We start from the raw sequence: 72,089 nt of genomic DNA on the forward strand, positions 1-72,089 counted from the left end.
TACTCAATGGGTCGCCGCGTTTTCCAATCCGATATTTGGATTATGAACCATCTCTGGATTTGTCAAAATAAGTTGGGGAGAGATATTGTCCCGTATTGCCAGATTATCACGGGATTGATGAAGCAATTTAAGGCAATTACGTCGGAGGATAGAGGACACCCGAAAAGGCACCAGCCTTTTACTTTACAGAAGATGGGTATCGGGTGGACCTACACCCAATCGGAACGGTATCATAAACTCAAGTCGGAGGGTCAGCGATGGCGAGCACTGAAAGTTGATGCGAGAGCTCTTCTACCGGGAGAGGAGGACGAACCGGAAAGTGATGCGGAACCTCCAAGTGGTGATGAAGATTATGTGGATGAACCTCATGGTGGTGCGAATGTGAATGTGGGCCAAGGGGGCCCAAGTGGAGGACATGGTGGTGCTTTTTATGATTACACGGAGCGTTCATATGAGCCAAATTGGGCTTATGATGGCACGATGCAAGAGGTTATCGAGAACCAACGTCCTCCGGCACCCATTTTTGAGTCATGGTCGGGTTCGGAGCGTATGTTATTTGATCAACACACGATGATGAGTGCCAGTATAGAGTGGGCTCTAAAGCATAATCTTGATCGTCATGAATCATGGAACCGAGCGCATGCGTACTCCCATGAGCTAGAGATGAACAACCGGTATGAAGATGACCAAGCGAGAAGGATGCATGCGGATTGGCATGCCGGGCGGCCCGTGGTTGTTGATCCACCTCCGGTGGACTATGCATCGCTACCACCATACGATGGTAGTGTGTCCTATCCAACCCCGCCGCTCCATCATTCACAATGGCTTGATTCGCGTCAACAACAACAAGGAGCTCCACAACAAGGTGGAAGTGGTAGCGGTGCATTCGCTTTTGGAGAATGGAACGAGATGATGTCGTCCATTTTCGGACCGCCTCAACCGCGCTACTACTAGTCAGGTCGTGCTCCTTCTTGTATATTTTGTGAATATGTGTTATTTTGTTATATCTTTGGTTGGGTGGATGGGTGGAGTTAGTTATTTTGTTTTGTTATGATTTGGGTTGGTAGAGTTGGTGGTGTTATGTCTTTAAAAGAAGAAAACATAAAAAAAAATATAAAATAAAAAATACCAAAAAGAAATTTGTGGTTTGAGTGTTGAGCTTTCATTTGGTGTTGAAAAGTTTAAGCGATCAAAGCCTCTCAAAACCATACATTGGGGTCAATGTATCCCAAGTGTGGGGATGAGGGGAATTTTTGGGATTTTTGAAAAAATTTTAAATCAAGCGAAATAATGTGAAAATTTGAAACAACTTAGATTAACCCCAAATGATGCATCGGCAACCCTTAATACCCCTTTATTCTTGGTGAGAGTTGAAGCCACACATGTAAATAAAGAATACTTATCTTTGATGAGAGTGGCAACGAGTGGGGGTGCATTAGAGCTTGTGCTTTGATACAGTTTGAGTCCTTAGTTGGATATGAATGCGAAAAGGATAAGGACATCTAGGTAGCCTCGTTTTTAGTGTGTGTGAGTGTGGGATTTGAGGGGTTGGACCTCATAAATTATATATATGAGCATGGTTGCGAGAGGGGCGGGGGTTTGGACATTTAGTTGCCCAATTTTGTGCCTAAAAGCCTATCGTTTGTTCCCCCTTAGCTAGTTACCTAAAAATTTACCCAACTTGACCCGGTCTTATAGTGTTAGTGATTGTTTAGTAGTATGTAATTTTATTTGATGTTATGTTGAATGTTTATGTTAAAAAAAAGAGAGAAAAAGCAATGAAAAATGAAAAAAAAAGTGATGTTTAGTTGTCTTGTACATAGTAGTTAAGCTTGTTAGTTGTTTGTTTATTTTATCGTGTAATAAAAGTCCGGGTTAAGTTTTCGCTACTTCATATATATTCCATTTCCTACCCGTACACCTAGTCACGTTACAACCTTAAAAGTCCCTTTGATTTGCATTCATGTTTGACACGTTTTAGGAGAAGGATCGATTTAGGTACAAGCTTATAGTTGTGCAACCGCCCATTAGCCTTTGTGTGTCTAGCTCATAGTTGCTAGTGCTTACTTGTTGCCGAGAGGGGAGACATAGCAAGGGGTGCATTATTTTGGGTGTTAAGAAAAGGGGTAGTAAAAAGATTGCATGTTTGCGCTTGATTTATGTTGATCGCTTGTTTTAAAAAATGTTTTGATGAGTTGCTTGGGACAAGCAACTGTTAAGTGTGGGGATGTGACAGGTGGTCCATAGGACAACCCTTAGTGATGTTAAAAGATGAATTTATCCTTCACTTGATCGTGTAATTATCTTGAATTAGATAACTACGAATACTTATGTTTTAGGTACAGTTCGGGAGCTAAAAAGGGATAAAACGCAGCTTTGGACGGTTTGGAGATGAACGGGTCGTGCATGGAAGGAACGAAGAAACAAAACCCAATATTCAGGGCTCCACCGTAAATTACGGTGGCCACCGTAATTTACGGTCGCCACCGTAATTTACAGTGGCCCTGAAACATGCCAGATCTCACTGTAACTCAGTAGAGTCTCACCGTAACACTTTGAAGACCACCGTAATTTATGGTGGAGACCGTAAATTACGGTGGAGGCTGCGGAAAAACTCGTAACTGCCTCACTAAAACGGTTTTGGTGGTGTCTTTTCACATCTCATCATTGGACAGTTTCTATGCACTTTGGGGGCGATTTTGCTTGGTTCTTGTTGATTCTAAACAATTTCTAAACATTCGGTTTATATTTTCGATTCGTATGAACTTGGATATTGAAGTTATGATGATCCACCAAACAATGTCTGGCTAAACTTTCGGTGATCATCTTAGGTGAAGGTTTCTTATGACTTTTGTGTGATGAATTGTTATTTCTAGAATAATAAACTTGGTATGTTGCTATGTTTATTATGGTGCACGAATGTTTGCTTGTAAATTGTTAATTGATGTTTTGCTCCTAGTCTGAATCGTACGTTCTTGGTGTTGTTGACAATCGAGATATCACGGGAAGGGTTAGGGTTGGATATTGGTTAATTGATCATCGGGTAACAACCTCGCGTTTATATAATCCGAGTACTTCGTTCCCTTTTATCACAACAAACGTTTATGCATGAGTGATGTCTATGTAACTCATTCTAGTTTGATTTATGCACAATTGTTAATGGAAACCGGAACCTAAGATGGTCATTTTCCTCTAATCTGTTAAACAACCAATTTTGATTTGCAATTAGCTAGTAATTTAGTTCTTAAAACCAAACAAACCAAACTCTTGATTTTTATTTCTGCAAATTAGGTTAATTTTTTTTTTTTTTTGGGTAAAGGGTTACCCCGGTGAATCTATTATAAACCGCAAATAAGTACAAGTAGTGAGGATGAATTCCACACTAGTTCATATACAGGACATGCCCCATATATGTAAGCCAACAAACATAAAAGAACCTATGACAACACATCAAACCTAGCCTACTACACATCATGCAAAGATATCTAGCAGACAAAACTTTCCACCAACTCCCTGTGTTCGATACCCATTTACCACTAACTACTAGTTGTAATTTGGATTAAATTTGCATGTACCACGACAAACACGTCAGTATCCCAAGCCCGTATAACAGAAAATAAGTTAAAAGTATTTACCTAAGCTAATACTTGATTCACTGCAAAATAACTCAGTCGTATTCAATCTATCGAAATGCAGGTAGCTTTTACTAGGTGGCTCTAGTCTGGAGTGATGGTAATATATATCCAATACAGAACGCTAACGGTCTTATTTAAGTCGTAGACTTAGACCGGCTAGCTTAAAGTATCTAAAACGGTACAATACACGAGATTAAGCGATGACCGGAATTGAATGTAGTTTAGACCCAACAAGTACAAGTACGAAGACTTGTATAATATGGGTAAACTAAGTACATTCTGGATTTTGAAGTATAAACGATAAGGTTAAACCCATTTCGGCAAACTTACGTAAACTAGTTACGTAAACTGATCCGAACGCGTAAATGCATAACGGGTAACTAAATGAACCATATACAAGTCCCTTATGTTATTATGCTTAAATATATATTAATACCTCAGTAGGATGTTAACATATATGCCCAAAAAGTATTTAAAACCAAATTAAGTCCCGTAGGGGCATTTTGGTCATTTTAATATTTATAAAGAGGTTTTAAAGCAAACTGAGGTTCTGGTCCAAAACATTCAGTAAAAATATTTATTTTATCATGTTATATCAGTAAGATATCATACATATGTGAGGTTCACCATTTATGGCCAAACTATGCACCGTAGGGGCATTTTGGTCATTTCACATATGCTTTTAGGGACAAAATTGGAAATCTGAGTTAAAACTTATACTTACTGTTAAAGTATTAAAATTTATTTATAAAATCAGTAGGTAACAAGTCTTAGGTGCTAAATATGGTTTTAAACCATACTATGCGCCTAATTAGCGTAAAAGTCGATAATTGACGATATTCGAGATGTTTATGAAATTCTAAGATTTTGATTAGCCTTAACTGTTTAAAATATTTTATTTATCATCTAACATCAGTAGGAAAAGGTTTGGTATGTTATTGATATGTAAATCTCATATTATTAACGAAAAGGGCATTATCGTCAATTACCGAATTCACATAAGAACTCTATATTACGGTCAGTATAAAATCTGACCAAAAATTCTAAAAATCCCTAAAAATTATATCATAACAGTGGGTAATAAGTTTGGTTCCAAAAATTGGGCTTAAATATGATTATGCTAAAAATGCAATTTAATTAACAAAAAGTTTTGTTTTACAATATCTTGCATAACTTTAGTTTGAGACAAGAAACTGATGTCAATTGTTGTGACAGACTTATATATCATTAATAAAGCTTTTTGTCCTCTCACATTTCCAAAAAATCTCGTTTTTATAACATAAGGGCATAATGGGCATTTATAAGTATAATAACGGAAACTAGCATATAATTCAGAATACTAACGACCAGGTAATATAACCTTAGAGGGTTATACTACAACATCATACGGTCCTAATGGAAGCTTAAAACATAAAGGATTTAAGCTTAATTGGGTCAGAACTGAAAGTCAAAGCGAAAGTCAAGCTTTTGCGACTTTCAGTTGCGCACCGACCCTAAACTCAGAATTGTCGGGTTGAACATGCTTAGACATGTTCTAATAATAATTACCAAGTTATTAGAGTGATAAAATATAATTTATAACCTCTGCATTATTAGTTTTGTTTATTATATACAAATCTGTCCAGTTTGACTTTTTAATTGAATAGTTTGACCCGACAATTAACTAAGCAAATGAAATGCTAGGAGGTGCCCTTTTGAGGGATTAACACCTACCTGATTATGGTCACATAACCATATTCATTTCGAAAAATGGCTGGACCATTTGAGTTTAAACCGAGAGTCAAAGCTAATTTACGTAACTTTGACTTTCCGGTTTTTATTTAAGAAAACTAAACTAAAGAGGGGGCTAAGACACTTACAAAAGGTCCTAGCAATGTTTTCTACTAGAATGAGTTTCCTTTTTGATCAGGAACCTCCAGAATTTGAGAGAAGAGAGAATAAAAATGATAGGTGCAATTTGAAATGGATGAACTCACTTCCTATTTATAGGTTTTGAGAATTTGTAGGATTATGACAAGTGTTTGAAGGACATGTAAGATCATCACAGGTGTAAAAATAGCTGTTACAACCAGCTTGAGGCCCAAGGATTCGGTTTTGATTGGTTTAGAATAGATTGGAGTGGTAAACAAGCACAACAAAATAAAATATATATATATATATATATATATATATATATATATAAGCTGCAGATATAGGGCTCTCGCGGCCCGCGTAGCATCTGGACAGCTCATTCGCGGCCCGCGAGCTAGTCCAGTCTGGGCTACAAGTTTGGCACTTGGGCCGTTTAGGTCCCTGTCTCTTTCTTATTCATTTTTAACTTCCAAATATGACATAAATGACCCAATACTTTATGTATCTGTTATATTAAGTTAGTATGAAGTACAAATATTACTAGTGACTAGTTTTAGGTATGCCCGGGAGTACGATCAAGCATTTCGGAGTTCCCAGTTCCTTTAAAAGGTCACTCGAAAGCGTAGTTTCGTAATCTAACGCTTTTAGTCCTTTTAACGCACAAAGGTGTGCATAATATCGTTTAACGATATCAAAGCCTTCCATGGCCCATATTAGGCATTCCCGAGCATTTGACCGAACATTACAATGCTCCAGTTCACTTAAATGATCCCTCAAAGGTGTAGTTTTAGACGTTGACGCTTTTGGTCCCTTTAACGTGCAAACTTGTGCGTATCATCATTTAATAGCATCAAAGCCCTATGTAGCCCATATTAAGCATTCTCGAGAGTATGATTGCACACCATAATGCTTCGGGTTCGTTAAAAGGTCATTCAGAGGTATAATTCAACATGTTGATGCTTTTAACCCCTATAACTTGCAAACTTGCGCGTAACATTACTTATTGGTATAAAAACCTTGAATGGCCAATATTGGGCATTCCCGGGAGTAGGATCGAACATCATGATGCTCTCGGTTTGTTAAAATGTCACTCAGAGATAAGAATTAACAAGTTGATGCTTTTAACCCTTTGACGCATAAACTTTCACATAATTACGCAAACGGCTCCTCTCGTCCAACAAGTGGCTCATTTGAGAATACGGATACCGTATAAGGTCACTCAGAGGCTTATTTTAAGCATGTTGACACTTTTAGTCCTTCTATATTCAAGGTTTTCGATTTTGACGAAAATAGTCCCTCAAAATCAACGTTTGACTTTATTAGGGTTTATTACACGTATCAACACATTATTGGACACGATTTTACGAGGTGTTACAATAGCTTAGATTTCAACCATCTCAACACCGGTCTGCAAAACACTAAGCTTCGCATGGCACGTGGTAGAAATTTGGTAACATGCCGGAAACACTTATATATAGGAAGTACCAGTGGCGTATCTACCATGTTTCAGACACGTCACTTCTGTCTCGTATTTCTATGCCATGTTCTGCTTAGTGTTTCACAACTACAATAACAGATAGATTCATCAAATAGTTTCACATAGTATCATAGTTGATCAAGATTCCCACCTAGATTAACATCATGAACAAAGCTTCATAAATTTAGTTTGATTCTGAGATTAGAATTTGCGTTTAGATTGAGGACATACGTACGAATTGTGTAAAAAGCCTCAAAATAAACGAAGAATCAAGTTTAAAACCACACATAAAATCAAGATAACATAAAAGATAGGCTCATAAAACATAGGATTGTTCCGGGTAGAGGAACGGTGACTAACCAAAGTGAATCGAACCCCTTTCGAATTGAGGCAACGCGTCTTGACTTACTTAGACAAATACGTCATCGATGTTAGGCCTATGATATTCGTCCTTTTGGTCATTTCGCGTTCCTAATTGATTGGGAATTCCGAGACTTTGGCGAGACATAAAATCACAGAGTGGGACTAGTTATCAAGGTCTGAGTTTCACCTCTATCTTGACAACATCACACCCTAGTAGCGCCGATACTTATCAACAGATAAGACCTACTAGAGTATAATAAGGAAATTTCCCATCAAGGTTCGGATGTCACTCTTGACTTGAGGACAAATTTCGTGCAAAATGCAAACACCGATTAACAGTGTTTTCAATGTATCAAGTGTATATTCTGTCAGCCTTAGGAAAGGCATGTACGCTTAGCAGGAAAAATGTGCTGCTAGGAAGCAGATACGGTAGAATGCACAAGTCTTAAACAACAGATATCATACATATGTGAGGTTCACCATTTATGGCCAAACTATGCACCGTAGGGGCATTTTGGTCATTTCACATATGCTTTTAGGGACAAAATTGGAAATCTGAGTTAAAACTTATACTTACTGTTAAAGTATTAAAATTTATTTATAAAATCAGTAGGTAACAAGTCTTAGGTGCTAAATATGGTTTTAAACCATACTATGCGCCTAATTAGCGTAAAAGTCGATAATTGACGATATTCGAGATGTTTATGAAATTCTAAGATTTTGATTAGCCTTAACTGTTTAAAATATTTTATTTATCATCTAACATCAGTAGGAAAAGTTTTGGTATGTTATTGATATGTAAATCTCATATTATTAACGAAAAGGGCATTATCGTCAATTACCGAATTCGCATAAGAACTCTATATTACGGTCAGTATAAAATCTGACCAAAAATTCTAAAAATCCCTAAAAATTATATCATAACAGTGGGTAATAAGTTTGGTGCCAAAAATTGGGCTTAAATATGATTATGCTAAAAATGCAATTTAATTAACAAAAAGTTTTGTTTTACAATATCTTGCATAACTTTAGTTTGAGACAAGAAACTGATGTCAATTGTTGTGACAGACTTATATATCATTAATAAAGCTTTTTGTCCTCTCACATTTTCAAAAAATCTTGTTTTTATAACATAAGGGCATAATGGGCATTTATAAGTATAATAACGGAAACTAGCATATAATTCAGAATACTAACGACCAGGTAATATAACCTCAGAGGGTTATACTACAACATCATACGATCCTAATGGAAGCTTAAAACATAAAGGATTTAAGCTTAATTGGGTCAGAACTGAAAGTCAAAGCGAAAGTCAAGCTTTTGCGACTTTCAGTTGCGAACCGACCCTAAACTCAGAATTGTCGGGTTGAACATGCTTAGACATGTTCTAATAATAATTACCAAGTTATTAGAGTGATAAAATATAATTTATAACCTCTGCATTATTAGTTTTGTTTATTATATACAAATCTGTCCAGTTTGACTTTTTAATTGAATAGTTTGACCCGACAATTAACTAAGCAAATGAAATGCTAGGAGGTGCCCTTTTGAGGGATTAACACCTACCTGATTATGGTCACATAACCATATTCATTTCGAAAAATGGCTGGACCATTTGAGTTTAAACCGAGAGTCAAAGCTAATTTACGTAACTTTGACTTTCCAGTTTTTATTTAAGAAAACTGAACTAAAGAGGGGGCTAAGACACTTACAAAAGGTCCTAGCAATGTTTTCTACTAGAATGAGTTTCCTTTTTGATCAGGAACCTCCAGAATTTGAGAGAAGAGAGAATAAAAATGATAGGTGCAATTTGAAATGGATGAACTCACTTCCTATTTATAGGTTTTGAGAATTTGTAGGATTATGACAAGTGTTTGAAGGACATGTAAGATCATCACAGGTGTAAAAATAGCTGTTACAACCAGCTTGAGGCCCAAGGATTCGGTTTTGATTGGTTTAGAATAGATTGGAGTGGTAAACAAGCACAACAAAATAGAATACATATATATATATATATAAGCTGCAGATATATGGCTCTCGCGGCCCGCGTAGCATCTGGACAGCTCGTTCGCGGCCCGCGAGCTAGTCCAGTCTGGGCTACAAGTTTGGCACTTGGGCCGTTTAGGTCCCTGTCTCTTTCTTATTCATTTTTAACTTCCAAATATGACATAAATGACCCAATACTTTATGTATCTGTTATATTAAGTTAGTATGAAGTACAAATATTACTAGTGACTAGTTTTAGGTATGCCCGGGAGTACGATCAAGCATTTCGGAGTTCCCAGTTCCTTTAAAAGGTCACTCGAAATCGTAGTTTCGTAATCTAACGCTTTTAGTCCTTTTAACGCACAAAGGTGTGCATAATATCGTTTAACGATATCAAAGCCTTCCATGGCCCATATTAGGCATTCCCGAGCATTTGACCGAATATTACAATGCTCCAGTTCACTTAAATGATCCCTCAAAGGTGTAGTTTTAGACGTTGACGCTTTTGGTCCCTTTAACGTGCAAACTTGTGCGTATCATCATTTAATAGCATCAAAGCCCTATGTAGCCCATATTAAGCATTCTCGAGAGTATGATTGCACACCATAATGCTTCGGGTTCGTTAAAAGGTCATTCAGAGGTATAATTCAACATGTTGATGCTTTTAACCCCTATAACTTGCAAACTTGCGCGTAACATTACTTATTGGTATAAAAATCTTGAATGGCCAATATTGGGCATTCCCGGGAGTAGGATCGAACATCATGATGCTCTCGGTTTGTTAAAATGTCACTCAGAGATAAGAATTAACAAGTTGATGCTTTTAACCCTTTGACGCATAAACTTTCACATAATTACGCAAACGGCTCCTCTCGTCCAACAAGTGGCTCATTTGAGAATACGGATACCGTATAAGGTCACTCAGAGGCTTAGTTTAAGCATGTTGACACTTTTAGTCCTTCTATATTCAAGGTTTTCGATTTTGACGAAAATAGTCCCTCAAAATCAACGTTTGACTTTATTAGGGTTTATTACACGTGTCAACACATTATTGGACACGATTTTACGAGGTGTTACAATAGCTTAGATTTCAACCATCTCAACACCGGTCTGCAAAACACTAAGCTTCGCATGGCACGTGGTAGAAATTTGGTAACATGCCGGAAACACTTTTATATAGGAAGTACCAGTGGCGTATCTACCATGTTTCAGACACGTCACTTCTGTCTCGTATTTCTATGCCATGTTCTGCTTAGTGTTTCACAACTACAATAACAGATAGATTCATCAAATAGTTTCACATAGTATCATAGTTGATCAAGATTCCCACCTAGATTAACATCATGAACAAAGCTTCATAAATTTAGTTTGATTCTGAGATTATAATTTGCGTTTAGATTGAGGACATACGTACGAATTGTGTAAAAAGCCTCAAAATAAACGAAGAATCAAGTTTAAAACCACACATAAAATCAAGATAACATAAAAGATAGGCTCATAAAACATAGGATTGTTCCGGGTAGAGGAACGGTGACTAACCAAAGTGAATCGAACCCCTTTCGAATTGAGGCAACGCGTCTTGACTTACTTAGACAAATACGTCATCGATGTTAGGCCTATGATATTCGTCCTTTTGGTCATTTCGCGTTCCTAATTGATTGGGAATTCCGAGACTTTGGCGAGACATAAAATCACAGAGTGGGACTAGTTATCAAGGTCTGAGTTTCACCTCTATCTTGACAACATCACACCCTAGTAGCGCCGATACTTATCAACAGATAAGACCTACTAGAGTATAATAAGGAAATTTCCCATCAAGGTTCGGATGTCACTCTTGACTTGAGGACAAATTTCGTGCAAAATGCAAACACCGATTAACAGTGTTTTCAATGTATCAAGTGTATATTCTGTCAGCCTTAGGAAAGGCATGTACGCTTAGCAGGAAAAATGTGCTGCTAGGAAGCAGATACGGTAGAATGCACAAGTCTTAAACAACAGATAAGAATCAAAATTCCTAAAACTATAGACTAGGGCAAGTATTCCTACTTATCCTAATTCCCTATAGTTATGGCTCTGATACCAATCTATCACACCCCAACCGATGGTGGAAACATCGGGGTGCGACAGTGAGCGTTCAGATTGCTCATGAGTTTCCATAACACTAGATATTTCAATAGATTTAGATTGATTCAAACATAGTCTAACAGAATCCATAACCAAATACGATTATCAAATACAAATCTTCAAATAATTGTTTAAAGTTTGATAGATTAAACTAGGCGAGTTTCTAAGCATCAATCCTAGCTTGTTTCACTTGTTTCCATAGCATCCTATCAGCCTGCAACATGTATTAAAATAAAGCCAGTACAAAAATGTACCAGCGAGTATACAAGTTTGAGTATATAGCATAATAGATTAAAATCTCATATCCATGATGTAAATGATAACAAAATAGTTTCAGCCATGCTAGTGTTCGCAGTCCAAGTGATAGTCCAAGTGTCCCAATGCTTTGGTGTTTTCCCAAGACTCAAGTAAAACTAGAATCCTCTTAACAATACCCCCGAGAATAATGGGGAGGTGCATCTTCCTGTAGCGCTACTATTGTTAAGGCGGAACTACACACTCTGGATTAAACGTTCACATAACACAAAGAATCAAGAATCAAGAATCACAACTTTCACATACACGTAGCATAGAGTTTAGATTCAAAAGTATCAAGTTTCATAGTTTGATAGAATATATGTTGCATCCCAAAGTATAAACAAAAAGGGATCGAGTATACTCACAGTGATTGCTTAACAGATTAACTGTTATTGGATCAAATGGAGCTCTTTAAGGTTAGCCTGATTAGATTACAACAGATAAGTGTCGAAAAAATAACGAGATTGCGCAAAGTGTCGGATCAATCCCTTGATCGGATAGTTGTTCGATCGGACGGGAGTTCGATCGGATTGTCATTCAACTGGGAGGACTTATGTGAGTGGGGGACGGATTTCCATCCGATCGGATGGTCATCCGTACGGATGGCCATTCGATCGAGTGATCATTCGATCCAAGTGTGAGATTCCAAAAAGTTAAGTCAAGTGTTCAACTTAGGTTACTTCGATCGGATGGTCATCCGATCGGACAACAGTTCGATCAGATTGCCATTCGATCCAAAGTCCCAAGTTTTCAAAGATTCAAAGTCTCAGTTCCAAAAGATTCTAAGTGTTGAAAGGTTAAGAGGCACATGTCACTTCGATCGGATGAGAGTTTTATCGGACGGCAGTCCGATCGGATTGCCATTTGATCATCACGACTTGCTATGTTTTGCAATTTGTAAAGTTTCTAAGTTTCTGGTTTGACGGTGACGACACGGTATGTAACACCCCGTGTTTTCAAAATTCAAAGTCAAAGTCAAGATTGAAGTCAAAGGAGGAAAACATCGCTAATGGCGATATGTCACTCCTTGTTCAACTACTGTTTTGACTTCTTTGACTGTACTTAGTCTATTTTATGTTTTCGTTGGTTGTATTATGTGGAGTACTTAAGAAAATCGAAGTAATCGAATGTTTATGTAACATCCGTCAAATTAAATTTCCAAAATCCGACCCGTTTTGAATTTTGGATCCTAATCCTTGAGACTCGAAAATTTTTCGCGAATTATATAACCATCAAAAGACTTCTATCCTAATTTAATTCATTTATATATATAGTTAATTAATTTAAATAATCATCACATTACAAAATTTATTACAGTTAAAAGTTTTGTTTACTTTTATAAAATAATCTAGTTAGTTTGTTAAGTTTTAATGTTAGCATATAAGTTAACCAAGTTAGTCAATTAAGAAAAAGTAAAGGGGTTATTGTAATTACTAAAACTTGAAACTCAAAAGAACCCAAATGGAATCGAAAGAAATTGTGTGCATGACATCATCATATTCATAATTTCTATATGCCCATGTCATATGTTTTAAGTTTGACGCTCAAGAATAGTCAACTTTCCTTTTTCATTTAATACCTTGATTTTAGGTGACTGAATTAAACTATAACCGCGTTTCCTTTTCCGTTTTAATCAAGAACATGAATGCCGCGTTTCCGTTACAAACCAATCATAACCCGTTCCCATAATTTGCGAGACACGTGAACACTATAAAACCGTGACGAAATTCACAGCCGTTTATCATTCTCTTCATTACCTTTACATGATCCTACAACCTTTCCCCATCCTCTGTTATAACACCACAACTCTCCCCGTAACTTACACCTTGCCGGAAGATCAAAATCGCCTCGCCGCGTTACAAAGTCGTTGCTGGAATCGGAGTTCACGTCGGATCCGAACCTTCATTGGTTCGGTACACCCTTACCCGTCGGAGACGTAGAAGCTTTGCCGGAGAGAACCGACGCCGCCGGGAAACGGAAACAGCCACCACCACAACTCGCCGGAGCATACGTCATTCCTTGAATTGGTATCATTCTTGTTCCTTTTGTTTTGTTTTGTTCGTTCAGTCATCAGTAATACACATCATTCTAAGGTTCAAACAATTAAATTTATGAATCATAACAAATAGTCATGTATGTTTATTAAATAGAGGAAGAAGATAACATGTGAAGTTGAAACTAGCCTACTGTTGAGTTTTTATTAAAATTGAAGATGATGACACGATTTTTTCTCTTCTTGTAGTTTTATTCTTATTTAAGAAAGATATAAAAAATACGTAAATAACTTTTTGTTATGTGATAACTTTATTTAAGTAAGAAAGAAGATGAATACTTCTATAGTCAAGGCATATAACACTTTATGTAATGTTTATTTCAAATGAGAAAGATGATGACGATGTTATATTCATATAAAATATAACCTAATAAACATCGCGAGTTCGAGTCCCGCTATGAACGGTTTTGGTACAAATATTTTTGGGATTTCCTTTGACTCAACAGTTTCTTTTCATTTTTTTTTACTATATTGATTCTTTTTTTGAAGACAGAAACAACAATTGTCATATTTTCTTTTGATTTAATATAACTATAGTATTTCTTAATCAAAGTTGTTGCTATCTTTTTATTTTGGAAACGTTTACATAGATAAACTAATTTGTTTAAGAAGTTTAAAAGAGATGAGGTTTGTCAACTCATTAAAAAAAAACCCTCTTATAACATTAAAAGTTAATATTCAGATAAATTATGTAAATAATTTATTTACTTAGCTAAGACGTTCACGTAATTCATATCTAGGATCACCATTACGTTCGTTCTCTTGGATTTCTCCGATCTTTACTCGTGCGTTATTACAGGAAATCGCAACGAAATCTAAGGTGAGTATACATGACCCATTTTCATTTTACACTTTTGGGTGCGATATGTATTCTATATCAAACAACACAAACACGTTAAACAATTTTATGCACACTCAATCCAACTCTATGTGATACATTTGATTCATGTTAGACATGTTATGCTATTGTAAACTCTCATGACTATGTGTTCATTAACTTTGCAAGCCTCCCCTAACAATGGTAGCGCTATAGGTTGAGAAACGCCCCTCCCGTTATTCTCGCGGGTATTGTTAGGTTAATCTATGTTAAAACCTCCCGTTATTCTTTGGGATAGGCACGTTAATTGCGTTAAACTTTGGTTTGGACACATAGAGTAACATCGTTTCGAGTATATACTGTTAATATGATATCATGTTATTCACATTGGATATGAGCAAACTTTTATACTTGTATTATGCTATGTATCAAACTTGTATACTCGCCAACATGCTTTTGTTGATTTTATTTTAATACATATTGCAGGTTGATTATTCAAGAATCAAGAAAGAAGCTAGGATGGCATTAGAAACCCATTTTAGCATTTTAGTTAATGTTGAATTTATGTTTGTTTATTTGAGACAATGTACCTTAATTAGAATTTAATAAAATGATTTAATTTATATTGTCACATTTAGTGTTATGTTGTTTTGAGCAATTTGTCCGTCTCATCCCGATGTTTCCGCTATCGGTTGGGGTGTGACAGTTTATCGCCGCAAAACGTTTTACGACTGTAAATAATAGGAAGTAACAATGCGATAAAGCCAATTGATCAATAATCAAGCTAATCAAATCATCATCGAACTCGAAACTCGAATTATGCAACTTTGGTGTTATTATACGTGTGCGTGTGCCTTATGTGTTACTTGTGCGTGTTTACTTTATGTTATGTGTAGTGATCAATCGAATCGAAACTCGAAACTCAGTCGACTCAATTGAAATCGAATTATCATAATTGGTGGAGAAGAGACAGTGCAAGATATAGATGCTTGCATGTTAGATATAGTAGTTGGGATTAAAAGTAATGTAAATAGGAAACTCTATCGTACTCGCATCACCCTCGATCGAAATCGAAATATCAAGAATCGTCACACCGAACGCTCAAAACAGGCAGCTGAACGATCAGGCTACCAGCCGATCGAACAGCCAGCCGATCGGACTGCGATCGGACAGGCTGTCCGGTCGGATAGGCTGTCCGATCGAGCTGCCTGGCCGATCAGCCAGCCCTTTCCTCTTTTGGCAGCCTATAAATACCCCTGTCATTGTCATCCTTACCACTTTTGGAAACCTCTGACCGACCAACTCGTGCTCTCATCCTCTTTCTCGGATTTCTCTCGATTCCAGTAAGATTTCATCCTAAACCTTGTACTTTCTTGATCTACACGCACTCCTACACCTTTATATCTTTCAAATCTTAACTTTTAACCGTGAAATCATCAAGATTCAATTGTTCTAGGATGATGTCATCATGGTGTTCTTGAAGAACTTCATGTTTTGGCCTCAATCCACCAAGAATAACTTGGATCTAGCCGATTTCCACATAAACAAACAAAGATCTGAAATAGATCTAAACATATACACGGTGAAAAGGATTGAAAGAAGGTTTTCCAACTTTCTATCAACTCTTTTTACACACAATGCCTTCAAACCGATAGAAACGAAGCTTGTGCCGACTTACTAATCATCCTAGTAGTTGTGTGGTTCAAGATTCAGATTCTATCCACGAGATTCACCGATTTCGGGTTAAACGTTAAACTCTGTTCCGAACAGTTCACCGGCCGGACTTGTGTGATTCTTGTCCGATCAGGAGAAACAAGTAAGAACGAGGGTTCTATGGTTCGACTCGTTGTCAAAATACCTCGATATAACAACAAACAAATCAGAACAGCCAAGTGTTAGACGAACAAGCCGACCAGGTCATGATGCTGACCGATCGGACTGCTGTCCGAACGGACAGCCAGCCGATTGGACAGTCAGCCGATCGACCGGCCAGCCGATCGGCTAGCACATGGCCCCACACTTGAACAATTCAATGAAGTGGAGTATGGAACGAACTGTTGTTCGATCGGACTACCGTCCGATTGGATTACTCTTCGGATCATGAGATACTATGCTTCAACACTTAATCGATTTTCAAAATGTTCAACGCGTTTGAAGTGCCACCCGATCGAACAGCCGTCCGATCAGGTGGCACCCTGCTAAGAACTTGTTGCTGAAGTACCTAACCGATCGGGTAGCCGGCCGATCGAACGACCGTTCGATCGATCGACCTGAAAGGTAAAGATACTTCAATGTTTTCAAAAACTGCAACAAAAAACTCAAAAGGTCAAACCATCATACACAAACACATCTTACCCAAAGGAAGAAACAATCCACTCGAACAGCCATCCGATCGGCCTACCGACCGACCGGACAGCTGTCCGAACGGGCTGTTAACCAAACGGTCAAGCCGTCCGATCGGACTACCGTCCGATCGACCAGCTGTCCGACGCTCCAACACTTATTTCCGTCTTACGCGTTGCTTATCATTATGCTATCAAACTATTCAGGCTAACCCTACTCTCAAGCGCTCCCTTCAATCCATCAACCGCTGTGAGTATACTCGAACCCTTTTTGCTTTAACACTTTTGGGTGTTACATACGTTACGTATTCCAAATCACAATCGAACACACTACACAATTACTTTAACGCTAACCATTACCGCATGTATTATGTGACTAAATGAATGCTTGTTGTTATGTTTACACGTGGAATGTTGTCTACCTGCCTTAACGATGATAGTACTATAGTTTGGACTCAGCACCCGTTCACACGGGGGTTGTTAAGGACAATTACTTGCATGGATTACGGTGGTAATCATGTATTGCGAACTGCCTAGGGCAGTCAACCCGCAATCATTGGTATCAATAGATCCATGTCGATAATTAACATGCTTCGTTTTCCTCTGTGTACGTGCTGGTTATGCATAAACTATTTCGAACTCTATATGCTATATCAAACTTGTATGCTCACCTTTACATTTTATGTATTGACTTTATTTTAACGTATGTGACAGGTGTTTAAGATGCTTATCTGCTAGGAAGGCGAGGCTAGAATAAAAGTCTAGAGCATAGTTGTCTGTAGATCTTGCAGCATGAGTCTCTAGACATAGATAAACAATATTTATATTTAAATCTGAGTTGTCGGAATAGAATATTTTCCTGGATTTTATCTGTAATAATTTATTTGCTATTTGAGGTACGGCATGGGACGTATTATATAAATTGAATAGTAATGATAATTGTTATGGAACTTCTGGACAATCTGTTTTGCTCAGTGTCATGCCCCGATGATTCCGCCATCGGTTGGGGTATGACACGGGATGTCTATGAAAACGTCAGCAAATCGTCTGAGGAGTCGAGAATCGAAGCTCATAAAGATGCTACCAAGACTATTTTCAGCTTCAAACAGTTCAAGGCATGCGGACCAAAGGAATTTTCCAGAGAAGATGGCCCTACCGCTATGTTTCAATGGTTTGATTCTGTCGAAGTCACTCTGCGCCAAAGCGGCTGTCCAGAAAATCTCCGTACCCTAAACGTAACCGGCGTCTTCCAGTCCCGAGCTCTAGACTAGTGGACGGCCGAACGAAACAAACGCGGGAATGATGCAGCTTATGAGCTGACTTGGGAAGAGCTGAAAGCCATTATGATGGACGAATTCTTCCCTCCCCATGAACGCCAAAAGCTGGAGGACGAGTTTTGGAACATCAAGCAGAAAGATGGAGACAACGTTGCCTTGACTGCTCGCTTTAAGCAGCTCAGCATTATCTGTCCCGATCAAGTCAAGACGCCCGAGATAGCAATCAAGAAGTACATTCGAGCTCTACCCGATTGTGTTGCTGATTTCGTTCATGCCGCCAAGACATCATCGATTGAAGAGACTTACTTGCTTGCTGGCGAGATCAACGACAAGCGGGTAAAATCTGGTTTCTAGGATAAGCCCTCCAAGTCTCTGCATCAAGCTACTACCGCACCGACCGCCGACACCGCCACTGCTCAACCATCCAAGTCATCACGCCGAAAGAAAAAACACAACAACAGCAGCTCCAGCAACAAGAACTGTGTTGTCACTACCACTGTTGCTCGTCTGCAAGCCATACCGGCTTAGCAGTAGTGTCACCATCGATCAGCACCAGTGACCTATGCACCGCCAGCAAAGCGAGCGTACACAGGTCCCCACCCGCTTTGCCTGACATGCTCATATCATCACCCGGTGGGTCTCGCCTGTCGTTTCTGCGCTCATTGCAATCTGTACGGTTATTTCACTGCCAACCGTCGCTATGGTCCCCGAAACACCGCAGCTCCTGCCTCTGCTCATCAAGCTCTACTCCCAGCCCCGCAAGGCCAACACGCAGCTCAGGCACCCGCGATCAATGCTCGAGTCTGCTTTGCATGTGGTGATCCTAACCACTTTGCAAACTTGTGCCCGAACAGGGTTGTGAAGCAAGAGCCCCAGCAGCAGCAGCAACAGCCTCAGCAGCAGCAACAAGCAGCACGTGCCAGAACCTTCAACATCAATGCTCGTCAAGCCCAGGCTGACAACAACGTGGTTAATGGTACGTTCCTTGTGAATGGTATTTATGCATCATGTTTGTATGATACTAGAGCCGATAACTGCTTTGTGTCTTTGAATTCGAGAAGCTCCTTAGTCGTAAGCGCTCTTATCTCCCCTCATCATTCGAAGTTGAAGTCGCTACTGGAAGAACTGTCGTCGTTAACTCTGTTGTCCATGATTGTACTCTCGAGCTCAACAATCACCTCTTCCTAATCGACCTCATTCCGATGCAACTCGGAAGTTTCGACGTCATAGTAGGCATGGACTTTCTTCGTGAAAACCATGCTGAAGTTGTGTGCTTCGATAAAATGATTCGATTTTCTCTCGCAAATGGTGATTTATTATGTGTGTACAGTGAAACAGCTTCAAAAGGTCTCAAGCTCATGTCATGTGTCCAAGCTAGCAAGTATCTCCGCAAGGAATACAGAGCTTTCTTGGCTAACATTGTAGTAGCGGAGAAGGAAAAGAAAAGGAAGACCGAAGTTAAAGACGTTCCTGTAGTCCGTGAATTTCCTCAGGTGTTCCCTGATGATCTTCCTGGACTTCCGCCAAGTCGTGATATCGACTTTCGTATCCACCTCATCCCTGGAGCTAACCCTGTTGCCAAAGCCCCTTATCGACTCGCGCCATCCGAAATGCGGGAACTCTCGAACCAACTCCAGGAATTACTTGAAAAAGGTTTTATTCGCCTGAGCACCTCTCCTTGGGGCGTGCCAGTCCTGTTCGTTAAAAAGAAGGATGGGTCGTTCAGGATGTGCATCGACTATCGGGAATTGAATAAGTTAACCATCAAAAACCGTTATCCCCTGCCTCGTGTCGATGATTTGTTTGATCAACTGCAAGGTGCTATGTGTTTCTCGAAGATCGATCTACGCTCAGGCTATCATCAACTACGCATTAAAGAAAAAGATATACCTAAAACCGCTTTTCGCATTCGATACGGCCACTATGATTTCATTGTTATGCCTTTTGGTTTAACCAACGCACTCGCGGTTTTCATGGATCTGATGAATCGCGTGTGTAAGCCATTTCTAGACCGTTTCGTCATCATGTTCATCGACGATGTCTTGATCTATTCCAAGTCGAAAGCCGAACACGCGCAACATCTACGTTTGGTTCTCGAGTTACTCAAGGGGAATCAACTCTATGCCAAGTTCTCCAAGTGTGAATTCTGGTTAGAGGAGGTTCAGTTTTTGGGTCACATCGTTAATAGTCAAGGTATACATGTCGATCCCGCGAAGATTGAAGCAGTTAAGAGTTGGATTACGCCTAAGACCTCGTCTGAAGTCCGTTCTTTTCTCAGATTAGCGGGCTACTATCGACGATTTATCGAAGGATTCTCTAAAATCGTTGTGTCGCTTACCCCTCTTACTCATAAAGACAAGCCTTTTGTTTGGGGAACCGAACAAGAGTCTGCCTTTCAAACCCTCAAGCATATACTTTGCAATGCTCCTGTTCTCACATTACCTGATGGAAACAACGACTTCATTGTCTATTGTGATGCTTCCAACCTAGGTCTTGGTTGTGTTCTTATGCAGCGGGACAAGGTTATAGCTTATGCATCTCGTCAACTCAAAATCCATGAGAAGAACTATACAACCCATGATCTCGAGCTAGGCGCGGTTGTTTTTGCGTTAAAGATATAGCGACACTACCTGTATGGTACCAAGTGTACGATCTTCACCGATCACAGGAGTTTACGACACATCTTTAATCAGAGAGAACTTAATATGCGTCAACGCCGATGGGTAGAACTTCTTAACGATTACGACTGTGAGATTCGTTATCACCCAGGCAAAGCAAATGTTGTTGCCGACGCGCTCAGTAGACGGAGTTATTTGCTCAGTATTCGCAATACTCAAGCCCAACACGATCTCGAAACCCTCATCCGCGAAGCCCAACATGCTTGTTTTAATGAACGCACCTTGAAGAAGGAGAGAATCTATCACGATGGAGCTCAGCTTGTAAGTAAATCGAATGGGATCTTCTATTTTCTGGATCGAATTTGGATCCCTAAGCGGACCAAATTGCGAAAGATTCAAATGGACGAAGCCCACAAATCCCGATATTCTATTCATCCCGGTGCCGATAAAATGTACCAGGATCTTCGCTACAAGTACTGGTGGCCGGGCATGAAAAGGGATATTGCTCTCTATGTTGGAAGATGCCTGACTTGTGCAAGAGTCAAAGCTGAACATCAAAGACCTTCTGGCTTGCTCGAACAACCGCCAATCCCTATATGGAAGTGGGAGAGCATAGCTATGGATTTCATAACCAATCTTCCACCCACGTCATCAGGTCACGATAGCATTTGGGTTGTCATTGATCGTTTGACTAAATCAGCCCACTTTCTGCGAATACGAGAAGACTACAAGGTAGAACGATTAGCCCGAATCTACACCGACGAGATCATCTATAATCATGGTACGCCTCGTGACATCATTTCTGACCGTGATGCTCGGTTTACCTCGCGATTGTGGGAAACGTTTCTGTGACAACTCGAACTTTCGACTTACACTATCGCATTTAATGCACGTTGACTTTGACTGTTTAAGTGTTTGACTTGATTGACTTATAATGTACACGTTGTGATATAATAAAGTGTCTTGTGATTTGCATGCTTATGTGCTTGATTGTATAACTTGAAACCTGTTGATAAACTTAAACTGTTAACACTTGAACAACCCGACGAAACACAAGTGTGTTTCGCCAAGCACAACTCGAATCAGAGTTGTGATTCGCCAAAGGACCATTCAACGAAACAGCAGCCTGTTTCGTCAACCCATTCTCGACGAAACACAATGTGATTCGCCGGCCCAGTTTCGCCGAAGCCCAGTTCGGCCCATTACGGTAAAAACACGTATATACACACACCCAGACTTATGATTGATACGTTTGGCAAAACAAGAAAACCCTAGAATCCTCTGTGTGACGGCAGCCCTTCCTTGGAAGCTAGATCCTTCCTGTTCGATCAACCGTCTCTCTCGAAATCCTTAACTTGGTTAGTATCGCGTTTTTGTTTGGTTTGAGTTCTACACACGTTCATGTATCGGATTTTACCCAAAGCTGTGGTTTTATATTCAGGTTGTTGAATGCGTATGAATGAGTTATGTTTGATTGATTTATTTTGTGTCTGCAAGTGAATCATGATTTCAACCTAGGGTTGTGATAATCTGTTAGGATCTGGATTAATATAGAACAAGATGTTATGATGCTTATGTTCGCTTGATATTTTCACATCATGATTGCCGTCTGATCGTAATCGACTAAATGAATATGTGTTAATCTTGTTAATTGGATACGGATCGAATTAGTGTTATTGTCATGAATCTATCTATGTTTAGTTAACTTATGAATCATGTGTTGATTAGATGATGAGTGTACGTTGAACGATTTCTGTATGATTACTGGTTGGTGTGGTAACGGCTGTTCATGACCATTAGGGTTTCCGTGTTTATGTTTGTAACTGATGTAAATGTTTGACGTAGCTGATGTCTGCACGAAACAGACTTGACGAATTAGAATGTTTGACGAAATGGAAGTGTGTTTCGTCGAGGACTGTCTTGACGAAACTGGATTTGATTCGCCAAGGGGGTTTGACGAAATAGAACCTTGTTTCGCCGAGGGTAGTTGACGAAACAGAATGTGTTTCGTCAACATGTGTTTCGTCAACCTGTGTTTCGCCAACTTGAATATTTTGCACAGTAACCTGACTTAACTCTGTTAGAAGTTAACTGAGATATTTAACTGCTGTTAGATGATATGCATGACTTATGTGATAATGGTTACATGCTAGTACTTCTATGATTATACCTATACGTGAACAACTTGGATATAAAATGATTATGCATACGTACGTATTTAGGACGTGATTGATTTACTTCGAGCACATACTTAGCATACCGAGCAAACCCAAGGTGAGTTCACACAGCCAAGGCATGGGGTTCCCGGGTGGGAATGGGATTTGATGAATTATTGTGTATACTCGGATGATAGAACCTAACGATAAGATACGGCTAGACTAGTAACACTTATTGAACTGATCTTCGCACACCTGCCAAGGGTTGGCCGCGATATTATGACTGACTTCGCACACCTGCCATAGGAAGGCCGCGAATTAAATTTACTAATCTTCGCACACCTGCCTGGGAGGCCGCGATACAAATAAACCTAGTCTAGAAAACTTGGGAAAAACCTCCCCTAATGTCTTCGCATACCTGCCCGGGAGGCCGCGATGGAAACTAATACGATACATGACATAACGAACGAACATACTACTACTCACACTATACTATTATTGAACTATTAACTGTGAACTCGCTCAACTAGTTGTTGACTCTCTGCTGCATGCCTTGCAGAACCTTAGGTACTTATGGAGCTTGCACTAGGAAGGAGCAGGTCGTTGTGGAGCATGGATCGTGGATGCCATGTTAAAACGTTTAAGCAACCAAACTTAACATTACTTTGGGTTTACATTTACATACTTTGGATTTTCATTATTACGCTTCCGCTATTGATACTATGTTTGGTATAGAACATCGATTGTATTGAATTGGGTTTTACGAACTTTCTTATTTATATTATGCTATGTTCAATATGATTGATGGCTTGATCCTGGTCATGTCACGCCTCCAAGCGGTGGTACTCTGCGTGTGGATTTTGGGGTTGTGACAGATTGGTATCAGAGCCATTGGTTATAGAGAACTTGGTTTTAATATGGAAAAAAAACGTTTTTATTAAAACCAGACTATAACCAGAACAGTGCTCTCAACGATCCACAACGACGCTTCGCTCCACATGCAAGACTCAACATCCTAGGTAATAAGGTTTATGTTTATTACCTGCTTGCTAGATCTATACAGAACTTTGCTCGTAGTATGCTTAGATTACATTGCCTACGATACGTCATTACATGAGAATACCTATGTGCTTACACTCTTCTGTCATTGCACTACTCACGAACCTTTCTCACTTACTCTACTTTTACTATGAAGATCATGTCTGGACGTGTGAACATGACTCAAGCCCAGTTGACGGCACTTATCAATGAACGAGTAGCTGCGGCACTTGCAGCTGCACCAGCAGGTAGTATACCCTGCGGATGGGATACACACTAGGATCTTTGAATCCTACATTCCTAAATCAACCTTTGTATTTAACATTGTCCTATTCTATGCACAATAGGTCAAAACGCTCCACAACCTGTCTGCACTTTCAAGAACTTCATGGACTGTCGTCCAAGCACTTTTAGTGGCACCGAGGGGGCAGTGGGACTCCTCCATTGGTTTGAAAAGCTCGAGTCGGTATTTGAGATGTGTGAATGCCCTGAGGCTCGCAGGGTCAAGTACGCCACTGGCACGTTGGAAGGGATTGCGCTAACTTGGTGGAACGCGCAAGTACAGATCCTAGGGTTGGCAGCTGCTAACGCCACACCCTGGGAAGATTTCAAGGAACTGATCAAATGAGAATATTGCACACGAGACGACATCCACAAGTTGGAGGATGAGTTATATCACTTGAAGATGACGGGGTCAGAGATTGAGGCTTACACGAAACGGTCAAACGAACTGGCCATCTTGTGTCCAACGATGGTGGACCCTCCAGTTAAGCACATTGAGTTATATCTCAAGGGGCTTGCGCCAGAGATTCAGAGCCACGTGACGTCGGCTAACCTCAACAACATCCAAGACATTCAGCGTCTTGCTCATCGACTCACCGATCAGGCAGTGGAACAGAACAAGCTGCCAAAACGCATCAGTGCTACCACTACTGCTGTCACTACTTCTGCTACTCCCAGTGACAACAAGAGAAAATGGGAGGGGGATTCCAGCAAGGGATCAGTTTCTGTTCAGTCTCAAGCACAGCAGCGCAAGACTAATGACTACCAGAGTCCGAATCAGCAACCATCAGGCAGTCAGGGGCAGAGTGGATATCGGGGAACTCACCCATGGTGTAGTAGGTGCAACAAACACCACAGTGGAAGATGTCGCAGGGAACGTTGTCAAAGATGCCTCAAGATGGGTCATGAGGCTAAGGACTGTAGAAGCTCACGGCCAGCAAACCAGAATCAGCAACTCCCACCGCCAGCTCCACAGAACCAGCAGTAGCAGCCACAGCGTGGAAACCGGGGATGTTTCCAGTGTGGGGCTGAAGGCCACTACAAACGTGATTTCCCTCAATTGAACCAGAACCAGAATCGCAACAACAACAATAACCAGGGCAACGGGAACAACAATAACGGGGGAAACAACAACAACAATGGCAACGAAGCTCGGGGTCGTGCTTTTGTGCTGGGTCAGGGCGACGCAATGAATGACCCCAATGTGGTTATGGGTAAGTTTCTTCTCGACGATATTTATGTTACTGTCTTATTTGATTCGGGTGCTGATACAAGTTATATGTCCTTGAAAATGAGTAAATTGTTAAAACGTACACCAACACCCCTAAACACCAAACATGTCGTAGAGTTAGCAAATGGTAAAAGTGTAGAAGCCGCACATGTAATCAAGGGTTGTAGCATCATTTTAGCTGGTCAGACCTTCTCGATTGATCTTATACCCATAGTTTTGGGTAGTTTCGACGTCGTCATCGGTATGGATTGGTTATCCCAGCATCGCGCAGAGATTTTATGCAAGGAAAAGATCATTCGTATTCCTCGCTCTAGTCAAGAACCTCTCGAAGTTCAAGGCGACAAGAGTGGTGCTGTGGTTGGCATCATCTCTTTCTTAAAGACGCAGAAATGTTTACGAAAGGGGCACACTGCAATTCTGGCACTTGTCACTAATGCATCAGCAAAGGAAAAGAAGCTGGAGGATATTCCAGTTGTACGCGACTTTCCTCAGGTGTTTCCTGAAGATTTACCCGGTTTACCGCCTCACCGCCAAGTCGAATTCCAGATTGAGTTAGCTCCTGGAGCAGCACCAATAGCCCGCGCACCGTATCGTTTAGCTCCAACCGAACTGGAAGAGCTGTCGAAGCAGTTACAAAAGCTCTTGGAAAGGGGCTTTATTCGTCCAAGCTCATCGCCTTGGGGAGCTCCAGTACTTTTCGTGAAAAAGAAGGATGGCACTTTCAGGATGTGCATCGACTACCGTGAACTGAACAAGGTGACGGTGAAGAACCGTTATCCTCTTCCGCGTATAGACGACTTATTCGACCAGTTGCAGGGGTCGAGTTACTACTCCAAGATAGACTTGAGGTCAGGGTATCATCAGCTGAGAGTCCGGGATGAGGACGTCTCTAAAACCGCATTCAGAACTCGCTACGGTCACTACGAGTTTCTCGTCATGCCATTTGGGTTAACGAATGCGCCTGCCGTGTTTATAGATCTGATGAACAGGGTGTGCAAGCCGTACTTAGACAAGTTTGTGATTGTCTTCATCGACGACATTCTGATTTACTCCAAGAGTCAAGAGGAGCACGAACAGCACCTACGATTGATTTTGGAACTCCTTCGAACAGAGCAGTTGTACGCCAAGTTTTCAAAATGCGACTTCTGGTTTCGTGAAGTCCACTTTCTAGGCCACGTGGTGAACAAGGATGGGATTCATGTTGATCCATCTAAGGTAGATTCGATCAGGAACTGGCCTGCACCGCGTACACCAACGGAAATACGCCAATTCTTGGGTTTGGCGGGTTACTACAGACGGTTTATCAAAGACTTCTCCAAGATCGCACAGCCGCTTACACTACTGACACAGAAGGGTGTCACCTACCGTTGGGGAGGTCCCCAGGAAACCGCTTTCCAGTACTTAAAGGATAGGCTTTGCAACGCACCTATTCTCTCATTGCCAGAGGGCACGAACGACTTTGTGGTTTATTGTGACGCATCGATACAGGGACTTGGGTGTGTATTGATGCAACGGGATAAAGTTATTGCTTACGCTTCACGTCAACTCAAGGTTCACGAACGGAACTACACGACGCACGATTTAGAGCTGGGAGCTGTTGTTTTCGCGCTTAAGATATGGCGACACTACCTGTACGGTACCAGGTGCACAATTTACACCGATCACAGGAGTCTCGAGCATATCCTTAAGCAAAAGGATTTGAACATGCGTCAACGAAGATGGGTCGAACTACTGAACGATTACGAATGCGCCATCAAGTACCATCCAGGCAAGGCCAATGTTGTGGCTGATGCCCTCAGTCGGAAAGATACTACACCTAGGCGTGTACGAGCTTTGCAGCTCACTATACAGTCCAGTCTTCCTGCACAGATACGAACTGCTCAGATCGAAGCATTGAAACCCGAAAACGTCAAAGCTGAAGCCTTACGCGGCTCAAGGCAACGAATGGAACAAAAGGAAGACGGTGCCTACTATGTAACGAGGCGTATTTGGGTCCCACTCTATGGCGGTTTACGAGAGCTTGTGATGGATGAAGCACACAAGTCCCGCTACTTGATACATCCAGGGTCGGATAAAATGTACCACGATCTCAAAACAACATATTGGTGGCCTAGCATGAAAGCCCACATCGCTACTTACGTTGGCAAGTGTTTGACATGTGCAAGAGTCAAAGTGGAGTATCAGAAACCAGCGGGCCTACTTCAGCAACCTAAGATACCGCAATGGAAATGGGAGGAAATTTCCATGGATTTTGTTACAGGCCTACCTAGATCCCAGCGGGGGAATGATACCATATGGGTGATCGTGGATCGACTCACAAAGTCTTCACACTTCCTGGCTATAAAGGAAACGGATAAGTTCTCCACTCTCGCAGACGTCTATCTTAAAGAAGTTGTTTTGAGGCACGGGGTGCCCACCTCCATCATTTCGGATCGGGATGCACGATTTACGTCAGAGCTATGGCAAGCGATGCACAAATCTTTCGGCTCACGGTTAGACATGAGCACAGCGTATCACCCTCAGACGGATGGGCAGTCTGAGCGAACGATCCAAACTCTTGAAGACATGCTTCGGGCATGTGTTATTGATTTCGGCAACGGCTGGGAAAAGCACCTCCCTTTGGTGGAGTTCTCATACAATAACAGTTATCACACCAGCATACAAGCCGCTCCATTCGAGGCATTGTACGGGCGTAAATGCCGGTCACCTCTCTATTGGGCAGAGGTGGGGGATAGTCAGATCACGGGTCCGGAGATTGTAGTGGACGCCACAGAAAATATTGCACAAATACGACAACGCATGGCGGCAGCACGCGACCGTCAGAAAGCATACGCAGATAAGCGTAGGAAGCCTTTGGAATTTCAGGTCGGGGACCGGGTTTTACTTAAAGTCTCACCCTGGAAGGGTGTGGTAAGTTTTGGCAAACGGGGCAAACTAAATCCGCGGTATGTCGGACCGTTCGAGATCATTGAGAAAATAGGCAGAGTGGCCTACAAGCTAAACCTACCAGCAGAACTCGGGGCAGTTCATAATGTTTTTCACGTATCGAATCTGAAGAAATGTCTATCAGATGAAACCCTCATAGTTCCTTTTAAGGAACTCACTATCGACGAGCGGTTGCAGTTCGTCGAGGAGCCAGTTGAAATCACGGACCGGGATGTTAAGGTCCTCAAAAACAAGAGAAACCCTCTTGTTCGAGTTCGTTGGAACTCCCGTCGTGGCCCAGAGTACACCTGGGAACGCGAAGACCAGATGACAGAAAAGTATCCCCAGTTATTCGAAACCAATACAACCACTGCTGAGGCTGAAGCTACTACCACGGAATTTCGGGACGAAATTCCAGATCAACGGGGGGAGGATGTGACACCCCAGGAAAACCAGTGAACGATGCAACCTATCTAGCTTCCTCAGTGAGTACGTACCAAATTTCGGGACGAAATTTCTTTTAAGTTGGGGATAATGTGACAACTCGAACTTTCGACTTACACTATCGCATTTAATGCACGTTGACTTTGACTGTTTAAGTGTTTGACTTGATTGACTTATAATGTACACGTTGTGATATAATAAAGTGTCTTGTGATTTGCATGCTTATGTGCTTGATTGTATAACTTGAAACCTGTTGATAAACTTAAACTGTTAACACTTGAACAACCCGACGAAACACAAGTGTGTTTCGCCAAGCACAACTCGACGAGTCAGAGTTGTGATTCGCCAAAGGACCATTCAACGAAACAGAAGCCTGTTTCGTCAACCCATTCTCGACGAAACACAATGTGATTCGCCGGCCCAGTTTCGCCGAAGCCCAGTTCGGCCCATTACGGTAAAAACACGTATATACACACACCCAGACTTATGATTGATACGTTTGGCAAAACAAGAAAACCCTAGAATCCTCTGTGTGACGGCAGCCCTTCCTTGGAAGCTAGATCCTTCCTGTTCGATCAACCGTCTCTCTCGAAATCCTTAACTTGGTTAGTATCGCGTTTTTGTTCGGTTTGAGTTCTACACACGTTCATGTATCGGATTTTACCCAAAGCTATGGTTTTATATTCAGGTTGTTGAATGCGTATGAATGAGTTATGTTTGATTGATTTATTTTTTGTCTGCAAGTGAATCATGATTTCAACCTAGGGTTGTGATAATCTGTTAGGATCTGGATTAATGTAGAACAAGATGTTATGATGCTTATGTTCGCTTGATATTTTCACATCATGATTGCCGTCTGATCGTAATCGACTAAATGAATATGTGTTAATCTTGTTAATTGGATACGGATCGAATTAGTGTTATTGTCATGAATCTATCTATGTTTAGTTAACTTACGAATCATGTGTTGATTAGATGATGAGTGTACGTTGAACGATTTCTGTATGATTACTGGTTGGTGTGGTAACGGCTGTTCATGACCATTAGGGTTTCCGTGTTTATGTTTGTAACTGATGTAAATGTTTGACGTAGCTGATGTCTGCACGAAACAGACTTGACGAATTAGAATGTTTGACGAAATGGAAGTGTGTTTCGTCGAGGACTGTCTTGACGAAACTGGATTTGATTCGCCAAGGGGGTTTGACGAAATAGAACCCTGTTTCGCCGAGGGTAGTTGACGAAACAGAACGTGTTTCGTCAACATGTGTTTCGTCAACCTGTGTTTCGCCAACTTGAATATTTTGCACAGTAACCTGACTTAACTCTGTTAGAAGTTAACTGAGATATTTAACTGCTGTTAGGTGATATGCATGACTTATGTGATAATGGTTACATGCTAGTACTTCTATGATTATACCTATACGTGAACAACTTGGATATAAACTGATTATGCATACGTACGTATTTAGGACGTGATTGATTTACTTCGAGCACATACTTAGCATACCGAGCAAACCCAAGGTGAGTTCACACAGCCAAGGCATGGGGTTCCCGGGTGGGAATGGGATTTGATGAATTATTGTGTATACTCGGATGATAGAACCTAACGATAAGATACTGCTAGACTAGTAACACTTATTGAACTGATCTTCGCACACCTGCCAAGGGTTGGTCGCGATATTATGACTGACTTCGCACACCTGCCATAGGAAGGCCGCGAACTAAATTTACTAATCTTCACACACCTGCCTGGGAGGCCGCGATACAAATAAACCTAGTCTAGATAACTTGGGAAAAACCTCCCCTAATGTCTTCGCATACCTGCCTGGGAGGCCGCGATGGAAACTAATACGATACATGACATAACGAACGAACATACTACTACTCACACTATACTATTATTGAACTATTAACTGTGAACTCGCTCAACTAGTTGTTGACTCTCTGCTGCATGCCTTGCAGGACCTTAGGTACTTATGGAGCTTGCACTAGGAAGGATCAGGTCGTTGTGGAGCATGGATCGTGGATGCCATGTTAAAACGTTTAAGCAACCAAACTTAACATTACTTTGGGTTTACATTTACATACTTTGGATTTTCATTATTACGCTTCCGCTATTGATACTATGTTTGGTATAGAACATCGGTTGTATTGAATTGGGTTTTACGAACTATCTTATTTATATTATGTTATGTTCAATATGATTGATGGCTTGATCCTGGTCATGTCACGCCTCCAAGCGGTGGTACTCCGCGTGTGGATTTTGGGGGTGTGATAGTTCAAGCAGCTCTTGGTACGTCGCTTAACTTAAGTACCGCATTCCATCCTCAAACCGACGGACAGACTGAAAGAACGATCCGTACTCTTGAAGACATGCTCCGTGCGTGTGTCATAGACTTCGGTGGTAATTGGAATAAATACCTGCCATTAGTCGAATTCTCGTACAACAACAGTTATCACACCAGCATACAAATGGCACCATTCGAGGCTTTATATAGAAGAAGATGTCGATCGCCTATTGTCTGGCACGAGATCGGTCACTCGCAACTAACCTGTCCTGAGTTACTGCAAGAAACGACTGACAAAGTTCTCCAAATTCGAGACAACTTGTTGAAAGCTCGAAGTAGACAGAAAAGTTATGCCGATAGAAGACGCAAGCCCCTTGAATTTGACGTTGGCGACTACGTACTCCTAAAGGTATCACCTTGGAAGGGTGTGGTCAGATTCGGAAAGAAAGGGAAACTAGTGCCTCGATATATTGGACCTTTTAAGATTCTGGAAAGGATCGGAAAAGTTGCCTATAGACTCGAACTACAGGAGGAACTTAGTAACGTCTACCCGACTTTCCATGTGTCAAACCTCCGAAAGTGCCTGGCTGAGCATGATCTAATTGTACCTCTCGAGGACCTTCAAATAAACGAAACGCTACACTTCGTGGAGAAGCCTGTCGAAATCATGGATCGCCAAACCAAGCAACTCAGACGCTCGCGCATTCCTATCGTGAAAGTCCGATGGGAAGGCAAATGAGGCGCAGAGTTCACTTGGGAACTCGAAAGCGACATGAGGGCAAAGTACCCGCAGTTGTTTAAGTGAAAGTCTAGAGAGAGAAAGTCTCAAAAGTAAATCACGACGTTGTGCAGCTCTCAGCCTAATTTCGGGACGAAATACCCTAAACAAGGGGAGGCTGTAACACCCCGTGTTTTAAAAGTCAAAGTCAAGATTGAAGTCAATGGAGGAAAAAATGGCTAATGGCGATATGTTACTCCTTGTTCAACTACTGTTTTGACTTCTTTGACTGTAGTTAGTCTATTTTATGTTTTCGTTGGTTGTATTATGTGGAGTACTTAATAAAATCGAAGTAATCGAATGTTTATCGCCGCGAAACGCTTTACGTCTGTAAATAATAGGAAGTAACAATGCGATAAAGTCAATTGATCAATAATCAAGCTAATCAAATCATCATCGAACTCGAAACTCGAATTATGCAACTTTGGTGTTATTATACGTGTGCGTGTACCTTATGTGTTATTTGTGCATGTTTACTTTATGTTATATGTAGTGATCAATCGAATCGAAGCTCGAAACTCAATCGACTCAATCGAAATCGAACTATCATAATTGGTGGAGAAGAGACAGTGCAAGATATAGATGCTTGCATGTTAGATATAGTAGTTGGGATTAAAAGTAATTTAAATAGGAAACTCTATCGTACTCGCATCGTCCTTGATCAAAATCAAAATATCAAGAATCGTCGCAACGAACGCTCAAAACAGGCAGTTGAACGATCAGGCTACCAGCCGATCGAACAGCCAGCCTGCTGTCAGATCGAGCTGCCTGGCTGATCGGCCAGCCCTTTCCTCTTTTGGCAGCCTATAAATACCCCTGTCATTGTCATCCTTACCACTTTTGGAAACCTCTGACCGCCCAACTCGTGCTCTCATCCTTTTTCTCAGATTTCTCTCGATTCCAGTAAGATTTCATCCTAAACCTTGTACTTTCTTGATCTACACGGACTCCTACACCTCTCTATCTTTCAAATCTTAACTTTTAACCGTGAAATCATCAAGATTCAAGTGTTCTAGGATGATGTCATCATGGTGTTCTTGAAGAACTTCATGTTTTGGCCTCAATCCACCAAGAATAACTTGGATCTAGCCAATTTCCACATAAACAAACAAAGATCTGAAATAGATCTAAACATATACACGGTGAAAAGGATTGAAAGAAGGTTTTCTAACTTTCTTTCAACTCTTTTTACACTCAATGCCTTCAAACCGATAGAAACGAAGCTTGTGCCGACTTACTAATAATCCTAGTAGTTGTGCGGTTCAAGATTCAGATTCTATCCACGAGATTGACCGATTTGGGGTTAAACGTTAAACTCTGTTCCGAACAGTTCACCGGCCGGACTTGGGTGATTCCTGTCCGATCAGGAGAAACAAGTAAGAACGAGGGTTCTATGGTTCAACTCATTATCAAAATACCTCGATATAACGATAAACAAATCCTTAGACGAACAGGCCGACCAGGTCAGGATGCTGACCGATCGGACTGCTGTCCGAACGGACAGCCAGCCGATCGGACAGTCAGCCGATCGACCAGCCAGCCGATCGGCTAGCACATGGCCCCACACTTGAACAATTCAATGAAGTGGAGTATGGAATGAACTGTTGTTCGATCGGACTACCGTCTGATTGGATTACTCTTCGGATCATGAGATACTATGCTTCAACACTTAATCGATTTTCAAAATGTTCAACGCGTTTGAAGTGCCACCCAATCGAACAGCCGTCCGATCAGGTGACACCCTGCTAAGAACTTGTTGCTGAAGTACCTAACCGATCGGGTAGCCGGCCGATCGAACGACCGTTCGATCGATCGACCTGAAAGGTAAAGATACTTCAATGTTTTCAAAAACTACACCAAAAACCTCAAAAGGCCAAACCATCATACACAAACACATCTTACCCAAAGGAAGAAACAATCCACTCGAACAGCCATCCGATCGGCCTACCGACCGACCGGACAGCTTTCCGAACGGGCTGTTAACCAAACGGTCAAGCAGTCCGGTCGGACTAACGTCCGATCGATCAGCTGTCCGACCCTCCAACACTTGTTTCCGTCTTACGCGTTGCTTATCATTATGCTATCGAACTATTCAGGCTAACCCTACTCTCAAGCGCTCCCTTCAATCCATCAACCGCTGTGAGTATACTCGAACCCTTTTTGCTTTAACACTTTTGGGTTTTACATACGTTACTTATTCCAAATCACAATCGAACACACTACGCAATTACTTTAACGCTAACCGTTACCGCATATATTACGTGACTAAATGAATGCTTGTTGTTATGTTTACACGTGGAATGCTGTCTACCTGCCTTAACGACAATAGTACTATAGTTTGGACTCAGCACCCATTCACATGGGGGTTGTTAAGGACAATTACTTGCATGGATTACGGTGGTAATCATGTATAGCGAACTGCCTAAGGCAGTCAACCCGCAGTCATTGGTATCGATAGATCCATGTCGATAATTAACATGCTTCGTTTTCCTCTGTGTACGTGCTGGTTATGCGTAAACTATTTTGAACTCTATATGCTATATCAAACTTGTATGCTCACCTTTACATTTTATGTATTGACTTTATTTTAACATATGTGACAGGTGTTTAAGATGCTTATCTGCTAGGAAGGCGAGGCTAGAATAAAAGTCTAGAGCATAGTTGTCTGTAGATCTTGCAGCATGAGTCTCTAGACATAGATAAACAATATTTATATTTAAATCTGAGTTGTCGGAACAGAATATTTTCCTGGATTTTATCTGTAATAATTTGTTTGCTATTTGAGGTACGGTATGGGACGTATTATATAAATTGAATAGTAATGATAATTGTTGTGGAAACTTCTGGACAATCTGTTTCGCTCAGTGCCATGCCCCGATGATTCCGCCATCGGTTGGGGTGTGACACGGTATGTCTTGAGACAACGGTAAACACATCAATGTTCAGCCGGTCTGATCGGATGGGAATCACCCTGTCCGATCAGGTGCCTGTTCTTGATGGTGTTCATGTCGGAATCCGTACTCCGGCCATCTTCTTCGGCGATGATCCATCTCTAAGCCGACTCCAGACTAACCATCAAGTCTACAGTCCGTTTAGGTCCGGATCCCACCATTAAAAGTCTAAGAAGAGATGAAGAAAACATAAATTTTAGCATGAAAAAGTCTAGATTCGTCAAGATTCGTTGTAAAAGCACCTGAAATTTCTTAGATCTGAGCTAGATCTTGAAAGGAATGACATCACTCAACAGTTTGTACAAACCGCCATGATGACATCACTCTCAAGAGCTTAAATCTCAGAGATTTCATAGTGAAAAGTGAGATTTCAAAGGAGAATCTCGTAGAGAATAGTGTAGTGATCAAAGATGTACAAGAATCTAGCGTAAAACGTACCAAAATCGCCGAGAAATGGAAGAAAAGAGGGAGTGCCTACGTCTGGTCGAAGGAGGCTGTCACATCAGTGAGAAATGATATAACAGGTCCTATTTATAATGTGTGAGAGGAGATAAGGCGGTGTGGCACGGATCGAATGGCACTTCGATCGAATGGCCCTCCGATCGGATTGCCATTCGGTCAATCCCATCTTTTCCGCGTTTCCCGTCTATGTTTCGTTTTGCGAGTTAGTATCACAAAATTAGATTATATCATTAACACAAAAGTTTCCAAGTTTCATAGTTTCCGCCAGTGACAAGTCTCCGGTCTCTCATTCAACCAAGTCTCAAGTTTCACGAGTCTCAAGAGTCAAGCACCAAAGTATCAAGTATCAAGAATCTAGTTTCCAAGTATCAAGTATCAAGAATCAAGCCTCAAGAATCAAGTCTCACAGTGTTAAATATCAAGAATCAAGTTTCTAGAATCAATAATCAAGCATCATAGTATTAAGAATCAAGAATCAGTTTTAAGCATCACAAGTATCAAAAGTGTTGGTATCGCATAGTTTAGGGAGTAAAATTGACAATAGCCAAAAGTCTAGGGACGCAGGTGTTACAGTTGGTGCCATGGTCGATGATTGCAAAAACTTTAGGACTCGAATTAACAGCTATATAGGAGAATATGACGCTGACATGGTGATCAATAGGTTGACCGACAAAAAACAGTATTTAGTTGATTTTTCGTTTGAATATTCTGTTGACGACGATAAACGGTTAACTGGTTTATTCTGGGCCGATGGGTTATGCAAGCGTAACTTTATGGAGTTCGGGGTTGTGATATCGTTCGATGCAACTTTCAAGACAAACAAGTAAGTGTTACATAAAATGGTTTTTAATTTTTTTCGCATGTTATAAGATTTCCTAAACTTTCAATATCGCGTGCTAATATACATTGAATATTAGGTGTTGAATATATCGCATGTTATACTGTATTTTTCACATGTTATACTATGTCTATTTCACATGTTATAATTTGTACTTCGCATGTGTACTAAATATTTAATATTATGGAATTTCAGGTACAAGATGGTGTTTGTTCCGTTCACTGGGATTGACAACCACTTTCGAAATGTAACCCTTGGAGTTGGGTTGTTGGCATCGGAGAGCATTGACTCTTATAAATGGCTTCTCAATTCATTCGTAAAGTCGTTTGGACGGAAGCCAAAGGTTATAGTAACGGACCAAGACCCTGCGATGAAACAGGCTATTGAGGAGGTTTTTTCTACCAGCAGACACAGATTGTGCATGTGGCACATAATGAAAAAAGTGGCAGATAAGGTATAGTATGCTATATTGTCTTTCGTTAGCGTTTTTTTATAATATAGATTTGTTATATGCTGATACAAAAAGCATTTATCGATATAGGTTGGACACGGGTTGTGCAATAATGATGATTTTAAAAGGAGGATGTGTGATATTGTATGGACTGATTCCATTGAGCCTGAAGAATTTGAGAGACAGTGGAAGTTGGTGATGATTGAGTACGGTCTCACACAACATAAATGGACTGATGATATGTTTTTGATGAGATACATGTGGATTCCGGCTTTTTACCGGCATAAGCTCATGTCTGGACTCATGCGAACAACTTCGAGATCAAAGAGCGAGAATCATTTTTTTTTTTTTGCCAGGTGGCAAATTCACAACTCACTATTGTAGAGTTTATGAATCATTTTGACGAAGCAATGGATGTCCAAAGGTTCAATCACAAAAAGAATGATCATATTTCAAGATATACTGAGCCTGATGATTGGAGCAAAACTACTTTGGAAAAAGATGATGCTAAGATATACACCAGGTCTATATTCTTTGATCAGCAAACAGAGATATATGGAACTATTACTGAATGTCTGCCGATGGACACCAAAATCGAGGGTCCACAGATAAGGATACCGTTGAAAGACTTTAAAGCTCAGGGAGATGGGTTGTTAAAGGTAATATAGCATATATATTTGAAACATGCGATTTTGAAAACCCGCATGCGAATTTCATACATAACATGATTTTGCATATGCGATTTTTGATGAACGCATGCGATTTTAAATTAATTCAATAAAATGATTTTTAGACATGCGAAATTGTTCATCTACACATGCGAAATTAATTTTTATTTATTTTTTATTTTTTGCTTTTCTTAGGTGTGGTTCAAGAATCTTGAAAATGATGTAACTGCACAGTGTAGCTGTTTACGTTTTGAGCAATATGGGCTACTAAGTAAACACATCTATTTTCTTTTCAAGATGTTTGGTGTTAAAGAAATACCAAACAAATATGTTATGAAGAGATGGACAAAGGATGTGGTCCCGAATGAATTAAATGCGACGTTCGATGTAAAGGTGGATGATAAGGATGAGCAACACAAGGCTAAACAGATTGCTCGTGAAATCATCCACACAGGGGAGTATTTAGTTAGCAATTTGATATCCGGCCTTGATCAACTTGTTTTAGTCAGGGATGAAATGAAGCAAATTAAAGAAAAAGTTGATCAGAGTCGTATAACCAAGCTGCTTGATCCAAAGTTTGACCGGTTTTCAAAGCTCATTGGTTACCAACAACCAGTAACTAATGCACCTCCTATTGTCCGTGTGCCGGCTGGTATAAGAAACAAAGGACGTGGCTCGCATAAAAGGATTAAATCGAAGAAGGAACAAATGATTAGCCGCAAAGGAAAAAGGTCAAGGACATGTAGTGTATGCAACGAAAAAGGTCATGATATTCGGACGTGCGAAATACTGAAAGGCAAACAACAAAAGAAGATGAAGGGAGTCTAGATTGAAAAAGATCCTAGGCATAAAGCCAACGAGGTCGAAGACGATGAAGATGAAGATGAGTTTGAAGATCACAGTGGTGGTAGTGATGATGGCAGTGAAGAAGGTGAGTGGGAGGAGGTTTCAGACGAGGAAGATTAAATTTGTTAACTGTATATGTGATTTTATACGAGAAACATGTGATTTTATATTCATCAGTTTATATCATACAATCATGCGATTTAGTATGTAAACATGCGATTTCATATGCATCAGTATATAAGTAGTTTAACACGCGATTTCACTTTGTTTTTCATTTTAGTACATGCGATTTTGAGTTATCTTATTTTTTTGTGACAAAGATGTCTAAATCATTCATGCGATTTATATTATAATGAAGCATAAGATGTTTTCAAAACTTGTACCCAAAACATAAATATAAAGTAGTTGTTATTGTCTTACACAGCTAAAACCATAAAACGATTAAATAGAAATCTAGTTACTTGAAGCAAAGATTTTGTCACGTTCAGCCGAGCTGAACTCCATCTTCTCTTTCACAGTGTTTAGAGCATCTTTCAGGAAAGAGAAGGCTAAGTCATCAGCTCGAGACTGTTCCTTTATGTGATCCAAAGCTGCGTCTCTGAAGCTTGATGGTGGTTCTTCAAGTAGTCTCTCCCACATCTCTTGCTTTTCTTGATTTGTTTAAGAATCTTCCCCTGCACATCAAGAATCAAATGAGAAGAGGTGACATCGATTCTTATTTCTGTCAACGTGCGAGTTGACAATAGTTCCTTTATTGCAATGTTTTTTATTTGTTCTGAATCTTCAGATGACATTTTTGTGGGTGTGTTTTGTGTGTTTTTGTGTTCAGTGTCTTAATATGGAAGGTAGTTGTCCCTGGGTATTTTATATTAAAATAGTAAATTTATTATGTAGATAGGGTGGTAAGTTCAGTAGTATTTATGGTAAAATTGATCATTACAAGTCACATTACAGTCACATCGGTAATAAATTCATTTTTTATATAAAATAGTTAATTTTTATTTATTTTAGCAATCAATTCATTATTTTTTGTTTTTGCATTTTAGGACAAAGTTACATAAAATCATCAGCAGCATTTGTTCCAAAATCGCATATGATTCGGAAACGAATTCGCACACTTTAAGAAACCACAGATAACATCACTTTCTAAATCGCATGTCTGTAAAAAGAGAATTCGCATACTATAAGAAATCTCAAACATTATTAATTTTTTTTTTAAATCGCATGTGTATAAAACAAGAATTCGCACACTATAAGTAATCTTAAACATTATTACCTTTTTTTTAAATCGCATGTTTCTAAACATGATTACGCACACTTTAAAAATAAAACCTTTCTTTTTGTCTGCAATGGTTTTTTGCACGTTCAATATGTATTTCGCATATTTATAATTTTGATTCTGCATCATCTTCTTCGAGAGACTGTCTATCGATTTTTTTCAGTTCTGAACTTCCAAAATCAACATATATGAAATCGCAGAAGGAGGTTGTGGAATAAGAATCTTACGTTGTTGTATTTGATTTATGGATTGAATTTTGATTAATGGTTGGATTTTCGAATACGATTTTGAAATTAAGATTCAAATCTCCGTCGGTTATAGAGATTAAGATATCGTAATGACGATTTTAACCTTTTTTTCAATATTAGAATACATTAATTTGATTAATTTAATGATTTAAATTGATTTGATGGATTGAAGATCCTACGGCTGAGAATATCGCGTACGTAATGTAGGATAAGTGGTATTGTACGTTAACCGGCATATATATATATATGCATCAGGTACACCTTCAATAACCTCACGAGGCTGCTTGGAGTTGGATATGAAACGATGGGCGGTTTTCTCACGAGGCTGCTATATGGTCATTGGTTTTGTATATGAAGAAAATATCAAAAGTATTGTTGGTGTAGCAATTTTTCTCCTTTCTGTTCTATAAAGGACAACTGCTATTTTACCAAGCCTTTAGACACGAGGCTACTGATACTATGTATGTTATAGATTTCATTTGGTAGTTCAAATATTGATTTGTTCTCCTTGTGTTTGTGGTCGGACGAAAACAACATTATATAGAGTGAATAATTATTTGTTTTCTGTGATGGGACTTTTACCAATCCTTTGATATAATGTATACGATTATTATTATTTGGTAGGACTTAGGGCCATGTTGATAGCTGGACGTTATGGGTACACGAACAAATGAGAAGTGTTTCAAAAAGCGGTGATAATCATGGGCGAAGTATTCTGGGTGTCCGGGTGCACCCGCCCACCCCAATGTTTCGATTAAAAGTGTATAAGTTCCGATTTTTCGTCTGAAAATTTTAAAATTATATAGGATTGTCCCCCCGATTATTTTTTCTAAATTGTATATCCTAAATATTTATAAGAGTTAAATGTCATTTTAGTCCCTGTGGTTTGGGCCATTTTGCCAGTTTAGTCCAAAGGTTTCCTTTTTCCACCTGTGGGTCCAAAAAGGTTTCACCGTTGCCATTTTAGTCCACTGGGTTAATTTCATCCATTTTTTCTGTTAATGAGAAGGCCAACTCAGTGAACAAAATTACATATAAAATGACCGAATTGGCCTTCTCGTTAACAGAAAAAATGGACGAAGTTAACCCAGTGGACTAAAATGGCAACGGTGAAACTTTTTTGGACCCACAGGCTAAAAGTGAAACCTTTGGACTAAACTGGCAAAATAACTCAAACCACAGGGACTAAAATGACATTTAACTCTATTTATAAACTTTGTATATAAATGATTGGTAGTTTAATAAATATACACTCTGTTTTATTTGGAACTATTATTATTTGACCCGACTTGAATCGAATAGCCAACCCGACCCGAAACATAACGTTAGGCAAAAAAATTTGAGTTCCATCACTTTACGCCCACTCGAAACTTTTGGTTAAGCTCCGCCACTGATGATAATGGCTATGGTTTTGATATAATGTATACGATTATTATTATTATGTGGTATGCATGGTTTCTAAAAACCACCCGTGTTTGCACACGAGTTCTACTACTAGTTATATATAATCTTAAAGACAATGTTCTTATATATACCTTAAAGACCATAGACTGGACCATGGTCTCAAAATTTCATTTTTTACCCTCAAATTTACACACTTTACACATTCAATCCCAACTTTTAGGTAAATGACACATTAATTTCTAACTTTTGTTGTTTAACAAATTTGACCCTTGATTTATTTCTACTTGATAACTTTACACCTCATCTTCTCCAACACTTCAATATTTTTTGTTTAAATTACTTTTGCGACTTTACACCAATGTACGAGACATTATACTCTTTTTTTTATCTATGTCTAACCATGTTAATCATTAACGTAATGTGTGTAACAAAGTAAAAAATGTGTCACGCCACACCTGGATACAACACGTTAATGTCATTATACATGTAATGAAGTTACAAACGAGATGTTGTCGACACGGGTAAAATTCTAGTTGAATAAATAGTTGAAGTATTAAACACAAAAGGTGTGTTTAAATATTTATACAATTATCGTATCACATGTAATGAAGTTACAAACGAGATGTTGTCGACACGGGTAAAATTCTAGTTGAATAAATAGTTAAAGTATTAAACACAAAAGGTGTGTTTAAATCTTTATACAATACTAATAATAAGTGAATAGACGAAAAATCTTTGTCGGTTAATTTAAATAACTAAAAATATTTCTTTCCAACCATGACATTTGACTTTAAGCCGACTAAATTAGCGATCTTTCTTAACCATGACCCTTTTGCACATGGTTCAGGTTGACCCATCACCATTTTTCTCTAGTTTAAAAAACAATAGTAAATTAAATTGAATTCTTATTACGTGATTGAAATCGGAATCTCTATACATTTATGTTGGACTCTTGGATGACTCTTGGATGGTTGCTATAAAAAAAAAAAAAAACTTAAACCTCTTAAAAACGAAAGAAAGGTGTCAACATAGCCACCTTATATCCATGACAAAGTTAAGAGAGCCTGAGATGAAAAGGTTAATTTATATACTTCTTGTAAACCAATAGTAGAATGTAATTAGTTTGACCTCAATAGTTAACTTTTCCATGATGTACATATATGATCATCATATCTTTTAGTAGCATTGATTATGAAGTTGAAACAATCTATCCGACTCTAGTAGAAGTGGCAAGATAGGCGCGGTGGCCGGGTTGGGTAATGGTCTAAACTCTAAACTAATTAGGTTAGAAACAAGTCCTTTCTTGTGTGGGTTAGGTCAGGTTTGATTGACTCGTAAAACAATTTTTATAAGTAAAAAATAAATAATTAATTGTGTTTTAGGAAACATAAATATTTAAATAAAATATTTTATAAGGAGGTAGCGTTGATTAAAATAGCCAACCGGAACCCAACACAGACAGTCATCCCTAAATTACACACTAACTTTTAACTAATGTATTTTTTCCTTGTTTTTTTATCTAGAATAAATCTACCCCTGTTACATCTACATGATACATGTGATTATGTTCTCGTTCTTATAATGTGATTTGTGTTCCCTATTGTATCTAAAGTGTTTTTTAGCATTATTAGTTAAAAGAATTGTTGAAAAATAACTAAGCATGATATGTGAATTGGAGAACGAAAGTGTTAGATTATACTATTTTGTTTTCCTTGAATTTATAAAAGTGTCATCGCATCTTTGTATATGTACGCTTCACGTGGTTGTTCTATTTTTGACAGGAACCTCCATATATACATCGTTTTTCCTTAAAAAGAAAGGAATGGTAACAACCCTACTACCCTAAACATGTGACATTTCTTCATCATTTTTCTCAAGCAATATATTCTAAGGCTAATTTGCAATTCTCCAATACGTTACTTGTATGAATACAACTAAAGTAACTTGCAATAATTCAATATATTCAAATAATTTATCAAATACATAAACTCGATACAAGATTATAAGTACCACTTTATTACATATATATAAAAATAATGGTAAAGATAATGCACACGTAATGATTTAGTAAAATAAAGTCTAAAAAGCTTGAGAAGGCAACAAAACTCTTGTTGCATGATAAGGCATAGTGTTTTTTGTATCATGGTCTCTTTTTTGCCTTTAAATTTTGCTTTATATGATGTTGAACCTTGCGTTGAACACCGTCTTTGTTCATAGACTCATTACTATTATATATATGTTTACTTATAATTTATTTTATGACATTAGATCGAAGAGGAGAGAAGAAATTCGAGTGGTTTTGAGAGTATATACAATAATGGAATGGAGGAAGTGTTATCTTGATGTACTATTGGTGCCATTATCGTTTATGATTACCATCGGCTATCACCTTTGGTTATGGCAGAAGGTTCGGACTCAACCACTGTCTACCATAATTGGCACTAACAACCATGGACGCCGATTGTGGGTATCCACCATTATGGAGGTACACGCCTAAATTCTTCTATTTTTATTTTATATAACTATCAAAATCAAGAAAACTAAATGGTATTTGCACAAGTGTGTTAAATGGAACGCGTTTCTTGGTTTTGTGTATAGAATCTGGTATGAACCCGAAAATTTGACATGATTCAGAAAATCATGCCATATACATGAACCAAAGCATGACATGTTATATGGGTTGATATAAATACAACTTGTTTAACCCGAGTTTTTTTACTTTATTTTATATTTAATATTAATCCTCTAAATCATAAACCTGCAATCAAAAATACAAATGCAAATAAGGACATTTAAAATATTATAACCTAAAACTCATTTATCTTATTATCTTAGTTTTGATATAAAATATCTTAGGGAGTGAGAATCCGTTAGAAACTAACATTTAGGTAGAGAACCCAAGATATAGTGTGAACACAAACAAAACTATCTAAAAAAAAGTTTAAAAACACACATAAAAAACATTATTTTTTTCTATTAAACTTGCGACTTTTTATTAGTATTTATTTTTTTGAAATTTTTTTATTAATGAAAAGTCACAATTTTAATGGAAAATAAATTATATAATAATAATAATAATAATAATAATAATAATAATAATAATAATTTTTAGGAGTGAAGTACATGGATGGTTCCTGTGCTTTATCAAAATTTTGGATTCGATCCCTAATTTTCCAAAAGTACACTGACGGCCCTTATAGTTTGCACTTTGTAATATATTTATTCCCCAACTTTTTTCAAAGTACAAGGATGATCCATGTGGTTTGCATTTTGTAACACATTTAATCCCTAACTTGACATGCTAAAACCTTTATATTTGTTGGCTAGGGACTAAATCTGTTACAAAGTACAAACCATAGGACCATCCTTATACTTTTAGAAAGCTAGGGACCAAATTCAAAATTTTGGTAAACCCAGGGACCATTGATGTACTTTACTCTAATTTTTAGCATTTAATTTTGGATTTTAGTTATTAGGATTTAGTTTGGGTGGGGGTGGTGTGAGTGGGGTTTAGATTTTTGGAGGGTGGGGGGTTTAGGTTTTTCGGGGTGAGGGTGGGGGTTTATGTTTCTTTTTTCGGGGAGGGGGGTTAGCTTTTTGGGTGATGGGGGTGGGAGGTTCATTGTTTGTTTTTTATTTATTTATTTATTTTTTTGTTTTGTGTTTATTTTGTCAGTGTTCATACTAGTTTTCAAGTTCTCTCCTAAATAATGTGTTTTTTTAGGTTTTTTTGGGAGTTTTCGAGTTCTCAAAATAAAAAAGAGTTTTTGCTTGAATCCTCTCTTATATTATATATATTTATATAGGGCAAGGTTATATTGGAAACCCTTAGTTATTGAGAAAACTTAGAAAACTAACACCCAAATTTTATTATTATTATTATTATTATTATTATTATTATTATTATTATTATTATTTTTGAAAAATTTACACATGTAATATACATGTTTTTAAGGGTTTTGAGTAAAAAAATCGAAAAAGTGCCAACCAAATTAAAATAAATAAATAAACAAGTTTTTGTGTAACATATGTAGCTGTCATGTGCAACGTATGTTAGAGTCGCGTTGCGCAAAACTTGTTTATTTTTTTAAATATTCTCTAAGCGCCTTTTTTGTTTTTTTTTTTTTTTTGGCTCAAAACTCTTAAAAATATGTATATTACATGTGTTATTTTTTCAAAAGCAAAACTGTTAAAAGGTTAAAGTTTCCTAGATTTTCTCATTAATTATATTAACTATAGGTTTTTCCAAATACTTACAATATATATATATATATATAGGGGAAGGTTCAAATGAAAACCACTAGTTATTGTGAAAACTCGAAAACTAATTAAAAAAAGCCAAAAAAACATACAAAAAAAAATTTTTAATTTTTTTTTTTTGCAATCAAAATTTCGCAAGTTTTTTAATATAAAAAAAATTTCAAAAAAAAAAAAAAAATTTTGTGTAGTGCGCATGTGTAATACTGCACATATGTATGTGTACTACACATGTGTATTATTACACATGTGCACTACACAAAATTTTTTTTTTCTTTTTTTTTTGAAAAAAAGTTTTTTTTTATATATAAAAACTAGCGATTTTTATAAAAAAAATTGAAAAAAAAAATTTTTGTGTGTTTTTTAGGCTTTTTTTAGTTAGTTTTCGAGTTTTCACAATAAAAGTGGTTTTCATTTGAACCATCCCCTATATATATATATATATATATATATAGTGTGAGGTTTATTAGGGAACACTAAAAAAGTGAGAAAACGGGGAACACTCTTAAAAATTCAACTTAACATGTTTAAAATCAATTTTTAAAAAAATATTTGGCGCTTTTCCTTATAAATACATGTAGAAGCCTTTATAATAAAAAAATCAAAAATTAAAAATATAAAAAAAATGTTTAAAACAGTTAAATAAAAATATCTTACAAAATAACTTAACATGTTAGAAATCAATTTTTAAAAATGTTTTCAACATTTTTCCTTATAAAAATGGGTAGAAACTATTCCAATAAAAAAATCATTTTTGAAACAAAATATTTTAGCCTTTTTTAACTGTTTTTAAACATTTTTTATATTTTTAGTTTTTTTATTAAAAATGTTTCTACATGTATTTATAAGAAAAAGCGCTGAATTTTTTTTTTTTTTTAAATTGATTTTTAACATTTTAAGTTGAATTTTTATGAGTGTTCTCCGATTCTTCAATTTTTTAGTATTCCCCAACCCTCTTATATATAAGATTAGGTTTATTTCTGAACCATAAATATATATACAGTGAACCACAAGTTTTAGATTTTATAATATAAGTACCACTAATATGTACTCGAAGTATTTAAACTTAGTTTTAGTTGTGCACCATTTACCACTCATATATCTCCTTAGAGATACATGAGATATATGTATGGTATGTCCGTGTGTGTATTCGGTTATAGAGTAGGCAGAAAATTTGTTAGTGCAAATCTTAGTAGGAAGGAATTTCTTCTCCCCATGAAGGAAACAGTTTCTCGTGGGATTCCTAATATAAGAAAAGATAACCACATCTTTATTCCATCTAGTTGTAATCGGTCTCTTATTTTATCATTTTACAACAAAACTACAAACAATAAAGAGTAAATTATGATTTTGACCCTTGAGGTTATATCACTTTTATTATATTAGCTTAAAATAGGATTTTTTTTTTTTTATATTTGTGCCCCCATGGTCTATATAACTAACTATTTTGGCCTCTAAGTCTAACTCAATCCCTTATCATGTTTAATTATTTGTCACATGCAAGGCATAGGATGAGTATAATTGTAATTTCTCCTCCCTCTTTACTGACACCTATTAAATCATATAACATCTCAATCGTCATCTTCATCAGACTCCCCAAAATCCACAACTACCGTATCATCTTCATCTCCCCAAAATCCACAACTATCGTATCATCTTCATCTCCCCAAAATCCATGACCACCGCTGCAAATAAACACCACCATAACACCTTGTTGCCACCACCCACCTCCACCACACACCACCTCGTCACCACCACCTATGGAAGTTCTTCATCAGCAACCATTAGATTTACCAACCGAAGGAAGCAGATCTGATTGACACATTCGAATGCAACCTTCCATAACCTGTAGCAAAGCCTAAAATACCAACTGCTTCAATCTCTTGTCATTACTGGTGCCAGTATGTCGGATGAGGATATCGAGTAGCGGTTAGCCGGTATATGCTGCTGATAAACCTTTTCCTTTTCTTCTTCATTTCAAACCCTAATCCACTCTTCAACTTATTTATAATGATTGCTGTTGTAACTCACAATGTTGAAGAAAGAGGGGTGTTTAGAAACAAGAAAGGATAACAGAAGAAACATTGCAGTACAGTCAACAAGCACAAGCATCAGAAGCAGTACAGTCAACAAGCATAAGCAATCGGAGCAGTACCGATATAATAACACTTTCACTGTATCTGGTAAAAAAGAAAAGATAACAGAAGAAACAGAGCAGTACAATCAACAAGTACAAGTAATCGGAAGATCAGATGATCTAAGTTCGATCCCAGATGTAAGGACTGTTGAATATTGGGGAGAAGTTGGAGATCATGGGTTGCGCCAAACCCTATTTGAAAGAAACAGAGCAATACAGTCAACAAGTACAAGCAAAAGAATATCGATATGTTTCATCTTATTTGGGGGAAATGATATCTGTAGATCACACCATGTGTGAAATTAGGGTTTGAGAAGGAATGGTGAAGAAGATGAAGTGATAAAGTAACGGCTAGGGTTTTGTTTATAAAGTCAGTAAAGGGGGAGGAGAAATTTCAAATATCCTTGCATGTGACAAATAATTAACAAGGGTAAGGGGTTGAGTTAGACTCAGGGCCAAAATAGTTAGTTATAGAGACTATAGGGGCACAGATGTTAAAAAATCTTATTTTGGGCTAATAGGGTAAAAGTGATATAACCACAGGGGCTAAAATCATAATTTACTCAACAATAAAAAATAGTAATAATTTAGTATTCAGAATAGGACTTATAATAATAGCCTTTAAGGACTTTATATATATTGTTTACGAAGTACCATGAATAGTAATTTTAATTTTAAAATAATATGTAGCTTTTTGATATTTTATTATTTCAATATATTATTTTATATAATTACTTTTAACTTTTAGCATATTTTCAGTTTTTCCTTTTATTATTATATTTACTTTTAGCTTTTAACGTATTTTCATTGTTTCCTTTTCTAAAACCATATTACCTTTATCATTTATTTTTGTTTTAATAATTCTTTTCTCTTTTTTTTAATTCATCTTTTCTTTCCGAATTAGTTTGATATTTCTTTAATAACTTATGTTCGTTATTTTTTTAAGCTTAAGTACGTAGGTTTGTTTAATTATACCCTCGATCTGTATAAGTTTTATTAAAAACAAATTTATATTCCAAAAAAAATGTATTTATTTGGTATCGTAATATGGTACGATGATATCATCTGAACGGATTCTAACGGTTAGGCTTTCTAAACAACATGCTACATTTTCAAATAACGTTTGATTTACGTTATCATTTGCTCCGTTTCGCGGCAACGCACGATGTAAAGAAAATCCAGTTATAATTAAAAACCAAATACAAGTATTATTAATATTATATTTGAACAACTTAAACCGGTAATATTTCTACTACAATAATGTGGTGATCACACAACTAACTCTTACATTGTACAATATAAACAGGACAACGATAAGAAAAACATCTTAGCCGTTCAAACACTTCGAAACACAATTATGGGAGCAACCTTGATGGCCACGACATCGATACTTCTATGCTCGGGTCTAGCCGCTGTCATTAGCAGCACTTACAGTGTAAAGAAACCAATCAACGATGCCCTTTATGGGGCTCATGGAGAATTTATGGTAGCATTGAAATATGTGACCATGTTGCTCGTACTCCTCGCGTCTTTCATGTGCCACTCGCTATCAATCAGGTTCATTAACCAAGTTAACTTCTTGATCAACTGCCCACCGGAATCAAGGTTGACATGTGAGTATGTTTCGGAGCTTTTAGAGAAAGGATTCACGCTTAACGCAGTGGGGAACCGGATTTTCTACTCTGCTCTTCCGCTCATGCTTTGGATTTTCGGTCCCGTGCTTGTGTTTTTGTGTACGGTCACCATGGTGCCTGTGCTTTATAATCTTGATTTTGTCTTTGGAAACATGAAGGGGGAGAAGATGGGTGATATAGCAACTGGGGTGTAATAGTAAAATGTAAGCTTGTGTTGTTTTACACATGTTCTACAAGATATAAGGGACACTATTAATACTATTTTCTCACATAATAATGCAACATGTGAAGTGTTTGGCAACTGATTTAGATTTTAAAGTATCTTTCCATTTATTCACAATCATTCATCCACCACACCAATAATGTGATTACCTTTTCACTAACCCTATCATGTTGTATTTCGTGTATCAAAGACATGCAAAAGTCGGGTCGATTTTGAGCTTCCTTTGTCCCAACTATCTTTAAGAAAGGGTCAAGTCATTGCACACTGACTCATTCTTGGTCACGAGTTTCGGAATTATTCGACTACGGGTTTCAAAATACTGCTTGTACATACAAAAGTTTGTAATCAAATAAAGTTCAGCACTTCTTGCAAAAGACAAGGTTAACCCACATTAAACAAAGACATTTATCTTCATTTTTCTCACCTATAATGCACTAGCCACTCAGAAAAAGGTGAATTATAACTAAAAAAGATATTGATATTTTTATTGGATAGACCCGAATAAGTTTCAAAAACCAAATAAAGATGAGAGTTAAATGTCATTTTAGTCTTTATGATTTTGAGCCATTTTGTGAATTTAGTGCAAAGGTTTTATTTTTCACCTGTGGGTCCAAAAATGTTTCACCGTTGCCATTTTAGTCTACTGGGTTAACTTCATCCATTTTTGTTGTTAACGAGAAGGACAATTCGGTCATTTTATATGTAATTCTGTTAACTAGAATTGCTCTTCTCGTTAACAAAAAAAAATTGATGAAGTTAACCCAGTGGACTAAAATGGCAATGTTGAAACCTTTTTGGACCTACAGGCGAAAAATGAAACCTTTGGACTAAACTGGCAAAATGACTCAAACCATAGGGACTAAAATGACATTTAACTCTAGAGATAATTACGAACTGGAACCCACAAACAAGCCCAACCCAGGTTTGATCTAAAGCGAGTTTGAATCTTCAAGCCCAGCCCACAAACTCTGAAACTTTATAACTTCCTGGGATCAAATACTGGGCTGCCGCCTAACGTTGGCCCAAATCCACTCCGTGTATTAGTAAACGTTATCCAATCTAAAATCAGGTTAATCAATAGCCCAACTCTTTCCCAAAATCAGGTTACTCTGAACCTAGAGGTGCATAAATCGGTTTGGAGCCCTAAACCGGTTTCAGCCGGACAACAAAAAGTCAAAACCGGTTCGGGTTTTGACCGATTTGGACTTTGGAGCAGCTTTTGTCGGTTCGGGTTCAAACCGGTTCATATTAGAGGAATACATACCGGTTACAAACCTACAGGTTCAATCGGGTTGGAACCGGTTTGTTTTGGTATCGGTTCAAACCAATTTCAATACGGGTCAGTTGTCGAATTCAGCTCTCAACCAGGACTAGGCCCAAGTCCTAACTCCTAACAGACGCTGAATATATTTTGAGAACACTAGCATCTGATTTTTTTGGAAAAATTACACGTTTTGTCCTTTATCTTTATACCCTTTTACAGGCGGTGTCCTTTTCAACGAATTTTGACAGGTTTTGCCCTTTATAGGGAATTTTGTTACACGCTTTGTCCTTTAACCCTAACCCAGTTAAATTTTTTTGTTAAATCTAGTCATGTGCAAGTCATATGAGGGTAGTTTAGTCTTTATACATATAAAGGACAATTTTTGTAAATATGTATAAATATATACATATATTTATGTATGTATGTATAAAGGCCCCACCACCGAAACCCTCAATCGTCCTTTTTTTAATTCTTTACTCCCCCCCCCCCCCCCCCACCCCCAATTACCCAGAACCTCTTCTGCATATAGCTGATGATAAATAATATAAGGATGATTAAAATAAACAGAAACACACAATTCAGTCTCAAAATACAGGTTTCTTAAGCTGACAAAAATGCAAGTTGATAAAAGATACTTAATCTTGCCATGAACCAAAATCAAAATCATAAAATGAAAATAGCATGTCATAACATTGTCTAGAAATAACTAGCAACTCTCAAGTATTAGTGGCCTGGTGTAGATTTGCTTACTAGCATGTGCAGATACCATCATAATTGCACATCTTGCCATCAAATCCTTCTCCGTCACTAGCATGTTCACCTTCTCCTTTTGCTTTCCTTTGCTCCATTATACTCACTCTCCGTCACTATCCCCCACTGATGTAACAACACACCGCCGCCGTTTCAATTCCCCCCCCCCTTTTTTCCAAGTTTCCGATCTGTTTGACGGAGGAGCGGTGGATGTTGCCGGAAGTGAAGAGGCGGCTGGATTTCAGTTTCCGAGTTCAGAGAGTCATCACCACCACCAGCCAGGGTTTAGGTTTGCAGATTTTGTAGCGGCGTCTGGATCTGTAGGCGAGTTTGATACCTGATGAGTGGATGGAGAGCTTGATTAACTCCACGAGCTCTGATTTCACTCTGTACGGTTCAGATCCGCTTCGGTTCACCCCTCTTTTTGGTGGTGGTGTGTTGATGGTTGTGGCGATGGTCGGTGGTTAATGGTGGTGAGAAGGGGTGGTAGGATGGGAAGATGTGTGATAGAGAGAGAGAGTGTGTAAAGAGATAGAAAGAGACTTTATATATAATAATTTTAAAAATGTTTTGTTTTGTTTTATTTTTTAAATAATATATTAAATAAAGGGGTAAAAAGACTAAAATACCCCTTTGTAACCAGATTTAACAAAAAAATCTAACTGGGTTAGGGTTAAAGGACAAAGCGTGTAACAAAATTCCCTATAAAGGGCAAAACCTGTCAAAATTCGTTGAAAATGACACCGCCTGTAAAAGGGTATAAAGATAAAGGACAAAACGTGTAATTTTTCCGATTTTTTTTAAAGAGTTAACATATATTTTAGTCATGTGGTTTGGGTCATTTTGCCAGTTTAGTCCAAAGGTTTGAAACGTTGCCATTTTAGTCTAAATAGTTTCAAACGTTCCCATTTTAGTCCACTGGGTTAACTCCATTCATTTTTTATGTCAACTAGAAGGGCGTTTCGGTCATTTTATATGTAATTATGTTAACTAGAAGGGCAATTCGACCATATAAAATGACTGAATTGCCCTTCTAGCTAACAGATTAAATGGATGGAGTTAACCCAGTGGACTAAAATGGCAACATTTCAAATCTTTGGACTAAACTGGCAAAATGGCCCTGTTGGGACGATAAATTAAAATTTAAACAATTTACAAGGTGTTCTTTTTAAAATAACGTGTTGAGACGATAAATTAAAATTTAAACAATTTACAAGGTTTTATAAATTTCAATACATTTCTCGCGACCTAGCTAAATAAACTCAAACAAACACATTTAGTCATTATCTAGAGGTCAGTCTAGAACCTAAGACACTAGCAAGAAACATGACATATGGCTTTTGCCACAAGCCCACAACTCATTGTTAAGGCGCAAAAGTACTCAGACAAACACACGAAAAAACCAACATACTTCTGAAACATGAAAATATCAAATCAAAGAACATTCTGAACGGTGCAAAACATTAAAAAAAAGGTAAAACAGTTGACCAATGTGTATACAGTAGTATTATAGCAGATGGAGTGATTCCACAATAAAGACCAATGTATGGTAAGTACCTACAGTCTGCAGATGATGGATATAGGAAACTAATGCGTAACGTTCTTTGGAAGGTTGCGGATGACGTTGCTTTTCATGCCCATCTTAGAACGCATATGATCTACCCCTGATCTATTCATTTGTTTCATCACCTTCATCCTCACCATGTTCTCTTTCGACTGCACTGTTGACAATCCCATGCTCCTATACCTGATATTTGTACATATTTTCCGTGGTTAAAAACAACTTCTAAGATAAATAAGTAAGTTTTTTAATGTTTTTGCCCTTTATTCTAAATTTGTTGAAAAATAATGTTATGCTTACCTGGCAGCCAATACAGCAGTCATGGGAACTCCATTTGAAGATGGACGTGGTTTTTGACGATAATAACGTAAATATTCTCGAGAACCAATTGCTTTGGTTGATATTGTATCATCAGTTACTGTAGTTATAATGAGCTCAGACCCACCACTTCCGAGTTCTATACCCTCACTTGATCCGCCTGCTGAAACTAGCTGGTTCCCATTTGCATCCACATAACTAAGGAAAAAAAAAAGAATATTAGCTTAATCATAAGAGTCAATTTTCAAACATTTTTGTTTTGTGCAATTTGTATTAGAGTAAATTACAAAAATCGTCATTTATGCATGTCACTTATTGCAAACTGTGTCCTTTGTCTCCAATAATTACAGAAAACGTACTCGATGTTTGCAAACTCTTGCAAGTTATGTCCTTTAGCCCTAACTCAGTTAATTTTCGTGGTTAAATCTGACCAAATGGACCCCACATAAGGGTAAAATGACCAAAATACCCTCATGTGTGGTCCATTTGGTCAGATTTAACCACAAAAAATTAACTGAGTTGGGGTTAAAGGACATAACTTGCAAGGGTTTGCAAACATCAAGTACGTTTTCTGTAATTATTGAAGATAAAGGACAGTTTGCAATAGTGACATATATAAAGGACGCCTTTTGTAATTTACTCTTTGTATTATTACATTTACCAAGTGTAAGTAAAAAGGAACCAGATGACTTGAATTATATCGAAAGAAACAAATTTATTAAGATAAATGGTAAACCTGCTACTGTAATCATAAAACTCTTCTAGTTCAGCTTCTTCTTCTTCATCATCATCACCATAGTGGACTTTGCAATGACTTTTTGCGACCATGTGCTTCCTAACTGCTTCCAAACTATTGAATGGTTGGCAGTTACTGTTGCAGTATAAGCATATAAAATCACGCTTAACCTGTAGAAAGATGACAACACCACAGACAAGTGAGACTGAATCATCAAAATACAACACATCTTTGACCCTGCGGTAGTAATTACCGAGAAGAAAGTATCATGTATTTTACCTTAAGTCCAAGATATGTAAGAAAGCCAGTGGGGTCTTTCAGATACTCAATGTCGGGTATAAAGAAGCCATGATGCTTGTGCATATGAACCATACAGCTTTCAATAGTTTTATGCTCTTTATCACACATAAAGCACGATGTTGGATCCAGCTCATCTTCATCCTCATCCATATCCTCATCGGTATCATCATCAGCATCAGCAAGAGATTCATTCACTTCCATATGGGTAGACGACGACGCCATGTCACCGACCACGTCATCGTTCTCAGTAACCTCCACCCATTCATCACTTTCGTCACTTTCCTCATCGATTTCCTCCTTTCCTTGAGGGGACTTCTTCATGGTGCGGGGTGGAAGTGGCTTTATTACTGCACTGTTTTCATCTTCTTGACCAATCTGGGAAGCTCGCATCGTGTGAGTTCGAGATTTTAAATGTTGAGCGTGTGCTTTGGCACTTCTGTACCCTTTGCCACATAGGCGACAAGTGTACAGCATAGGTGGGCCATTCAGTTTACTCTTCTCTTCAGCGATTGTAGATTGTCTGGCTAAGAAAAGAGCTTCTGTTACTCCCGGAACCCCTGCAATCTGATTTAGTTCAATGTTTAGTTCTAATGCATTATGTGTGATTCCACAAGGTTGCAAAATTGCATCAATTAAGCTATAAATGTAGGAAAAAAATAATTAAAATCAATGAGGCTTTCTTCAGATTTCTACTAGGTTCTATAATGCACTGTTGCATCAAAAACTCAAGATCATGAAAAAAAGGTTATGGTAACAAAAAGATAACAAGTAGCATCTTGGTTTTAAAAAGCGCGCCTTAAGTGCGCTTAAGCGCAAAGCGCATCTAGGCGCAAACCCCATCACCTTGTGTGACATAAGGCGCACGATGTACAAGAAGCGCAGCTGAGGCACGCTTTTTAGGGTGAAAATCGACCTAAGGCGCAGCTGAGGTGCACGCTTTTTGTACATGGGGTGTTTCTATGCTCCTGAGTGTTGTACAACAGGCTTTTTATGCTGTACATTTATGTTTTTTTCATTTTAAAACATATATAAAACTTAATTATAGCTAAATCATAGGTATTAGATACTAAACACTTATGGGATATATAAAATAAATTATATAATCACTTTGCGCTTTGCGTACGAAAAGCTCACCGCTTTTGCGCTTCGCTTTTTAAAAATCGGTTTTAGACCTCATCGCTTTTGTGCGCTTCCTGCTTTTTTAAACCAACCTTCACATACGCGAGGTGTTGCTCTAGGTACAATCAAAAAAGCTTTATGTACAACAAAAGGCTGCATCTGTCTCATCTCAACTACATATAAGCCTTTTTATCGAGTAAATTCGTAAATCATTCATAATCCCTTCATCTATCTATTTGGTTGTTTACTTGTTTTAATGTCCTATTTTAAGTTAACCAAGATGTGCATGAGGCGCCACTTCAAGACCCTGAAACGCTTTCCAGATCGCCTCCTCGTGCCTCAAACACGCTTTTTAAAACCAAGCATACAACCTCTCAAAAACAGTTCATTACAACCTCTACCATATAACTTTTTTACATATACAAAAAAGCGTATAGAAGAGAACACAAAGACAATAAAAAAGCATAGTTTAGTTTATGTATATTTAATTAATAAACATGAGCTCAAATTGAATTGAATTAATTAAACATCAGATACGTCTCTTCCTGTATTTTATAATCTTCAGTGAAACAGATTCTACGATTTCCACAATAAAACATAAAAATTATATGCCTAAATTATAATTTATAAAGAAAATAATAAGTTCAAACACGAATTATCCTAAAAAAAATAATAATAATAATAATTCAATCAACGAATTCTCTAACATTCACGATCATTTCAACTTTTGAAATTAAAACGGCAGTGATTGTGGAGTTGGATGATACAGGAGAAGTATTATAACATGTATGAGTGAAATTGATACCTTGCGTTTGAGATTGTAACGGTGCCATTCAGACTTGTAATGAAGCTTCTGATCGTTTTCATCTTCGAATTCTTTGTTGCACGCGTTGCAGGTCAGCCCGGTCATCTTTCTATAGAGAGAGAGAGAGAGAGAGAGAGAGAGAGAGAGAGAGAGAGGTGGAGAAGAACGGTGTTTAAAGTTGGCTTGTACCAGTCGGCGGATATTTGATTTAGGGTTTCGGCTCAAAATTTGGAAAAACAAGACAACTCATTAGATATTTTTTTAGAGTTAATTGATATTTTCGTCATTGTCATTGGTCAAAAATCAGTGTATTAGTTTAAAATTTACGATTTCAGTCCTTGTGGTTTTACTTTCGTAATCATTTTAGTCCCTGTGGTTTTACATTCGTAACCATTTCAATCCATTATTCTGTTAAGTACAGGGACTGAAATGGTTACGAAAGTGAAACCACAGGGACTAAAATCGCAATTTTTAAACTAATGGACTGAAATAGTGATTTTTGACAAATCACATGGACGAAAACAGTAATTAACTCTTTTTTTATTACTACGTTAAATTATTGGAAAAACAGGAAAACTCATTATTTGGAAAAACAAGAAAACTCATTAGATATTTTTTTATTACTATGTTAAATTAAAGAGTAAACTGTCATTTTGGTCCCTGAGATTTGACCAGTTTTGCCACTTTAGTCCAAATTTCAAAGTTTTTGTATTTGGGTCCATGTGGTTTCATTTTTGTTGCCATTTTAGTCCAAAAGTGAAATCAGGCCAGATTCTCCTAATTAAACCCTTAAGTTTTGTCCTTTTGCACAGGGGTAATTTCGTCATTTACGTTTTATTATAACTGATTATCAATTAAAATTAATAAAACTAAATTATTAAAACCTGACCTATAAAAGTCTAAATTATTAAAAACCCTAAATTATTCTCATTCTGCTACTTATTCACCTCCATTGTTCTCTCTCGTAAATCTGGCCCAAACCACCTAATTCTGACCATCACTGTCGTCTAACATTGTTGTCCCGCCATCGTAAGCGATCTCAGTCACATGTGAGACATCTTCACCACCGCTACTTGTCATCTTCAGTACTTATTCCTGCCCAAACCAGCTAACTCGGAACACAACCGCCATCTACCACCATCGTCTGCCACCGTGGGCGACCTTCGTCACTCGTTATACGCTAACCTTAGCGTTTCCAGATCTGTTAAGTTTTTGATCGCCAGAGGTGTAGTTCCATTTCCAGATCTGTTAAGTTTCTGGTGAACGGTGGTGTTCGAGAGAGAAAGAGAGAGAAGAGAGAGACAGATGGGTGTTAGAGAGAGAGAGAGAGAGAGTGTGTGTGTGTGTGTGTGTGTGTATGTGCAGAGTTTCGTTTAAGGTTTCAGGTGATGAGAGGCGCTGGTCGGGTGATGGGGGTGGTCGAGTGGCGGTGGCCAGCTGGCTGAAGGGTGCGGGTGATGGCCGGAGTGTGATCACAGGTGACAGCGGTGGAGGTGGTGGTGTGTGAGTCCATGGCGGAAGTGGTGGGAATGGGAGGGAGTGATCAGTGAATTAGGGTTTGAGTTAGGGTAGATTTGGGGAAGGAGATGGGCTTTTATAGGGTGGTTATAAATGACGAAATTACCCCTGTGCAAAAGGACAAAACTTGAGGGTTTAATTAGGGGAATCTGGCCTGATTTCACTTTTGGACTAAAATGGCAACAAAAATGAAACCACAGGGACCCAGATACAAAAACTTTGAGATTTGGACTAAAGTGGCAAAACTGACCAAACCTCAAGGACCAAAATGACAGTTTACTCTAAATTAAATTAAATTAAATATGATTTTTTTTGCTGATATTTTTTGCATATCTTAATATTAAATAAGATATTTTGATGTTATATTACTGTATTATATAGTTTAATGTTTTTTTTTAAATTATTATTGTTATAATTCAAAATGCAACATAAACCCTTCGTTAGTGGCGGAGCTTGACCAAAAGTTTCGAGTGGGCGTAAAGTGATGGAACTCAAATTTTTTTGCCTAACGTTATGTTTCGGGTCGGGTTGGCTATTCGATTCAAGTCGGATCAAATAATAATAATTCCAAATAAAACAGAGTGTATATTTATTAAACTACCAATCATTTATATACAAAGTTTATAAATAGAGTTAAATGTCATTTTAGTCCCTGTGATTTGAGTTATTTTGCCAGTTTAGTCCAAAGGTTTCACTTTTAGCCTGTGGGTCCAAAAAAGTTTCACCGTTGCCATTTTAGTCCACTGGGTTAACTTCGTCCATTTTTTCTGTTAACGAGAAGGCCAATTCGGTCATTTTATATGTAATTTTGTTCACTATTAGGGCAATTCGGCCATATAAAATGACTGAGTTGGCCTTCTCATTAACAGAAAAATGGATGAAATTAACCCAGTGGACTAAAATGGCAACGGTGAAACCTTTTTGGACCCACAGGTGGAAAAAGGAAACCTTTGGACTAAACTGGCAAAATGGCCCAAACCACAGGGACTAAAATGACATTTAACTCTTATAAATATTTAGGATATACAATTTAGAAAAAATAATCGGGGGGACAATCCTATATTATTTTAAAATTTTCAGACGAAAAATCGGAACTTATACGCTTTTAATCGAAACATTGAGGTGGGCGGGTGCACCCCCGGGCACCCAGAATTGTAGGATCGGAATCTGACCCGAACGAGTCAATCAGAGGAGTTTGATCAGATACAGGTGCGGAAAACAAGTACCTGATGTAGAAACAGCTAGATATCACTTTAATTCTTTTTTCTCATTAATTTGACGCTTTTTACATGCAATTCTCACACCGGCAGCACCTCGGTATGGAATCCGGAAAGTTACATTTGGGGGCCTCTCATACGGTATTTATAGGATTCTTGGACCTCTTTTACGGACGTGACGAATAAGCGGTCCAAGAATGTCCGTAAAAGGGGTTCCAGAGTTTAGGTTGTGGACCTCTTATTCGGCATGTCCGAATAAGCGGTCCAAGACTTTAAACTGTCTAAACTCTCCAGTTTTCTTGTAAAACACGCCCTAATCTATACAATACAATGTAAGACCTGATCCTAGACATCTAGACGTAATCAACAGATGTAGTGCACCAACAGACTCCCCCTCAGATGTTGATGGAGTCGCTAACACACCTTGACTTCAAAGTTATATCTTCACATCTTTAATCTGGATCAGTCTCTGGGCTTTCTCTTTCTCTCTATCTTCAGACTCCCCCTCTCGATTTACTGGCATTCTTTTGTTCTTCAGTAACATCTTCAGGATCTTTGTCTGCTCTTCACAGGTTTTCAGAATTGATTTCCAGGATCGAAACTTGGCTTTCTTCTATCAGTATCGAAACCTGGTTACCTGCAAAATCTTAACCCAGAAATAAATTCTCTAATTTTATTACATATCACACATCTCTGCACTAACATATTACTCCCCCTCAAAACAAACTATGATAAACCACTTGAAGAAGGCTAGATTTAACGAAAACAGTTAGATTTACACAAACACTCCCCCTCAAATTCTGTTCATCATGTTTAGCACACGGAATTTTTGAAAATCAGTTTTCCAATATCAGTTGTCGAAAATCTTTTTGACTTTTTCAAAATTATGCTAAAACACACACAAAATCTTTTTGGATTTTTTTTCAAGGTGAGAAAATAAAATGCAGAAATAAACTATTTACAAACAATATTTTTTTGTGAGCTCGTGCAAGAGGATCATATCAGTTATTAGACAAATCACCAACACCGTTAAGCTTTAAACATTCTCAGTTTTAAACAATTTACCTAGATTGTCAGTATGTTTGTCCACTTAAATTTTCAACACAAATTTCAATCGATTCGAGATACGATATTTATTGTTTTAGAGACTTAAACTTAATTGTGTATCACTCCACTTGAATATACTCCCGTATCCAGATCCCAAATATTCAGTCTTACAGGTGAGTATACCACAGATGATATCTGTAAAGGGGTTAAATGCGAAACCGTGAGAGCTCAGGTCAGAACTTCCGTTCAGCAGAGAGATGACGGCTCGACTTTTGGTGGGTCCCCTTTAGAGGATCTTTTTGCATTTCAACAGCAGCGACTATCAATTTTATTGTTTCATCAGCATGCTGAGGGCGAAGCTTATGTTTCAAAGCTTTAGCAGAAAGTATTATCCGGGGACTAGGTCAGTACTTCCATACAGCAGAAGTCCCGGGATAATACCCCAGATATCACTGAGTATAAAGACCTAGTATCTCAGAATACGGGACCTTTCAAACAAGATTTCGGGGGTTACCCATATATCCAAGAATAGTTACCCACAAATTAAGCAAGTTTGATTTAGGTTTATATCTCGTTTCAATTTACTAAATGTGCGAAAATCTACTGACACATCCGCAGTAAGATTGTTTAACACTTTTTAACTTTTCATTTCTTTAGCGTGCCGTGATAGTCCACTGATGTACTATCATTTCCTCTTTTTCGCAACAAAACTCATTTTTGAATTTTATCATGTTTTTGGCTTTTTCAAATTTTCAAATGTTTTTGGATTTTCTGAAATTTCCCTACTCCCCCTAAAATGCAAACACATTTTAAAGAAAATTTGAAAACTTCTAAATTTTTACCTACTAGAAACATAAAAAGTAAAACAAACTATACAGAAACTTGACAACTGACACTGAATCACATCAAATCGCCATTCACTAGGCATAAACAATCTGAACTCCCCCTATCACAAATCATTTTCTCATTTAGATTTCAAAACACTTAAGTTTGTTTCAATCAAAATGATTTTTCCGAAAAATAAATTTGTATTGATATCAACCACTTGTAGGTTTATCTTTTTTAAAAACGGGGATGTGGTTCATCATCTTGTCTATCATTTGCCATGAATAGTAAATCAAGTACAATTTAATGTCCCTGATTTACCATTTGCCTTTAAGAACCTTCTGTACCACTTGTAAATGTAACCACTTCAAAGAATACAAACATCTCAAAATTTAACCACAAATACCACATGTGGAATCAAGATTACCACTTGTAGATACCCAACAACTACCACGTGTAGGAATATTACGTCTACATCACCATTTTTCAACCAGAATGCCGATTCCTGCTTCGCAATTACCCACCTGGAAGCTCCGGCATAGTCCTTCAACCTGTAAACAAAAACATTTAAGCATTAAACACAAACATTCAAACTTCTCAAATACTAGAAGGATGCCGATTCATGATCCACGATAAAAACTTGGGATCTCCGGCGTAGTCCTTAGACTATCATGGAAAACAAACATCCATCCAAGTCTTTTCAGACTTGATGGATTTCAACTCCTGAGCAGTCGGGTTGTATGTAGCCTTTTTCGTAGCGTAAAAATCTTTGACCCCCTTTGCTCTTCCACTCAACATTTTCCCAAAAATTTTCTTAACATTCCCGTTGAATGTTTTCTCGACATCAAAATCATTCTTTTCTTTGTAGAACTGATTTGAAATCTCAGTTTTTCCCACTTTCTTCTTTACTTCGTCAAACTTCAATGATGGAAACTCCTCATCATTTACCAAAATCTTCTTTTCAACCTGTGGCTCCTCTGGCTTTGTGGAACCAGATTCATCGCCGACATTTACTTCATCTTTCTTTGCAACCCAGACCTGGTTGTCCTTTCCTTTCTTCTCATACTTGTTCTTTTGTGAACATTCACCAACCTCGAATTTTGAATTCTCAAACATTCTAAGTTTTTCAGTTGGTGGTTCAACATCAACAACTTTCTCTTTCAACTTCTGAGAAACTCCCTGTTTTGCTTTGGTATTCTGTGTACAGTTCCATGCAATGTGACCAACTTCATTGCATCTGTAACAGGTACGAGTCTCTCTTTGATAAAACACTTCAGCTCCATTTCTCTTTCTTTCAGCAAGAAACTCCTGGTTTGACTGTTTCCAGAACGGTTTCTTCTGTTCTTCATCCGAACTTCCACCTGACACAAATTCAGTTTTTGTTTTAGAATTTTTATCATTTTTATGGTTTTCTGGTGGAATAAAACCAAGACCTTTCTTTTTGTAGCTACGATTTTGGTTAGGTTTCTTTTGAAAACCAGAACCAGAATTGTTGCCCTTTTTCTTATTTAAACGTTGCTGAACTCTAGAAGTATATTTTTTAGGTTTTTCAAAACTTTTCAAAACTTTTAATTCAGGAATATTAATCTCTACTAGTTTAAAAGTTTTGTTGATTAGATCCGTTTTAACACTTAAAATTGGAAACTCTTTGTTGTAATATAATTTGTCAGAACCATTCAAAGTATAAACAACTTCGAATGTTTCATCATCCAAATCTGCCTTTGATAACAAAAATTCTTTACTATAAGACCGTTTAACCGATGAATTTTGACTGTTGACTGACGACTTTGACCCTCCAGACTCAGACTTTGACTCTGTCTCCTCATCAGTGTCCAACACCTGATCGACCACCTTTTTGATTAATTCAGACTCATGATCAGTATCGGACGAGGTATACGTCACATCAATGTTTTCTGGTAAAACGTCAGTTGTGTCGGTTTTAAGCTGTATATTGACTGCTTTTGCAAGTTGTTCCTCATTTGGTTTCCTAGGTGAATACCCATCCCAAATTGGAGGTGGACACTTGTTATAGCTAACAGTCGTTTTCTTACCACAGTCATTCTTCTTCTTTTGCTTCTCATCTTGAAAAGCTTCTAAACCTGCAACAGTTGGATAAACACGATCAATAAGATAATCAGAAGTAGTGTAGCTTAACAACAACCTCCTAATTCTCTCATTCTCTATCTTTTCGATTTCCAACTCCTGCTTCCATTTGGCACTCTCTTCAATGTAAAAATTTATTGCCTTTTGTTTCGACATCAAAGTAGCATTCATCATGGTAAGCGCTTGTTCTCTCTCTGAGTTTGTTGTTTGAAGACCAGTTACTGTTCTGTTCAACACGTCGTACGATTCCCTCACATAATTGAGGTTGAACAATAACTGCTCTTTCTTTTTCTCGTACTCAGCTATGATGTCGTCTTTTGCTGCACACTCTTTGCAAGCTTCTAGACACTTCTCACAGGGCTTGATGACTTCAACAATTTTTTCAACTTCAACTGTTTTCATAACTTCAATGACTTTTTCTACTTCAATCACCTTTTCTACTTCTTTCACAACCTCACCAATCTTCTCAGCCACATTTTCAGCAATTTGAAAATCATCTTCAGATTCAGTTTGTTGTTCTTGAGCAGCTCGTTTTTCCTTCAGTTTCTCCATCCTTTCTGCAAAATATAAATGAAAACTATCAGGAGAAAGATGAGACTTATCAACATTCATATGTTTTTTTCTCGTCATCACTACTGCTGTGATCAGGTGACTGATCAAACTGAACAGATTTTTCAGAATCACCATCAGAAACACCAGAATCAGATGGTGTTTTATCAAATACAACTAGTTTTTCTGAAACAATTTCATTCTGTACACTCTCATCAGAACTTGATAAACTCTCATCTGAACCGTCTGAAATTTCTCCAGATCTTTCTGAAAGTTCATCAGTACTTTCTGAATTTTCAGCAGATGTAATAGACTTATCATCCTGTTGACCACTCGGACTGTTCATCCTAGCGATCTCCTGCTGTTCCAAATCCTGACTCTTGATCTTTTCGATAAACTGCCCAATTGTCAGTCCATCATAAACGCCCGTGTTTTTCAAGATCATTAAATACGTTCCCCACTCTTTCTGAGGTAACGCGTCAGCCAATTTATCCACATACTCTTCACGTTTTTTATCAACACCAATCATTGTTAATGATCTCACTAAGTGACAATATCTTTCAATCAGCGTCTTAGTATCCTCTCCTGGTAAACTGCTAAAAAGATCAAACTCTTTATTAAGCAATGCCTTTTTGCTTTTAACCATGCTCGCACTACCCTCGAATTTGGTTTTAAGAGCTTCCCATATTGACTTAGCAGTTTTGTCGTGTTCCAACAGAATGAATATATCTTCTTTAATCGCTTGTTGCAATAAACTAATCATCATTTTCTCTGCTCTGTACATTGCACGTTCTTGATCTGTGAATTCAGATATCTGTTTGATAACATTCACCTCTATTCTCGGTAACACATACTTCTTCAAGATACACTCCCATGATCTAAGATGATTTGCTTGAACCCAGTTTTCAAATCTATCCTGCCACCCGTAGTATTCTTCAATACTCATCAGTTTCGGGGGTTTCTGGGTGGTTCCCGTCTCATTTTCCAGGTTCATAGCTTGAGCAATTGCGGCTGGAGTACTCGGTGTAGCAAACGCGTTGTAAAAATCAGAATCCATGCTCGATCTTGAAATTCCTGATGTACACAAATGAAACAACAATCAGTTTAAAGTATTATCAATTAATAGAAGCGAACTAGTACTCGAACTGATGATCAATTCTGTGCGTATTGAGGATTGACACACTGAGCGGACAGCGATGACTCGGATCAAATACAGATAACTTGACACTTTTTCGTATAAACTGACGAACTTTTACATGAACTGAGCCTTTGAGAACTGTGAACTCCAAACCGTATGAACTTGAACTGACTTTCCAGTGAATTTGACCTTTCAAACTATTTTCATGCGACCTGAACACACTTCAAACTCGGTTGACTAATATCAATTAGTCAAGATGATTCGAAACTTGTATATTTGAACAATTAATATTTCATACAACTAATACACCAAACAAGTTGTCAACAACAATTTTTAATGATCACACAATTTTATGATCTCCATCATTAAATGAGCCGACAACCTTTTTTAATGGGCGACCACAAATCAACTTGGATATTAAAACTGTAATGGTATTTTCGATGGTTAATGGGCGGCAACTATAAATGGATTGGGCCTTATGAGAGTAGTGGGATGGTGCAGCAGTTTAGTGGGCGACAACCTTTGCAAGGATTGTGCAGTTTGGGCGGTTCAAATAATGAGTGGGGCGGTGATAATTGTTGGACAGTGCACACAATGAATTTTAAATGTTGATTGGGTAATTAAGGCGGTGATATATATGAGCGGTCCAGTAAAATCACAAAGAGCGGTCTGTATAGTTCCCTATAAGCGAGTCTCAACTGATTTTTTGAGCGATCCAGAACTGACTAATCAGCGATCCCAAGTATCATATAAGCGGTCCTGTTGTTACCCAATGAGCGGTTCAAAATTGTTCCACATGAGCGATTCACAACAAATTTTTTCGAGCGGTTCTAACCAATAAGCCAAATAAGCGAGCCTAAAATTTGTCAAAATGAGCGGTTCATGCGAGATGCCGTAAAAGCGGTCCTGACAGTTTGACGGAAAAACGAACCTAAAAATCTCGATTTCTCCCAAACGGCTAGGAGTTTCGATCTGAAACTTGGTAGGGTTTTAGATCAGGTAAAGGCACACAACATATCCAAAAATCAGCCAAAACGGACCATGAAATCTTGGTCTGACGTAAGAAAGAAGGTGTAGAAGAAGAAAATGTGACGAAATCCAGCAAATTTCAATAGAACTCCTCCTCCTGAAGCTCTGATACCACTTGTAGGATCGGAATCTGACCCGAACGAGTCAATCAGAGGAGTTTGATCAGATACAGGTGCGGAAAACAAGTACCTGATGTAGAAACAGCTAGATATCACTTTAATTCTTTTTTCTCATTAATTTGACGCTTTTTACATGCAATTCTCACACCGGCAGCACCTCGGTATGGAATCCGGAAAGTTACATTTGGGGGCCTCTCATACGGTATTTATAGGATTCTTGGACCTCTTTTACGGACGTGACGAATAAGCGGTCCAAGAATGTCCGTAAAAGGGGTTCCAGAGTTTAGGTTGTGGACCTCTTATTCGGCATGTCCGAATAAGCGGTCCAAGACTTTAAACTGTCTAAACTCTCCAGTTTTCTTGTAAAACACGCCCTAATCTATACAATACAATGTAAGACCTGATCCTAGACATCTAGACGTAATCAACAGATGTAGTGCACCAACAAGAATACTTCGCCCATGCCCTTCGTGGCATTCTCATCACCATATGCAAACTCTAGCTTGTCAATTATCAAAAACGTGAAAATCTATTTTTTCTCCAAAGGCTACACACTATGGGGCGTTGGTCATGCCATTTCAGCAAATTTAATACAATACCCCCCGTCCATACCCCAAGCATTATAATGGGGCGCTATTAATGGATTGTGGTTGCAATGGCAATGACAATGAATAATGGACGATGTTGGTGAGGCCTACCTGTTCTAGTCGTTGAATACCGACTCTTTTCTAAAAGAAAATCATTTAAAAAAAATCCCATATATAAACACACAAATATTACATAATGTTGGATCTAAGAGTTCATGAATTGTGTGTGTTTTTGATAAATCGGTTGTTGAATTAACAGGTAATCAAACAAACATAAATAATAAATACATCATCATAAACACTATTGTATTTTGGGAATAATTGTCAATGATTCATATATTATTCATATATCAATTACAATCAATTGTACAGTTTATACTCCCCCTCACCAGGTGAATCCTCTCTCTTAGGTTCTTCTGCTTTGTGAGCTCCTAGAGTTAAGTTTACGGTGTGGATTCGCTCCTTGGGTCGATTCCTTAACCGTTGTATGTGATAATTACGTATCTTGTGCGGAATCCAAGTACGTGTGTGAATTGAACACGAAGAAGTAATTAACTATTGATTTTTATTGATATTTTGACAAGTACAATACCACGAAATCAAACGGACAGAGTTTTCCCACTCAAGTCACGAAAAGTTACAAATGACCAAGACCCTACACCTCTATATATAGAAGTGCTAGCTTCATACGAAGCCATCATGACTCCCTTCGTATGAAGCTGCCTCTTCGTACGAAGCTAGTGTGTCCCTTCGTACGAAGTGACCTAAAACACATAAACTTTATGCTCTGATCTGTTCAGCACCAGTCTTGAATCATTTGATTAAGCTACGATACGTGATTGACGGAAGTGATAGACATTATGCACTCAGATACTCCCCCTTGGATATTACTGCAGTCAATCTCGTAGCTCTCTATTTCTCTCTGAGTCTTCATGTAGCTTTGATAACTTCAGAACCACAGACTCTCCCTTTATCTTTAACAGACTCCCCGTGGATCTGCTTACAGCTTTAGTTGATCCCCTTTTTTATTTACTCGATCATCAGGCTCCCATGTTCTTCAAGCTTCCGTGTTTTGCAAGATCGACACCTGGTTCTAATTCTACAAGCTCCTCCAGGATAGTTACCTAGCTCATTTGTTGCAAGCTCCCCCTTGCTTTGAGCTCGTCTTTAGACTCCCCCTTAGCCTCAGCTATCAGGATCGTAATCTGACTTTTTCATCTGAAAAATCTCAAACCATTTGTAAGAATTTAACAATTTAAGTTCAAGATTGTGATCCTGGCTCTAATCACAAATATAACAATATGTAATTTCTTAGGAACAACTTGGCTCTCTCCCCTATCAAACAACTACATATTTGACAGTGAAAGCATCCAAAACCTTCTCAGTTAATCATCCAAGTCCAAATTAATGATCTTGGAGATTTCACAAACTGTTTTTAGAATTCATTTAAAAACTTCAAGTTTCAAATTCATGAACTTGTTTATTTTCAAAAACATGTTCAGCATACTCAGATTTTAAAACTTAGCTTTCAGACATCGGTTGTCAAAAATAAAGTGGAAACAAAATCTTTTTGTCTTTTTCAAAGTTTATGTTAAAACACTCCGATTAGTTTGAGTCAGCAAGGATACAGTCCTAAGTAGCCGAGTTAAAGTTTTAATAGTAGTTTAACTTATGAGGGGATCAAAGAGTTTGGACCCCCGCCATCCAATACCGGTGGGTATTGAAGGAGGTCCTACTAAATTTGACCCAGGTCCTCTGCAGGATCTATACACTGAACAATGGCAAGACTCTTACCAAACCGTTCCCTTAACCCCCGACCAGGTAGCCAACGTATTTCCATATAGACCGTGGAGATATGAGTGGTGAAAATCTTTTATTTTATATAGACAGTAAAATAATGCCAAGACACCACGGACAAACGATAAGGAAGAATCACCTTCAACATAAGAAACTAGTTATTAAAGTCATTAATACATAACCAAATAAAAAGTGCGAAAAGATTAAAAATAAAAAGTACTACACTAAACACTTGTTTTCACCAAGTGATGTAAGAGACTTAGGCAAACATGGCCTTTGATTGTCAAGAACTCTTACGATCAATCTTGGATCCCGAGACGACTCACACACTCTATGATGGACAATGGATGATGGTGTTGTGATGATGGTGGGTGGTGGGTGGTGGGTGAAGTATGAGAGAGGTGGTGTGCCAAGGGATGAGTTGCAAGTGATCCAAGCACTTCTATTCATAGGCTGAACAGAAGCTCGGGCACGGCCCCGTGTCCATCCTTCTCTCTTTCTTCATTAATTGCAGTTTGTCTGCATTAGTTGACCACGCCCCCGTGTCTGCTGAGCACGACCCCGTGTGCAGAAGCGTATCTGTACTATCAAGATTTGCCTGGATTCTGCGAATCTTATAGTTGACCACGGACCCGTGTCCGCTGAGCACGGCCTCGTGGTGGGCGATAGAAGCTTCTACAACTTTGTCTTTTCTGCTGACACTTGGGCACGCCCCCGTGCTCACTGAGCACGGGGCGTGTTCAGCCTTCTGTTGTTTTGTTTTGCTTGGGAAGATGCTGTCGGGGGTCGGGCATGCCACATTTGTTCCTTTTCTTGTATTTATGTTAGATTTAGCTGTCTTTTTGTTTCTTTTGTTCAATTGAGCTCATTTAATCCTGAAAATACAAAAGGAAGAAAAAAACACATTTTTCCAACATTAGTACTAAAAAAGGGTTAGTTTTATGCCACAATTGATGTAATTTTTATGTTGCATTTTGTGCACATCAAATACCCCCACACTTGAATCTTTGCTTGTCCTCAAGAAAAACTCTTTATAATGTGGCTTTACACTTCCCAAATCGAATGGGTAGAAGAGAAGGTTTTTGGGCTTGTCATAGAGTATCGGGATTTCCAAGATTCTTTATTAAGTTTTATTTTTATTTATTTACAATCCTATTCGTCATGATTTATTAAAAACGTTTCATAAGATAAATTACTTATTAGGGCATAACATGCCTTTTTTTTAAAATTCTATTTATATACAAGTTCACATACCTAACGGGGGATCACTCAACACTCGGCCGAAGGTGTATTTTTAGTGAATCACACGAGAGTGGCATGGAACTTACTCCTACCATAAGCTTGCCAAGCAATCAATCCTCCTCCTTTTTAACTATATACCTTTGTAAATATCAAGAGGACTTTTTGGGTGAAGGGTTAGGCTTGGGCTAAAGGTGGGTGGTTGGGTTAGTGGTTAGTAAAGGGCGAAAAGCGTAAAAAGCGTCGGTTTTCATAAGACTTGATATTTTTCAAAAATTTTTATTTTGATGAAGCATTTCTTTCAAACAAAGTTGTTTTTGATACACTTGTTTGTTTATTTCTTTGGCTTCATCCTCATTCATTTTTTTTACTCATAAGAAAAACCGAGCTTTGTTACTAAAATAAAGGGTTTAAAATAAAAAAAAAGGGTTTAGGTGGGTAAAGGGTTTTTGGTTATGGGTTAAGAAATGAAAAGGTTTAGGCTCAAAGGGGTTAACTAGGGGGATTTTGGGTAGGTGGTAAAAAAAATAATGGTGTAGAAATAAAAAGGGTTAGTCCTAATGCCTCCATCATTTACTTACTCGGGTTTAAGTTGGTAAGGACCGGGAATGTATCGTCGTGGCAAGTTCTAGAGTTGTAAGAACCAAGCGGCTATTCACACAAGAAACGAAAAATGAGCATTTAGTTTAAAGATATGTATTTGTATGCTCAATAAAGGCTCAAAACTCACTTTTTTGGGAATGGGTTTTTATGTGATCAAGTATATATAATCAAATTTTAACTAAGTTTGTCATGCCATTTCATAATTTTCTTATGTTGGTTCTTTTTATCACGACGCTATCGGTTGTAAATTTGTAAAAATATAACCTTTTTAAAATTTTGAAATTCCCAACTTAAACCTAGACAACTAGAAAAATGAAAATTTTTGAAAAAAAAATTGGGGTGATTAGCGGTTCCAATAGAGTTTTGTGTAAGGCTTGTTAATTAGGACTTGCAAGATTCAAAGTTTTAGCATCCCCCCACACTTAAATTACACATTGTCCTCAATGTGTCCCAAAAATAAGTTTTTAGGTTGATTAAATGTGTAAAAAGGTGTGAAAAACAAAGATTTGTGTTACTGGTCGTCTGGACACGGCCCCGTGTCGGGTGAACACGGCCACGTGTTCAGAGTGCCAGTAACGAAAACTTACAGAAGGTGGACACGGGGGCGTGTTGGCTGGGCACGAGCCCGTGTCTGACAAAAATCTGCAGAATTTAAAAAACAGCATGTCTGGGAGGTGGGCACGGGGGCGTGTCGGCTGGACACGACCCCGTGTAGACAATTTGCAACGGTGAAAAACAGGTTTTCTGGCTTCGGTTTTCCTGTCCTGGCTTTAGTAGTACTAATATTTAGTACTCTAAGCCTCATATGTACCTGTTTTATCAATAAACACTACACCAAACCATAGCAAACATCCTAGATTATCAAGTTCAACATCCAAACCACAAAGTTAAAAATAAAAACAAAAGCAGAAAATAAAAAGGAGTTAAAAGGAAAGTAAATTATTCAACACTTCGGCACGCAGGCCAGAAATTGTTCAAAAGGAAAGGGTTAACCTGTGGGATCACCAACCAGCTGCTTCCACCTCTACTCCTCCCGCCTAGTCCATGTCCTTGTCATCATCATCACCTCCTCCTCCATGCCCCACCATGTACCCCCGGATGCTCCCAATGTCATCCTGAATGTCGGATATGTTTCTTTCAATTGCTCCGACTCGAGCGTACGTGTTGTTGGCGAGGTTGTAGGTGTTCCTAGTGCACATGAGGTTTTCCTACAACAAATCATGCAAACTTTGGAAGTTAGGAAAACCGCCTCCTTGTGAGGAGGATTGGTCAGGATCACCATGGGGCTGGTGTTGGAAATGAGGAGGTGGTTGGAACTGTGGAGCGTGAAGGACTAGTGCCTCTTGCGGGTTCCATGCATGCCCTTAGACCCTTTGGAAGCTCACCGACCCGTCTTCGGCTTCGTAGATCAAGTTCATGGAGCGGCAGATGTGTATGTCCACTCTGCCCGACCATGGGCTTTTTTCGAAAGATCTTGGCATGTTCACGAAGTGCTTGAAGAGACGGTATATCCAGCCCCCGAAGAAGATAGGGGTAGGTGGAGTGGCAAGCCTGTTCCAGTGCATGTTTCAGAGTAGGAGGAAAGGAACATCGAGATGTCTGCGGGTATGAATGCAACGAAGAACTATCAGATCCCTTAACCCAACGACGCCACTGCTGTCATGCCTTTGACTAAGAGACTAAGTGAGGACCCGATGGATGTAACGGTAGAGAGGGTCCCTCAACTTAGTGCTCTTAGTGCTACTTGGGTTGTAGAACCCATCTCCTATTGGAGCCCAAGCAGCTTGGCGTTCATTTTCTCCAAGTTCACGTAGCCCTCCGGTGTTTTCTTCATTGCCCGCATCCTCCTCCGTATACAGCCCAACTATCGACCCAAACTGTGCCATTGAAATTGAGTACTTGGTTCCCCCACATCGGAATTGTACCCCATCATTATCAAATGGGTCGCACCTTGAATTGAACACGAAGGTGCTATAGAACTCCAAGTTATACTCGTGGACCGAACGATGTCGAGTGGTTAGGGCGACTCTTAGTGGGCCGGTAACGAGGTTATTGAACCGGTCAAGTTGATTCACTGTTGCTAAA

General features: G+C 38.3%; 3 protein-coding genes and 1 long non-coding RNA gene across 4 annotated transcripts; 3 read left to right on the plus strand and 1 right to left on the minus strand.

Moving 5' to 3' along the window:
* The first annotated feature begins 13,393 nt into the window (after window positions 1-13,393).
* LOC118480620 lies at window positions 13,394-15,234 on the plus strand. The gene is made up of 3 exons (XR_004863592.1): window positions 13,394-13,760; window positions 14,527-14,606; window positions 15,090-15,234. It is a non-coding gene; the product is annotated as an uncharacterized LOC118480620 (long non-coding RNA).
* A 20,742-nt stretch (window positions 15,235-35,976) lies between these two features.
* Window positions 35,977-38,318, plus strand: LOC110919489 (protein FAR1-RELATED SEQUENCE 5-like). The gene is made up of 6 exons (XM_022163757.1): window positions 35,977-36,218; window positions 36,429-36,687; window positions 36,775-36,879; window positions 37,041-37,343; window positions 37,692-38,083; window positions 38,198-38,318. The coding sequence occupies exons 1-6, from the start codon at window positions 35,977-35,979 to the stop codon at window positions 38,316-38,318; spliced, it is 1,422 nt and encodes a 473-aa protein (XP_022019449.1).
* Window positions 38,319-43,374: 5,056 nt separating this feature from the next.
* Window positions 43,375-49,458, plus strand: LOC110916342. The gene is made up of 2 exons (XM_022161088.2): window positions 43,375-43,614; window positions 48,830-49,458. Exons 1-2 carry the CDS (start codon window positions 43,447-43,449, stop codon window positions 49,349-49,351), a joined length of 690 nt encoding a protein of 229 aa, XP_022016780.1. The 5' UTR covers window positions 43,375-43,446; the 3' UTR covers window positions 49,352-49,458.
* A 3,330-nt stretch (window positions 49,459-52,788) lies between these two features.
* LOC110915274 (cytoplasmic 60S subunit biogenesis factor REI1 homolog 1) lies at window positions 52,789-56,468 on the minus strand. The gene is made up of 5 exons (XM_022159941.2): window positions 56,234-56,468; window positions 54,289-54,873; window positions 54,010-54,179; window positions 53,256-53,471; window positions 52,789-53,141 (listed from the first exon to the last, which is right to left on the minus strand). The coding sequence occupies exons 1-5, from the start codon at window positions 56,336-56,338 to the stop codon at window positions 52,982-52,984; spliced, it is 1,236 nt and encodes a 411-aa protein (XP_022015633.1). The 5' UTR covers window positions 56,339-56,468; the 3' UTR covers window positions 52,789-52,981.
* Between the last annotated feature and the right edge of the window lie 15,621 nt (window positions 56,469-72,089).

This window comes from Helianthus annuus, chromosome 7, assembly GCF_002127325.2.
Source record: "Helianthus annuus cultivar XRQ/B chromosome 7, HanXRQr2.0-SUNRISE, whole genome shotgun sequence".
NCBI lineage: Eukaryota > Viridiplantae > Streptophyta > Magnoliopsida > Asterales > Asteraceae > Helianthus > Helianthus annuus.

What these genes read in the sequence shown, in the direction of transcription:
- LOC110919489 (XM_022163757.1), top strand. Translation starts at nt 35,977, where the DNA reads ATGGTCGATGATTGCAAAAACTTTAGGACTCGAATTAACAGCTATATA. An exon ending in TGAAAAAAGTGGCAGATAAG is followed by an intron (nt 36,688 to 36,774) that starts GTATAGTATGCT and finishes TTATCGATATAG; the next exon opens with GTTGGACACGGGTTGTGCAA. An exon ending in AGGGAGATGGGTTGTTAAAG is followed by an intron (nt 37,344 to 37,691) that starts GTAATATAGCAT and finishes TATGTTATGAAG; the next exon opens with AGATGGACAAAGGATGTGGT.
- LOC110915274 (XM_022159941.2), bottom strand. Translation starts at nt 56,338, where the DNA reads ATGACCGGGCTGACCTGCAACGCGTGCAACAAAGAATTCGAAGATGAA. An exon ending in GTTACAATCTCAAACGCAAG is followed by an intron (nt 54,874 to 56,233) that starts GTATCAATTTCA and finishes GAACTAAATCAG; the next exon opens with ATTGCAGGGGTTCCGGGAGT. An exon ending in TTACATATCTTGGACTTAAG is followed by an intron (nt 54,180 to 54,288) that starts GTAAAATACATG and finishes ATCTTTCTACAG; the next exon opens with GTTAAGCGTGATTTTATATG.
- LOC110916342 (XM_022161088.2), top strand. Translation starts at nt 43,447, where the DNA reads ATGGAATGGAGGAAGTGTTATCTTGATGTACTATTGGTGCCATTATCG. An exon ending in GGGTATCCACCATTATGGAG is followed by an intron (nt 43,615 to 48,829) that starts GTACACGCCTAA and finishes CAATATAAACAG; the next exon opens with GACAACGATAAGAAAAACAT.